The sequence below is a fragment of the Lygodium microphyllum genome, chromosome 2 (assembly GCF_053477565.2).
Source record: "Lygodium microphyllum isolate KBCC chromosome 2, Lygodium_microphyllum_v1.1.10, whole genome shotgun sequence".
Lineage (NCBI taxonomy): Eukaryota > Viridiplantae > Streptophyta > Polypodiopsida > Schizaeales > Lygodiaceae > Lygodium > Lygodium microphyllum.
This window is the reverse complement of record NC_141136.1, coordinates 100,453,076-100,525,164: the sequence shown is the minus strand read 5'-3', so window position 1 is coordinate 100,525,164 and position 72,089 is coordinate 100,453,076. Positions and strand designations below refer to the sequence as shown.

The window sequence follows — 72,089 nt, the reverse complement described above, 5'->3', positions numbered from 1 at the left end:
TAATGCACGTTTTAGTAAGTCAAAGGATTTCTGCTGGTTTTCAGTCCATTGATAAACAATTCCTTTCTTAAGAAGTTTGGTTAATGGTAAAGCAAGTAATGAGAAATTACGTACAAACTTCCTATAAAAACTAGCAAGACCAAGGAATGAGCGTAATTCATGTACATTTTTAGGAACAGGCCAATGTAATATTGCATCAATTTTCTTAGGATCAACTTTAATTCCTTCTTTTGATACAATATGACCTAAATATTCTATTTCTGTCTTAAAGAATTCACTCTTTTCAGGATTTGCAAACAATTGATTTTCTTTCAGTAATTGAAAAACTAATGATAAATGCTCATAATGCTCTTTTTCACTTTGACTGAACACCAAAATATCATCAAAGAAAACAATCACACAATATTGATATTTCAGAAAGATACGGTTCATCATTCTACTGAAAGTAGCAGGTGCATTGGTCAAACCGAATGGCATGACTAAGAATTCGTAATGGCCAAACTGTGTCCTGAATGCAGTCTTAAATATGTCGGATTTATCTAGCCTCACCTGATGATATCCAGACTTAAGGTCAATTTTACTAAATATAGAAGATCCTTGCAGTTTGTCCATAAGGTCATCAACTCTAGGTATAGGATACCTATTCTTTACAGTGATCTTATTTAATGCTCGGTAGTCAATACACATACGATAAGTATTATTCTTTTTCTTGACTAAGAGTACAGGTGCACCAAATGGAGAACTGCTAGGTCGAATTAAGCCTCTATTTAGTAATTCTTCAACTTGACTCTGGATTTCTTTTTGCTCTATTTGATTGTGCCTATATGGTGCTTTGCAAGGTGGTTGTGTGCCAGGAATTAAATCAATCTTATGGTCTTCTGGACGTGAAGGTGGTAAACCTGGTGGTAGGTCTTCTGCAAAACAGTCCTTAAAATATGCAAGAAATTCCTTATGCCTAGGGTGCATATGATTTTCCTTTACGTGCAATTCATTCACCCAAATGAGATATGATTTAGTATTCTTGCGTAGTGCACGTTTTGCTTGAGTATGCGAAAGCAGTGGAAAAATATGAGATGCATGCATACCATATAATGTAATAGATTTTCCTTGAAAATTAATATTCATTGTGTGCGTGAAATAATCTATATTTGGATTATGCTGGTGTCTCCGTGGCATTCCTAGAATAATGTCACTTGACTGTAATGGGATAACTAAGAAATTTCTTCTTTCAATATATGAACCAATTTGAATTTCTAAATCTTGTACTTCTTGTGTGCCATTGTACCTAGTGCCTAAAAATGCAGCTTTTATGCGATAATGCGTAGGTACAGTATGCAATTTTAATTCCTTTACCAATTTTGCTGAAATAAAGTCATGGGTACTACCATCATCATGCAAGATAGTTCTTTCCTTTCCATGCACCATACATTTCATAGTCAACAATGAATGTGAAGTAGGCATACCTGGTAAAGTGTCGGAAGTAGGAGTAGGATCATCCTCATCCTCATCTTCAGTAAAGTCAGGCATATCCTCATGCTCGTCTTCGTCCATGGCTCCAAGGTAGTTGATATGTGCTGATGGCTTCTTTGAATGACAATTTGCTGCGAGATGCCCTGGCTGGTGACACTTGTAGCATACTATTGGCTTGGCTTTGGTTACATTATTTGCAATGGCTGGAAGTCTGGGTACATTTGGATTTACTTGTGGAATAGGCTTAGGATTTGGATTGACAGTGGATGGTAATGCAGATGGTTTAGGCCAATTCTTGCGGAAAGATGGTGATGAGAAACGACCTGGATTAAACCTTCTAAAATTGGAATTGAATTGTTTAGATCCATAATTACCGTTGGCTTGGAATTGCTGTGGTCGTCTATCTCTTCCGCGTAACTTATCTTCAGTGTCGTGAGCTAAGGAGATGGCGTCTTCAAGGGTAGCAGGCTTGAACATGTTCACTTCAGCGTAGTAATGTCCAAGAAGTCCAGACATATACTTCCGCTTATGTGTCATCTCTGGTACGTCTTCAAGCATGCATAGCTGTAGGAGTGCATTCCAAAAACGCTCTGTATATTGTGGAATAGGCTCACGATCTCACTGTTGAAGTAAATTCCATTGCTTGATAGCCTTCTCATGAAATTGCGGTGGAAGGAAATTTTGCATGAACTTCTTCTTGAAATCTTCCCAAGTAGCAGGACATTCTATGCTCTTGCGTACTATAGTCCACCAAAGTGATACTCTGTCTATCAGATGATTAGTAACACACTTGATTTTATCTTTTTCGGGATAAGTTTCCTCATGGAAATAGTCATCAAACTGGCTAATGAATGATAAAACAGTCTTTCCTTCTCGTATGCCATTGAAAGTGCGAAATTTGAAACTTCGTTTACTTATCTTGGATTCCTTGCGAATGGTTTGTGCTTCAAGAGTGGCGTCGATGGTACGGCGAATCAAATCTTCAGCTTGTGGTTCTTCTTTATCAGTAGACGCTCTTTGAAGTTTTGTCAATTGTGCTTGCAATGCTTGCCTAGCCCTTCGCTCTTCTTCCAATTGTAGCATGATTAGATCCAACTTTTGTTCCATGGTAGGCTCAGGTAGGTCGTCTTCAACCATAGGATCATCCATATTTGGGGTAGTCATCCTGTAAAACTCAATAAACCTTTCTCACTCAAAATCAGGTTAGCGAGATGAGCGTAGCTCAAATTTGGGGTTACAAGGCTATGTATTTTTGGGTATTTCTTTGTATATTTTCAGAAAATCTGTAATATTTCTGTATCCGTTTGCTGAAAGTACTTCAACGAACTTGTAGATAGGTAGAACAGCTTGCTGCGAACAACTTTCCAGTTCAGAGTTTTTGCATACGAACAAGTCTTCTAGGAGTTTTAAGCACTAGTCAATTCTGATTTAGTCTGACTTGCAGAGTTGTAGACTTAGTAGACTTGCAGAGTTGTTGACTTGCTGAACTTAGGCCGACTTGCAGAACTTGCAGAACTTGATTTCAATTGACTTGCTGAACTTGACTTCAGAAGTGCGGGACCTGAAGTTTGCCAACTTGTCTGCCCTGTGTGTCTTGCAGTGGCTTAAGCTTAAGTGATTAAGCTTAAGCTTAATAAGCTTAATGGTGGACTAGCAGGCGGCGTCTAATTTCGTGGGGGGGGGCCGTTTTTTCCGTCGGAAATCACGGGATGAAGCCGTTTTGCCCACGATTTGAATATTAGAGCTCCCTAAGCTTAAGATTAAGCTTTGTTATGATAATTAACTTGATTATGAAGAGAGCTTATCTCTGTAACTCCACGACTTGATGATGGAGATGTATGCGTGGTCCTCCGCCTGCAGAGCCTGGTCCTTCGCGATCTGACAGTGGAAACAGGGGTTCTTGATCGCCAGAAGTCTGCCTGTATCGACGGTTCGCGACGAGATTGACTGTAGAGCCCGTTTGTTCCTGGAGCTCCACCTTCGCCCGAGATTGGTAGCGATTGGAAGCTCTTGATCTCTGCTCCGCTCTGATACCACTGGTGCGCAGATCGTTCGCAGATAGCTCACGTAGTGAATCCTTGAAGGTCCCCAAGAACAATGAACTCTACCTTTTTGCACAAAAAAACAATGTAAAAGCATGCACGACAAGAGGCAAGAGACAAATTGGGTTCAATCTCCCCCATGCCTTGTGTGAGCGCTTCACAAAGCATGTATTTAATGTATATTTCCAATCTTCATGCTCAATAATAGCCCAATTTACAAAAATATGACAAGCTTTTAGCTTTTGAGTTTGCTTTCTACAAAAATAGGAAAATAAAGCTAATGGACGGTGCCCATAGAGTCTGGCACGCCCAATCTCAATGTCCAAATAGAAATAACATATCCGTGCCCATAGGCGCATACAAAATAATAATAAATAATCGATGTCTCAATAGACATAACAAAATATAGGCGTGGCGCCTATCAAAATATAGTCCAAAGGTCGAATACTCGCTAAACTCCAATGCTTTCCTCCGCCACTGCTGCTATCTCTACACATCAACTGAAGCATTCACAATTGTTAGTAAAATAATACAATTAAACCGACAAAAGTGAATACCTAGCAGTCTTCAGCTACATAAATAAATCAACTGGTTAGAAATAAATCCTGACCTTAATTTATTACGAGTGCGCACTCTAAACTCATAAACATTTATTAATTTAATATGCATTTTGCGGAATCACCCGCTATGGAATCATCCATGTACACACTAAATTAATGAAACGCCTGAAAAGGACAGGCGTCCCCATCAACTTCTCGCACAAAGAATCCTCTTTGTGTATGAGCCCCGGTCATCTAAGTTTACGGAATCCACCGTGAAACCTCACGGAATCCACCGTGGAATATGCCTCCTGGCATCATGTTTGCACAATTAGAGGATTAACGTGAGCCATTGTTTATTTCTAAATAGTTTCGAGCTGTGCAATAGGTTGTCCTAAGCTTCTTTTTTATTTGTGCTCTCATGTTCTTGGAATTCACATTACATTTGCTTCATCATTGTTGTTTAACATCACTACAAGCAATGTACATCTTGAAGACTTCGAAGAATTGCAACCGGTTTAGCATGTGTTTGTGTAGTTAGAGGGCTGACATTAACCACTATTTATTTCCATATAGTTGCGAGTGTAAGCAGGTAGGTTGTCTCGAACTATTGTAGGGAGACAAAGGCCATGGAAGACGGTGTTGGAAGGGGCATGTTGCGAGAATGGTGCCCAGAAAGCATATTGTTGAAGGTTGGAGGCAGAGGTGGGAGGATTGCGCAAAACCCTTGTTGTTGTGTTGACAGGTTGAGAAATGCTAGGCGTGGAAGACTCTAAATGAGAAGGCATCTAAATGATTTGTAATTTTTAAATCAAGGGTTTTTTGTGATAAAGTTTTTCCCTCAAAAAACCCCCATATGACCCTAGTTATTTGCGAAACCGAAACGGCTCCCCACAGGGTACCCTTGCGGGTCCACAAATTCCTTATTGGCTCGTCTAAACACCGCTTGGTATGACACCACCCTTATTGGTCGACCCTCAGCACTATCTCCCACGGGGTCTTTATGACCTCGGGGAGTTGGGATCAACGGCTCCTCTTCACCCCGAAAAAAGGCTCGCATCAGAGCCGCTACTTTATGCAGAAGTAAACCCATCCAGATTAACAAAACCCAACCCGCAAATAGAAACCCAACCAGCCGGAAACTTGGATCTGACGGAGCAACGGCGTCTCGAAATTCGGGGATGTTCGCAGCCACATGCAAAAGTAAACCCATCCAGGACTATAAATGCACCGCCAGTCGTTAAAATTGATGGCATGGGCTGGCAGTAAGAGATAGTAGATTCAGCGGGGCCCACTATCTCTGATACGTATTTTTGAATCGTGGACTACAAGTAAACCCAGCCATTAAAGTAAACTGTGTTGACCTGGTACCGAAAGCCGAAAAGCTCTCGGTATTACCCACAGGAAAATCCTGCACGCAGGGCGCATTCGTGTGCTGTTGTGAACCGAGGTTGGATGCCCATATTCCAAGCGCATACAAGCTCACGCGATCATTGGAACAAAGGTTTGAGGTTCATATTACGATTTCTTGGTCATGACTTCCACTACAAGGTGCATATCTCTCTCTCTTTCTTCCTCTCATATTTGCATTGGATGCATTGTGGCATTGGAATGATGTTTTGGTGATATATACGTATGTAGTCAACACGCATGGATTATGGAAAGCGACATTGAGATCGATGATCTCGACACGGATGAAGAGACATTAGATGGATCATCAAGCGACGAGGTTGAGATGCTTGATTTCTTAAGTGGAGACAATGATTCGGCACCACAAGAAATCACTAACAATGCACCAAGCCCAACTACCTATACCTCATCGAAGTACTTCTCTTTTAATAGAGATACTTACAGCTTGATGGTCAGTGATTTGAGCGGGCAGAAGGCCATCACATTGGAGGTGCTCAAGCAACTCCACAGGAGGGAGTTGCTCGACTTGAAGAAGTGGAGAAGAATCAGAGAAGGTCTTTGCATTGGTAGAAATGGCGATGGATACATTACATTGGCCTTGAAATCGGAGCCATCATTGCGCATTGCATGTATAGAGGAGTGGGAGAGCATATTCCTTGAAAATCACATAAACAAGGTTACAGGTGCTCACGAGGGTATCAATGTCACAATTGATTCCATCAAATCCACGTGGTGTACTGACTTGAGAAGGCATGGCATTCCTCTTGCGTATGTGAGAGATCTCATCAGTGGGTGTACTTGCAAGGTGTTCACAAGGCCCCATGGTTATAAAGGCCCATTGTTCGTTCATGGGAAGGTTCAAGAAAGAAGAGCACCCATCTTGGAGTTTACTGTAGATAGATCTCTTGTTGAGCGGAGGCTTTAAGAAATCATGCTTGAACACAGTGTTAGGTTGGGCAAGGTTCGCTCAACCAAAAAGCATGGTTTAGGGAAGACAATAGTGGAATATGCATGTCATCGCAGTGGTAGAGCAACTCGAAAGGGATCCCAAATCCGCAGGTTGCGAACGTCGAAGAAATGTGGTTGCCCTTTCAAGGTGCAAATAGAGTACAAAGACGATCTCTATGATGTCACTATACGAGTCCATGGACCACACGAGGGTCATGTACCTGGATGTCGTGCCGACTTGTATCACTTGCCCGTGCATCCAACTGTGATTGATTGTTGCAAGGATGACCTGTTTGACGTTGGGACATGTCGGCACGTTGCGAAGATGAGCCTTAGCAAGGAGCGGTTTCATTTGAAAAATGCCTCTCCATTGGATCGTGTCATTTACAGGTTCTTCATGATACCAAGGGAGGTACAGACACTATCATATCAAATTCGAACTGAAGGTATGCTACCTTCTAAGCCTTTGTCTATGGTTCTAGGTTGCTTTGAGCGTCAATGTTCTATGTGTCATCCTGTTGCAGGCAAACTTTCGAAGGATGATTGGATGGCAATGTATTTGGAGGCTCTCCGTCTACGAGATCAAAACAAGGTATTTGACATATTCTCATAAACGTTTATAAGCTGTGAAAATTAGTATATCTATTTGATACTATCATCTACATGGTCTTTTAGGTACTCTATTGCCAACCATACAATCCTCATGCCATAGAGGACAAGGACAAACCATTCGTACTGATAGTCCAGGACGAATGGATGTTGCAAATGAGTAAGAGGTTCTCAAATAACAATGCTTGGGCAATCGACAGCACATTCAAGACCAATGTGTTTGGTCTTCCGCTTTATGCGGCGGTTTTACCAAACCAACATGGGGTGGGTATCCCTATTTGGTTTATGCTATGCACTAGCGACAATGGGTCAAACCAAGAGATTATGGCTTTGCAAATCACCATGAGACTAGTCCTCTCTAGGATGGGAGATATTCGCCCTGCTGCCCTGGTGATTGATAAGTCCCAGCCAGAGCTGGAGGCGCTCTCGAAGGTTGTTCTGGAAGACCCTCATTGTTGGACCACTGACTACCTTGGTGGCAACAAGCGTCAACGAGCATGCCATATTATTCTATGCTGGTTCCACACAAAGAAAGCATGGGTTGAAAATCTCTTGCCACAGGTACACCTTTTCAATACCATTTTACTTTTAAGCATTGCCTTTTTGTGAGTTCCATGAGCTTGACAGTGAGTACTTTACATGTTCTTGCGTGAACCAAGGTCCCTACAGATGAGCGCGATCATGTGTATGCCTCTTTGTCCAATCTTATGCATTGCCCTACAGAGTCGCAGTTTGATGATATGTTTGAGCAATTGCTTCATCGTTATTCCGCTCATCCGAATGTGGTCTGATACGTTACCAATGGATGGTGTGGGAAAGATTGTATTTGGCGTGCAAGATGGCCCAAGTTTGGTCGCATGTTTCCACATGGCAATGTCGACACAACAAACCTCATCGAGAGACTTTGGCAATATATCAAGTACACTCTACTTGATGCTAGGATCAACAGGTCCATTTTGGATCTGCTGCACGCCCTTGTTGGTGACTCATCGTCGGGTTCTAGAATGGGTGGATCGGCTTTGGAGTTTTTCAAGCAAAAGCAAGAGATAGGTAATGTGGTCAATTTCCTTTCTATTTGCACTTTTGACCTTTCCTTAAAACGCATTGTTGTCTTATACATGTTTTTTATGCCAGCTGATTCTGAGCGCTTCAAAGTCTATGGGTCAAGCAAGAGTCATACGGCTAGATTGGCAGCAGGGGAGAAGATTCTTCAGCGGTATGAGCAAGATCCATCCTCTCTTCAAGTCATTAACGAGGGGACCATGTTGTTTAAAATAGCAAGCACCACCCAACATGCAAAATGGTATCATGTAAGTGTACAATCAAACTACTGTGATTGCCCTGATTGGTCGACTGACTGTAAACATCTTCATGGTTTGAGGCTCATCTTGAAGAGCTATTTTCCTCACCTTCATGAGGTTCTCCCCATCATCGATAGTGCGCATGTCTTTGATGACATAAAGGAAAGACCAGGTGGCGATAAAATCACAGGATTGGAGGGATCATCTTCCGATGGTGGCGTGCAGAAAGGGGAACTCGTGTCCTCCATCGCAGACTTTAGAGACCTCCTTCAAAGGATCGAGGATGGGATTCCATCCTACACAGCGGCACAGATGGATGCTTGTATGCGCCAACTGGAAAGTGCTAAAGAGTCTCTTGTTCACATGTTCACACCACAGGAGATTGACATGCCTAAAAAGGGTGGGATCTATCAGATCCAGGAAAATGTGACACAGACGCGCCTAGGGCATGGCAAGGATCATCGTCATCGTCCAAATGAGAGGGGGGAGTCCTCATCACAACCCAAGCGTCCATCTATTATAGGCGTGTTAAGGCGCAAGCATCAACGAGGGAGGGGTCGTGTAAGGTTTAGCCCAAAACCGCGGATATATTGTCCTCATTGCTGCACCAAAACATTTTTGGTGGACCCTCTCGCAGTGTATTCATGCAATACTTGCCATGCACTACTCCCTCTATCCCTGCGGTATGCTCCTCATCCAGCGGATTCTATCTTGATCGGCAAGGCGGTGCGATTGTATGGTGAGTCTTACATTGGCACTTGTCGTATTTTGTATTGCACCTACAACAGTGAGAATGAGGAGCGTCAGTTTTCTCTCTCGTTCCCTGATGGGTCCACGATCACAGAAGTCTTGGCATCTAGGTTCAAAATGTTTGTACTGTACACATGATTCTCCATCTAATGGATAACGTTCTCCTGGATTTTATCTTGCTCTATTTGCTGGAATTAGCTAGTTTTTATGGTGGTGTTTTGGATTTTATGGTAGTGTCGTATTGGATAATTATATGATTTTACTAGTTAGAAATTAGTGTGTATATTTGGCAACACATCCAACAGGTTATTTCTTATCACTACATGTTCATGTAATCCAGATGTGACATGCTCTCATATTTAAAGAGTTGCGCAAATATTGATAGCTTAAGTTAGTAATGATGGGTGCATTGTTGGGAAGCATAGTTGACACATGTGATAAAGCAAGTTGAACCACACATCCCATGGAATAATGTAACCGCAATACTATGGTGCAATGAAATCATGAGATTAGTAGCATTAAATCGTGAGATTAGTAACATTGAATCATTGGTGACTACACAACCAAATAAGCAAATGTTTATGAGTTCAATTCATGATACTATGGTCAATTTGAGAGAGAGAGAGAGAGAGATAAGATCAATTAATGATTTCTAAACAAAGAATCCTATGGAATAATGTAATGAAGTGCTATGGTGCAATGAAATCGTTAGATTGGTAACATTAAATCGTGAGATTAGTAACATTGAATCGTGAGATTAGTAACATTGAGATAAGATCAATTAATGATTTCTATACCACACAAAGAATCAGAAAAAGTCCAAAAAGATGCATGATTTCAAAAAGAACCATGAATTCAAATCTTAGTACATGTCTGTCACAAACCAAGTTCATGACCATAAGTGAGACCATAAGTCCATGACTGCCACAATCTAGCTAAATGTCACAAATTGACTAAAACCACACAAGATCACCGCTCCAACACTCCAAGCGCCCACTGGTAAAGGTCCTCCTTCAAAGTGGTAATGTAGGTGGCATTGAACCATTTTCTAGTTAACTGCAATACAAAAAGTTGATTATGGATTGACGTATGCACACAAGACCATTCAAAGTCGCATAGCAAAAGCACTTATACCAGTATAGGCTTACCCAGTTTTTGGTTGGTTTCCCAACCACACCACCCTCGATGAGTAGTCTTATGAAAGCCATCACATAAAATCCGCAATCGACCGCATTTGTCTGTTGAGGGGCCTGCGAAAAGGGATTATAGTCATCTTTATGTTAACTTCTCTATGTTACATCTCTAAGTGTCAGTAGTACTGCCACATTCTTAGTACATACCTTAATGTGGATGAGCTTCATTTTCTCCACGTCCGATAAAAACCTTGCGCATACTGGGTCAGTACAAAGCCTTGATAGTGCAAACACGGCCCTGAAACATAGACACAAAAGAGATAAACATAATACATATGTGACACAACGTAAAGCATGGGTGCATATAGAATGTTACGATACCTGTGCACATAAGGTAGACATGCCGTGAAATCAGTGTACTCCAAGGAGTCAAGGCATAGGATGGCTCCATGATCTTGAGGTAATTTTTCAACCCTTCTTAGCAAAGGGTTGAAGACCACAAAAAGAGACCAATGTGACCTGCACATCAAAGAATGCTATTAAAACTAGCGCATCAAAGGGCTATGATAAAGCATTTACAATAAGTATGCATAAAGGGACTACTAACCTCTCAAGCACAGGCAGAAAGATAAAGGTGGACATCGTGGGATCACAACTATCAAAGTAATTCCTCAACGAAACACTATCGTCTTGTGGCTCAACCATATTGATGTATGGAAACCACAGACTATCCACAAAGCATACATCATGGACGTGCTCTCTCGGCATCAAATACTCCATCCAACTATGAAATAACCATAACCATAAAATACACATAACAATAACCATAACCATAAAATAACAAGAACCATAATCATAAAATAACAATAACCATAACCATAAAATAACCATAACCATAACAATAACAATAACCAACTATGAATAAAAGCACAAATTAGTTCAGTAGAACAACAAAACCCCTAGTCCTAATCATCAGGCAACAACCAATAGAGCTATAACTAGTTTAACAAACTTACATGGCGAACAAATTCATGGTACGGGTGGATGCCTCCTCCACGCACCGCAATGCATCCAACAAAGCCCGGTCGACATCCACACGGAGCTTTGAGCATAGAGACACGAACTCGATATTTGCGGAAGTCTCTAACCTAAAATAATACCAAAAAACAACCACACACAATGCAACCAATCACAAGTACAAGAAATACAACACAATGAAAGCATTGGATTTAAAAAAAACGCACCTTGAGGTGGCACTTTTTTGCCCCTTCATCTTGGCAGGAGAGCAATTCACCTTGGTGTCAACCGAATTGCATCCAATGGTGAATATGCAATGCGAAGCGTCACTTGGATACTCAAGAGGGGAGGAGATGGTGATAGGGGTGGGTCGAGGTGATAGGAGGAGCGACGTGAAGGGCTTACTCCCCTCGCCCTACAATGCCATAACAATAACCATAAACAATGCCATAAACATAATATACATAACAATAACCATAAACATAAAATACACATAAACAATAACCATAACCATAAAATACACATAACAATAACCCTAAACCCTAAACAATGCCATAACCATAAGCATAAACATAACCATAAACATAGCCATAAACACAACAAACATGCCCATAAACATAACCATAACCCTAAACATAGCCATAAACACAACAAACATGCCCATAAACATAACCATAACCCTAAACATAGCCATAAACACAATGAACATGCCCTTAAACATAACCATAACCATAAACAATGCCATAACCATAAGCATGAACATAACCATAAACATAGCCATAAACATGTCCATAACCATAAACATAGCCATAAACACAACAAACATGCCCATAAACATAACCCTAAACCCTTAAAAATGCCATAACCATAAGCATAAACATAACCATAAACATAGCCATAAACACAACAAACATGCCCATAAACATAACCATAACCCTAAACATAGCCATAAACATAACCATAAGCATAACCATAAGCATAACCATAAACATAACCATAAGCATAAACATAACCATAAACATGCCCATAAACATAACCATAAGCATAAACAAAACCATAAACATAGCCATAAACACAACAAACATGCCCATAAACATAACCATAACCCTAAACATAGCCATAAACATAACCATAAGCATAACCATAAGCATAACCATAAACATAACCATAAGCATAAACATAACCATAAACATGCCCATAAACATAACCATAAGCATAAACATAACCATAAACATAGCCATAAACACAACAAACATGCCCATAAACATAACCATAACCCTAAACATAGCCATAAACATAACCATAAGCATAACCATAAACATAACCATAAGCATAAACATAACCATAAACATGCCCATAAACATAACCATAAGCATAAACATAACCATAATGCCCGTAGCCATAAACAATGCCCATAGCCATAAACATAAACAATGCCATAACCATAACCTTAAACAATAACCATAATAAGCTACACAACCAACAATGCCATGACCAGAACCATAAGCATAAACGATTACCATAACCATAACCTAACTACACAATGCCCATGAACTATACAATGCCCATAAACAATAACCATGAACGTAATTCTAACCACACAATGCCCATAAACTAACCTGAACCATAACCATAACCAAAAGCCACAAAATTGTGAAAAACTAACCTGGGAGTCCATAACATCGCCGGTGGATGGAGGACCAGCCTGCAATAAGCTATCCAAGTCCATCTGGGAGTTTCGCTCCACTATTTGCAACTCCGCATGGTGGTCCAGGACCTGACCCTCATCATCAATATGGGGCACATCCTCCTCATCTCGTGTGCGAGGTCGTTTCTAAAAAAAGCAACGTGTGAGTGTATTTACATATTTAAAAAATGATAAACTTAAGGCCAAGGTAATTAAATTGCATTTGCATATGACACTACAGAAGAACAAACAATATTAGGTTAGAGACTTACATGTTTTTGGTACCCATCCGCTATTCGACTCTGCGTTCTCCGCACACGCTCATCTCGTTTGGAGTCATATTTGCTCATTTGTCTATTCACAAATGCCTCCACATACTCCTGCCTGTCCATGGTACGCTCAGCATCTTCGAGTAAGTCCCATAATGAGCTCGCTCTAGCATGCTGAGTCTTCTCATACTTACTTCGGGCCAAACTCAGCTTTCGTTCAAGGTTAGAGAAACGAGACTCTGCCTGGCGGTGCCAAGCACCAACAGGATGACTAGCATGTTGTGCGCCTATGGGACGGCCAGTCTTTCGACATGGAATATCGTAATGGATACCATGCTCATCCTTCAGATGCTGTATCATCCTTGCCCGTCTCTTAATGTTGACATGTCTTTTCGGACAAAGAATGTCAACACGGCATTGACGGGCAAGAGACCCATCCGCTAGTGTGATCTCAATGTATGGTGGGTTTTCCTATGCAAAGTGACATTCTATTTATAAGTATCACATCTTAGGAGTATGCTTACTAACAACGGAAAGTAGGATAAACACTTACCTGGGAGTAGCTCGGCACTTCTCTTTCAAAGGATGTCTGAGACGCGCCTGTGGCCCGAGCCCCTCTACGAGTACGTCGAGGAGATGATGCAACCTAAAAAAAAAGAAACGGAGGTACACAATATGTGAGAAATAAAAAATGAACGTTAAGAAAACCCTAAACAAATATTAAAAAGGGCATCTTACTCTGGTATTTTTTCGTGAATGGACATCCGACGAAGAATGGCTGCGAGTGCGTGGAGCCATTTGCCAGAGGTGAAAGCGTGCGCACCTACTCGTAACCATTGGATAATCCATGTAACAAAACAACAAAAAGTGAGAAGTTGATAACCATTGGATGATCCATAAAAAAATATAGAATATGCTCGATGAAAAAATATAGAAGTTGATAACCTACTAAACTTTTGTGGACATGCTTGATGAAAGACCAAATATAGAATATGTCATGATTTATAACCAATGGTGGATGCCACATCCAATCTAACGATTAGATGTGTGTTCAATTTAGTAACAATAAAAAAGCTCTATTCAAAAAATTGGTAGAGTATCAACAATTCTTCACCAAGCTATCACGTCACTACAACACTTCCAAGTACTAGTGCCTTGCCTTATTATTCCTAGTGCAAATATATATTTTGACATTGTAACATGGTTATTGGGCTTCTTATAGGATTCCAATCAATAATTTTTGCGAAGGATTGAGACTCAACACATTCATACCATTCCCAATACTCGCCAAATTTGACCTATATAGAGTGCTTTGCAAATGTATAATTGCCAAATTTGACCATTTAGTAGATTTTGGGGCATGGAAAAAGCTAAAAGTGATGATCGGTGGGCTTGCAACTACATCAAGGATAGTCTCATTAATGTAGCTGGAACCAAGATTGAGGTTCTACAACCACATGTAATTGGCAAGGGTATTATCTCTTGCCCAAACTTTAGAGAAGTAGAGCTAATTTATTGTGGTGTACCAATAGCTACTTAAATCTAAGACCATTAATTTTCTTAGAAAAACAAAAAGGAAAGCAGTGCTTGAATAATTAAATTATGAAAACATGTAGTTGTGACCTCTTCAAAGCTTGAGCCCAAAACCACTTTCACAATTTGCACATGCATCATAGTTTATCTTAGAAACTTGAATTTGATTTAGCTTTCCTTTTTGGTTATCTTAAATTCTTAGTGCAACCCATTCTCCACAAAGTGGCATGGTTCAAAAGAGGTTGAATGCTAAGTGATGATTGTAAGCTTAGTGACATAAATAGAGTTGTAACTCCCTTTGTTATTCTCACATTCATTTATTGGGTTCATATTTATGTTAGCCACAGTAAACATTATACATCAATCGAATATACAAGCTTAAAGGAAATGCATGCATGATTATCACACTTAGGCGCGGACACGTATCAGACAGAGCACATATGGTTATTGCAAAATGATTGCGACAGAGCACATATGGTTATTGCAAAATGATTGCGACGTTAGCAACCTAGATAATAATCAACAAAATCTTCCAACAGGAGTTATGCATCCAAAGAGCATTATTTAGAGATTGTTGTGAAATATTACAAAAGGATTGAGCCTGAGACGGGAGATAGTGCCTCCCACACACGCGTCACGCTGATGAAGACGATTGGGCCGTGGGAGATGTTGCAACCTCTTGAGTCACGGTCACACTGCAGCCTCCTGAGTCAGGGTCTCACCGACTGTGAGAGGAATGAAGGCGGAGGTGCATACAAGACGGAGGCGCATACAAGACGGTGGATAAAGACCAGCACGCATCCGAATGGGCATGGGATGCGCACTCTGGGAGACACAATCGTGGACTTGGGAGTTGCTGACGTGGATGAAGACCAGCTCGCGTCCGAATGGGTCCGAGGGTGGGTCTCGAAACACCCGAACCAACCGCCGAGTTGGTATGAAGCCACCGAGCTGGGAGGCAACCAGCCGCAGAGAGCCGAGGGATGAAGTCGTCGGCTGGGAGCTCACGAGGCCATTCGTGTGCTGATGGATGTGCGCAGGGTGGTGGGAGCTCGCTGGGCGGGAGCTCGCTGGGCGGGAGCCGCAGGGTGCTGGGAGCTTGCTGGGCGGGAGGGATGAACCCCGTGGTGGTTGAGCCGCAGGGTGGTGGGAGCTCGCTGGGCGGGAGCTCGCTGGGCGAGGGCCGTCGTGTGCTGGGAGTGAACCGCAGGGCGGGAGGCAGAGCCGCAGGGAGCCGCAGGGCGGGAGGGAGAGCCGCAGGGAGCCGTAGGGTACGAGAGAGAGGGAGAGCCGCAGGGTACGAGATAACCGCAGGGCGGGAGGGAGAGCCGCAGGGAGCCGCAGGGCACGAGAGAGAGAGAGCCGCAGGGATGAGCCGCAGGGTGGGATAACCGCAGGGCGGGAGGTGATCTGGCACTTCGCATGTTCCCAGGGGTTGATAACACCCTGATCAACGGCGGCGGCACATTCTGCGGGGCCCTCCAATAATGAGGAGTTAAGGCGCTCCAGTTCGCATGCCGGACACGTAGGAGACTGCCAATCAACGGCGCACTTTTCTGGGGAGGTCTGATTTATGATCTCGGACGGGACGACCAATTGAGGATGGGTTTAATCCTCGTGGGATCAACGATGGCGCATGGTCGTGAGGAGGGGGATCAACGTGAGCCGTTGATCCCAACTCCCCGAGGTCATTATGACCCCGTGGGAGTTAGTGTTGAGGTTGGTCGACCGACTCTGTCTCGGCCAACCTGGCGTACGCTTGATTGCAAATCTCATTGATTTGGTTCGCCAGCGAGAGAGAGAGAGAGAGAGAGAGAGAGAGAGAGAGAGAGAGAGAGAGATGTCCCTCGCTTCTCCTTCATTCGAGGTTGGCCTCCAACTGCTCGACGGTTCGCAGATCACCGACGCTCTTGCGAACGATGAAGACGCCATTAATCGCCTGTTTGAGAAAGCTCTCGGTGATCCAGAAGGCCTCGACAGATGCGTCAGTTCTGGCCAGTTGAGGACGGCTGCCATCTCTTACATAACCGATCTGGTCCATGGATTCGAGCTGCCCCGACCTCTCTTGGAACAAGCTTTCAAGGCTTCGAATTTTCCAGAGGAGCATGCTTCAATCCGCATAGATCAGTCAGTCTTCGTCTCCAAGCTGCACGATTTGATGAAGTCTACAGCTAATCTGTTGCACGGTCAGCATTTTCTCTTTGTCTAAGGAGATCTGGGTTCAACAGTATTGATCAACCGACAAGCTTCAGACCTGTGTACACTGCGTGGTTTATGCCTTATGTACACATGGATTACAAATTGCTGCCCGATGCTTCTTCATGCAAATGATCATATAAGCAATGATGTGGCCAGTCGGCCATATGGCAGCATGGTCACATGACAATTGTGCCATTTGTCATCTGGACCAGCTGATTGCTGGCCCAAACTACCCATTTGTGGCTGTTGGTTATAGAAGCTTGCCCATCACTTTGTGCAACTATGTTTTGGCTTTGCACACTCTCCTGGCAATCAATATTTGCTGTTTCAGCAGGATTTCTGAACCTATGCATTGTATGTGAGGACATGCCTCGGCTCTTGGTTTATCTTTGTACCTGTGTATAAATAGCTGAATCCAGTTTTCAGCATTGGTCTCTCTCTTATGCACTCGGTTTTACTTGGTAATTACTTATGAGGGATAAGTTTACCCTACAACTTACCTCTTTTGGACCACAAATTTACCCTTTTACGTTCATTGGACCTTGTAGTAAGTTTTGAGTCTAACCATCATACAAGCCTTTCTAGCAAGGTTCTAGCCCCACCTCGTATGAGATTGCTTGCTATTTCTACTCTTCTATATTTAGGATGGTGTATGATCAATATTGACTTAGATGCTTATTCTGAGGTGTATTTGGCATGATTGACAGCATTAAGAGTATATATGTTGCATTTATAGTCGTGGTCGTAGGTGCTATGATGTCGAGGGTTTGTTTTGGTGGCTACCATGGTACGTATGAGACTTGGTGGAGATTTGGAGGATCTTACTGGTCATCCATGATCTGAGAGAGGATGTTATCATTGTATTTATAGCCCATTTCGTGGGCTTTATGTATGCCATGTATTGAGATGCTCACATATGTGATTTTATGGGCTGCCCACTTATGTGGCTCGTGGCCATAAGTATGAGCCTCTTCTCTCCTTCTTGTTTATCATGATCAATGTGCTTGTAGAGATGGGTGAGGAGAGCCAGTGAAACTTCCATTGTGGCATTTCTCTTGTGTACTATTATGTGCCTATGCTTATGAGAGATCTGTTCCGCATCATCTTGCTTTTTTGTTTTTCTTGTCTTTTCACACTCTTGATTCTATTTTGCATCTGCTCTTTAGTGTTATCTCATACCATGAGAGCACTTGATTCTGTTTTGCTTTTGCTCTTTTTGGTGTTCTCATACCATGAGAACACCAAGAATCCAAGTTTCCAATCCGATTTGAATTGGTGTGAAATGTAGGCATGCTTGGTAAGTGGCCGTGAGATATCGGATCACTTGTGTACTGCAGCACCGATGAGATTCTTTAGGTCCACTAAAGTACTAGTTGATTACAACATAGGATAAATCAGGTTGGCTGGTGTTGGTGAGGCAATTTATGGGTTCAAGAGTGGGAAGAGAGTTGGGGCTTAGTAAGCATTAAAAAGGGATCAATATGAGGAGTGTGCAATGGTGAGTGCGAAGGGTCATAGTCACAAGTTATGGTCATTTTTGGACTTGAGGATTGTGGGGACGATAGCTTCTTTCCATCCCTCGTCCCATTCCATGTGGCTATATAGTCACAAGTGATGGCAATTCCTTCTTGTCTCATCCCCCCTACCTATCCTGTTTTGTGTCACTTGTGACTATGCCAAGGGTGCACTCTATTAGAAGGAGCTTGAGCACCACCAAAAGAGTGAACTTGATGAAACTTAGAGCCCTCTAAAGTTGCTTTGGATAGGACTTGTGATACAACATAAAGGTCATTAGGTTGTGCTTTGTCTCAAGCATCTAGTGTTCTCATCAATGTTTTACACAACATGCTTTGTAAAGAATGTAGCTCAATTGAATTGGCAAAGTTGGTAGATAAGGGTACCTCATAGTCAATTTGGAAAATAGTTATATTGTTTATGTTTTCAAGATTTGAGCCTTGGTTAGAATTGAAGAGAAGTGAAGTGACACTTTGAAGTCTAGGAGTTTTTACTAAACTGGACACCCCTATGTGCAAGTCTTTGTAAGATAAAGGTATTGCAAATTTGGTATCATGTGAAGCCTTGGCTAGAATTGAATAGACACTTTGAGGTCTAGGAGTTGTTACCAAATTGGTGTTAGAGGAGATCACAGCCTGTGCAGCAGGTGCAGTCGGACAGGTGCTGTCTGTATGCAGTCGGACTGCACAGTCGGACTGCCACGTGGCAGTCTGACCTGTTCAGACAGTTGGCTGCATTTAATGCAGCCGACAGGCTATTCCTGGCGCCCTATTTTTCGCCCAGATTCTGGCTATAAATAGCTGACTTCTCCAGCAGTCTCCAACACTTCTCTGCTCGCAGATTACAGACCGGTGGCACGCGCAGATTCCGTCTCTGTTCGCAGATTTCAGACAGGAGACAGTGCAGACTGCAGCGGACTTCGAGGTGAACAGCAGGTTGCACCGTCGAGGTGGAGACACGCAGTCCAGCGCACTGTGCCCGTGTATATATCTGCATATCTTTGTATTCAGCACACTTTATACAGCAGATCTTCATCTTCCACTGTCTCTTTCTCTCTCTTCTCTCTCTGCGTTCTCTCTCTCTCAGTCCTACGCTTCCGCACCGCTGCACTCTGACATGGTATCAGAGCAGTGTTACAGGGCTGACTGAGCACAGAACCAACCTAAAGAGGGGTTTCTATCGTGACACAAATTTGCGTTTTCAGCGTTTGAGGGCAGACAGGAGGGCTGCGCCTTGGAACAAGGCTGAAGCGAGCGTGAGCGCACAGGAAAGGAGTCCAGGTGGTGGATTTACTGCTGTTTGACGCGGAGGAAGTTTGAGTTTTCAGCCTACAAGTGCAGGTTTTGCTTTTTCGTCACCTCCGGCAGATGAAGAAGTTTCAGGACGCGGAAGAGTCTTAGCAGGCTGAGTTTTTATAGTCAGAGGGGGCTGCTTTTGCGTTTGTGAAGGCATTACAGGTGAAGATGTCTACAGAGATTGACTTGGAGTTCCAGTCGATTATGGACCGGAAGGTGCCTGTCTTACCAGCTCTTCCCGTAGATTAGAAGCTCGACGGCGACAACTACCGCATTTGGCGCGTCATGATGTTGGCCATCCTTGAGTCCTATGATTTGGCGGAGCTTGTACAGGAGGAGATCGATCGGCCCTCGGTAAGAGATGAGTCCAAACTCTCTTCCGATGCTCGTGCGGAGTTGGCCAAGGCTCAGTCTCATTGGGACAAACTGAATGCCAGGATTCATTCATTTCTTTTTCTATCTTGTACTACAGCCGTGATCGCTCACATCGAGCACTTGACGGTGGCTCGGGAGATATGGCTGGAGCTTGATCAGATGTACAATCGGATGACCCTTATGAAGCGGGTTTCTTTGGAGGTACAGATGCGGACCTTGTCCGTAAACAAGTCTTCTTCGCTGCGGGAGCACATCAACAAGCTAAGGCAGCTTCAGATGCAGGTTTAGAATGCGGGGAAGCCGATTTCCTCCGAAGACATGGCGATCACACTATTGTCCCAGTTGCCGCCACGATTCGGTACATTCTACTCTACCCTTATTGCTTCGGGGCGAGAGTCTACTCTTCGGTGGGAAGAGTTGGTTCCTATAGTCTTGGACCAGGAGAAACAGCTAAAGGGACAGAATGCTTCCAAGTCGGAGGCGCTGACAGGTCAAGCCTCTCAGAAGAAGGGGAAGGACCAAAAGAAGAAGAAGGGAGATAACAAGTCAAAGAAGGACAAGGACAAAGAATCCACATGTCATATTTGTGGAAAGACTGGCCATTGGAAGAAGGATTGCCCTGACAAAGACAAGAAGGACACCAACAAGGACACAAAGGATTCTGGAGCGGTGGCTGCACTCTCATCAGCTGCATTTCTTCATCTAGCTGTCATTGAGGACTCTTCACCGAATGCTTCTGATGCTGCGATGACGGCTCCCCAGGCTCGAGAGTGGATCGTTAATAGTGGTGCCTTCTGGCACATGACTGCTTCATTAGATGGTGTTGCCCAGTTGCGACCCTCGCGTGGGCAGATTCTCATTGGAGATAGCTCTTCAGTATCTATTGCAGGACGGGGTAAGATGCAGTTTATTCCAGATGGACAAGGTGGTACCCATACCTCAGAGGTCTTGCATGTACTAGGCTTAGGGTATTATCTCCTGTCAGTTCATAAGATTTGCTCCCTTGGACTTTTGGTGGAGTTTGACAGTACTACGGTGCGAGTCCTTGATGGTGGGTCGAGGAAGGTTCTATCATCCGGATATGAGGAGAATGACATCTATAAATTGAAGTCTTCCACCGCGCTTTCTACTCTTCTTCTTACTTCACAGTCATAGTCCGAGTTATGGCATGCTCGGTTTGGTCACCTCAACTATGATTATCTTCGGAGGGCGTCACATGGACAGCTTGTTCGAGGGTTGCCGGATATAGTTGTGAGCCAGCAGCCATGTGTCTCCTGTATTCGGGGGAAGCATCATAGGGATGCCATTCCCCACACAGCTTCACGGCGGTCTACTTCACTGATGGAGCTAGTATCTACGGATCTATGTGGCGCTATGAGGAATCAGTCCTTGCGTGGGAGCTTGTACTTCATGTTGATCGTAGATGACTATAGCAGGATGACCTGGGCCTATTTTTTGGCATTAAAGTCAGAAGCTTTCTCCCACTTCAAGGATTGGCTTCTCTTTGAGGAGAACCGATCGGGCCGGAAGTTGAACACCTTGCGATCCAAGGGTGGTGAATTTGTTTCTAATGAGTTTGCTCGGTTTTGTGCAGATAAAGGTATTCACCAGGAGTTTGCCAATACCAACACCAACACTCCTCAAGAAAATGGCATTCTTGAACGGAAAACTGCAGTGTGATCGAGATGGTGCGCACCATGATGGAGCACCGACAGACCCCTCAGGTTCTGTGGGCCAAGGCTCTGGCTACTGCCGTCCACATCCTTAATTGATCCCCCACTTCGGCCGTTGATGGGATGACCCCTTTTGAGACTTACTTTGGGACCAAGCCCGATGTTTCTTACTTTAGGGTCTTTGGGTGTGATGCCTATGTTCACATTCCCAAGGCTCACCGCGATAAATTTGAAGCAGCTTCCCGAAGACAGGTATTTGTTGGCTACAGCTCCCAGTCCCAAGGCTATCGTTTGTATGATCCCGTCAAGCGGGATGTGTACACTAGTCGAGATGTGCGGTTTGTGGAGGTTCCGGCTATATCAACGGGTGAGGAGCATCCCGTTCTTGGAGATCCAGGGGAGAGTTGGGCTCCTGCTACAGTACCCTTGGAGCCCGTGCCTTTTGATTATGATTCTGGTTCTGACACAGAGTCTACTGTTCCACCGGTCACCCCTGAGGAGTTACCATCGGTGGATATTCCAGAGTCTTCAGCTGATGGAGAGAGACGACGGCCTCCTCCTCGCTGGGCCCGTGACACACTCCGTGATTCAGGGATCGAGGGGGTTCCTGAGGAGTGGGAACCGCAGGATGGTCCGCGGCGGTCACGGCGGTACCAGGCACATTCTATGGAGCTTGTTTGCTCTAACTATTGTTTGATGACCCGTGTTTTGCAGGATCGAGAGCCCACCTCCGTGAAGGAGGGTTTATAGTCCGCACCATGGAAGAAAGCTATGGAAGCCGAGTTGGAGGCTATTGAGAGGAATGGCACTTGGTTACTCGTGCCCCGCCCCCCCGAATAAGAAGGTGATTGGCGTCAAGTGGGTCTTCAAGACCAAATACCTTAGCGATGGTTCTTTGGATAAGCACAAGGCTCGCCTTGTTGCTAAAGGTTTTGCACAGCGCCCAGGGATTGATTGTCATGATACTTTTGCCCCCACAGCTCGTATGGCGACCATTAGAGCCGTTCTTGCCTTGGCTGGCCATAGGAGATGGCCTGTTTACCAGTTGGATGTGAAGTCAGCCTTCCTCAATGGTGATTTGAAGGAGGAGATCTATGTTGAGCAGCCTCCTGGCTTTGGATCCTCAGATGGGAAAGTCTACAGGTTGGAGAAGGCCTTGTATGGCCTCAAGCAGGCTCCTCGTGCATGGAACGAGAAGATTGATTCGTTCCTCCAGTCTCAGTTGGGATATCGGTGTTCTAAGGCCAATCCGCAGCTTTATGTTCACACTTCCGCGGATGGTTGTGTGCTTTTTGTGTTGTATGTTGATGATTTGATTATCACAGGTGATCATGCACAGCAGGTCCAAGAGACGAAGTCAGCTTTACATCGGACGTTCGAGATGACGGACTTGGGTCTACTCCATTTCTTTTTGGGCCATGAGATTTATCAGTCTCAGAGGGGATCTTCATCTCTCAACATAGATATGTACAGGAGCTCTTGGTGTCTTTTGCGATGGAGGATTGTCGGACCCTTTCTACTCCTATGGATCCGAACTGGAAGGCCACTTCCCATTCAGCTTCTCCTATGGCGGATGCTTCCCGCTATCGTCAGTTGATTGGGTCCTTGATTTGGCTTCTCAACACTCGGGTTGATATTTGTTTTGCTGGTGGGCCCTTGGCAAGGTTCATGAGTGAACCTAAGACGGTGCATTGGCAGGCTGCTCAGAGGATACTTCGGTATTTGAGAGGGACGTCTGATTTAGGGATTCATTATCCCGCAGGGACAGATGGTTCAGATCTTGTACTTGCAGGTTGGAGCGACTCGGATTGGGCCGGTGATGTGGACCACAGGCGGTCTACTACGGGTTACTGTTTTACCTTGGGTGCAGGTGTTATCTCATGGAGTAGCAAGAAGCAGCCCACGGTAGCCCTTTTGTCTACTGAGGCGGAGTATCGGGCCGCGTCTTCCACCACATGTGAGGCTGTGTGGCTTCGGAGATTATTGGAGGAGCTTGGGTGCCCCCAGACTCGTCCTACTTTGCTGCAATGTGACAATGAGAGTTGCATTGCCTTGGCACGGAACCCTGTTTTTCATGCTCGGACGAAGCACATAGAGATCCAGTACCACTTCATCAGAGAAAAGCTTCTGGATGAGACCATCACTGTGGAGTACTGCAAGACGGAGGACAATCTTGCTGATTTGTTTACGAAGGCACTTCCCCAAGCTCTACTTCGGAGACATTCCAGATCCCTCAGGCTGCTGCCCCGCCCAGGCTCTGAGAGGGGGTGTTAGAGGAGATCACAGCCTGTGCAGCAGGTGCAGTCGGACTGCACAGTCGGACTGCTACGTGGCAGTCCGACCTGTTCAGACAGTCGGCTGCATTTAATGCAGCCGACAGGCTATTTCTGGCGCCCTGTTTTTCACCCAGATTCTGGTTATAAATAGCTGACTTCTCTAGCAGTCTCCAACACTTCTCGCAGATTACAGATCTGTGGCACGCGCAGATTCCGTCTCTGTTCGCAGATTTCACTGCACCCGTGTATATATCTGCATATCTTTGTATTCAGCACACTTTATACAGCAGATCTTCATCTTCCACTGTCTCTTTCTCTCTCTTCTCTCTCTGCGTTCTCTCTCTCTCAGTCCTACGCTTCCGCACCGTTGCACTCTAACAAGTGGATGCCCCCATGTGCAAGTATTTTTGTGAGAAAGACATTGCAAATTTGGTATCATGTGATGTATGGCACCGCTATCCTTGATCCGCTTGAATGGATGGCCTATTGATTCCACAGTGGGTTTAGGAAACAACCTTGTACAAATCTTTATGGATTCATGCTTAACATCGAAACTAAGTATTAGTTTGAGTTGTCTGTTTGAATTATTTTAGTCATGAAAAGGATCCAAGAGGTCATAGTTGAGAAACAACTCAAATCATATGTTGGAAATAAATTATCATTTTCATAATGCTTGAGTACTTTTCTACTAATATGTACATGCACTTGGCTTGGCATTTGGTAGTGTGTGCAATATCAACTCTTTTTGAAATGATTGCTAGTAAAGTTCATTGGCAGTGGATTTTGTAGTGTTTGAAGAGGATTGATTGGTAGTGAAACCAGCCTTCAATAAACCAAAGGTTAATAGATCTTGACTTGCATGCTCTTAATCTTAAATGGAAATTCACTTACAGAAAGTGAATAAATAATGGAGCTAAAATGCTCCTAATGCTCCTACATCATGACACAAGTAAATATTTTTCCCAAAGCTTGGTGCCCGTCGTGATATTTCTATGATTATTGTATTGTTGGTATAGTTGTTTGGAAATACTTGTTCATTGGATCTCCATTATCAATCTTTGACAGAATAATTTAGAATGTTTGCTCAATGGATATGCAACGTTCAAGGACTCGCTTGATCTGCAATGCTCAAATCTTCACATTAGTGTGGTAGAGCCCCTCCAACAAGAGATTGCAATTACCCAAATCCTTCACAATTAGTATAGTATAACCGCTCCAACAATATTTGTTGTGAAAGATATCTCCCCAATGTCACAGAACATAGGTCCCAATAGAAGAGCTTAAACTAGCTCAAGTACTGTTAGAGTGCAGCGATGCGGAAGCGTGGGACCAAGACTGAGAGAGAGAGAACGCAAAGAGAAGAGAGAGAGACAGTGGAAGATGAAGATCTGCTGTATAAAGTGTGCTGTATACAAAGTTATGCAGATATGTACACGGGCGCAGTGCGCGGGATTGCGTGTCTCCACCTCGACGGTGCAACCTGCTGTTCACCTCGAAGTCCGCTGTAGTTTGCACGATCTCTAGCCTGAAATCTGCAAACAGAGATGTAATCTGCACGAATCTCCAGCCTGACACCTGCGATTAGAAGTGTGAGAGACTGTGCTGGACATCAGCTATAAATAGCAAGAAGAAAGCGCCCAGAATATGCAGGCCGGCTGCATTAAATGCAGCCGACAGGTACAATGCAGTCGGATTGCCATGTGGCAATCCGACTAGTCCGGATTGGTACAGCCAGGATCTGACAGACATCGCTAACATCCCCTCTCAGAGCCTGGACGGGGCAGAAGCCTGAGGGATCTGGCATGTCTCTGAAGTAGAGTTTGGGAAGCGCCTTCGTAAACAAATCTGCAAGATTGTCCTCCGTCTTGCAGTACTCCACAGCGATGGTCTCATCTAGAAGCTTCTCTCTGATGAAGTGGTACTGGATCTCTATGTGCTTCGTCTGGGCATGGAAAACAGGATTCCGTGCCAAGGCAATGCAACTCTCATTGTCGCATTGCAGCAAAGTAGGACGAGTCTGGGGGCAGCCAAGCTCCTCCAACAATCTCCGAAGCCACACAGCCTCACATGTGGTGGAAGACGTGGCCCGATACTCCGCCTCAGTAGACGAAAGGGCTACCGTGGGCTGCTTCTTGCTACTCCATGAGATAACACCTGCACCCAAGGTAAAACAGTAACCTGTAGTAGACCGCCTGTGGTCCACATCACCAGCCCAATCCGAGTTGCTTCAACCTGCAAGTACAAGATCTGAACTACCTGTGCCTGCTGGATAATGAATCCCTAAATCAGATGTCCCCCTCAAATACCGAAGTATCCTTTGGGCAGCCTGCCGATGCACCGTCCGAGGTTCACTCATGAACCCTGCCAAGAGACCAACAGCAAAACAAAGATCAACATGAGTATTGAGGAGCCAAATCAATGATCCAATCAACTGACGGTAGCAGGAAGCATCCGCCATGGGAGAATCTGAATGTGAAGTGGCCTTCCAGTTCGGATCCATAGGAGTAGAAATGGTCCGACAATCCTCCATCACAAAAGAAACCAAGAGCTTTTGTACATATCTCTGCTGAGAGATGAAAATCCCCCTCTGAGACTGATAAATCTCATGGCCCAAGAAGAAGTGGAGTAGACCCAAGTCCGTCATCTTGAACGTCTGAAGTAAAGCTGCCTTTGTCTCTTTGACCTTCTGTGCATAATCTCCTGTGACAATCAAAACACACAACACAAAAAGCACACAACCAGCCTTGGAAGTGTGTACATAAAGCTGCGGATCGGCCTTGGAACGCCGATATCCCAACTGTGATTGAAGAAACGAATCAATCTTCTCGTTTCATGCACGTGGAGCCTGCTTGAGGCCATACAAAGCCTTCTTTAACCTGTAGACTTGCCCATCTAAAGAGCCAAAGCAAGGAGGCTGCTCGACATAGATCTCCTCCTTCAAATCACCATTAAGAAAGGCCGACTTCACATCCAACTGGTAGACAGGCCATCTCCTATGGCCAGCCAAGGCAAGAACAGCTCGAATAGTCACCATACGAGCAGTGGGGGCAAAAGTGTCATGACAATCAACCCTTGGGCGCTGTGCAAAACCTTTAGCAACAAGGCGAGCCTTGTGCTTGTCCAAAGAACCATCGCTAAGGTACTTGGTCTTGAAGACCCATTTGACACCAATCACCTTCTTATTCGAGGGGCGAGGCACGAGATACCAAGTGCCATTCCGCTCAATAGCCTCCAACTCGGCTTCCATAGCTTTCTTCCGTGGTGCGGACTGTAAAGCCTCCTTCACGGAGGTGGGCTCTTGATCCTGCATAACACGGGTCGTCAAACAATAGTTAGAGCAAACAAGCTCCGTAGAATGTGCCTGGTGCCTCCATGACCGCCGCAGACCATCCTGCGGTCCCCACTCCTCAGGGATCCCCTCGATCCCTGAATCACGGAGTCTGTCACGGGCCCAACGAGGAGGAGGTCAGACCTCTCCTCGTCTCTCTCCATCAGCTGAAGACTCTGGGATATCCATCGGTGGTAACTCCTCGGGGGAGACCGGTGGAACAGTAGACTCTGTATCGGAAACAGAATCGGAATCAAAAGGCGTGGGCTCCAAAGGAATTGTCTCGGGAGCCCAACTCTCCCCTCGATCTCCAAGTATGGGATGCTCCTCACCCGCTGCTATGGCCGGAACCTCCACAAACCGCACATCTCGACTGGTGTACACATCCCGCTTGATGGGATCATACAAACGATAGCCTTGGGACTGAGAGCTGTAGCCAATAAACACCTGTCTTCGAGAAGCTGCTTTAAATTTATCACGATGAGTCTTGGGAATGTGAACATAGGCATCACACCCAAAAACCCTAAAATAAGAAACATCGGGCTTAGTCCCAAAGTAAGCCTCAAAAGGTGTCATCCCATCAACGGCCGAAGTGGGGGATCGGTTAAGGATGTGGATTGCAGTAGCCACAGCCTCGGCCCGCAGAAACTGAGGTGTCTGTCGGTGCTTCATCATGGTGCGCGCCATCTCGATCACACTTCGGTTCTTCCATTCAAGAATGCCATTTTCTTGAGGAGTGTTGGTGTTAGCAAACTCCTGGTGAATACCTTTATCTGCACAAAAACAAGCAAACTCATTAGAAACAAATTCACCACCCTTGTCGGATCGCAAGGTCTTCAATCGCCGGCCCGATCGTTTCTCCTCAAAGAGAAGCCAATCCTTGAAGTGGGAGAAAGCCTCCGACTTCAAGGCCAAGAAATAGGCCCAAGTCATCCTGCTGTAGTCATCTACGATCAACATGAAGTACGAGCTTCCTCTCAAGGACTCGTTCCTCATAGGGCCACAAAGATCCGTAGATACAAGCTCCATCGGTGAAGTAGACCGCTGCGAAGCTTTGGTGGGAATCGCATCCCTATGCTGCTTCCCCGAATGCAGGAGACGCATGGCTATTGGCTCACCACTATGTCCGGCAACCCTTGAACAAGCTGTCCACGTGACGCCCTCCGAAGATAATCATAGTTAAGGTGACCAAACCGAGCATGCCATAGCTGTGACTGTGTCTGAGAGGTAAGAAGAAGAGTAGGGAGGGTGGTAGAAGACGTCAATTTGTAGATGCCGTTCTCCTCATATCCTGATGAGAGAACCTTCCTTGACTCACGATCAAGAACTCGCACCGAATCATTGTCAAACTCCACCAAAAGTCCAAGTGAACAAATCTTATGAACCGAAAGTAGATGATACCCTAAACCTGGCACATGCAAGACCTCTGAGGTATGGGTACCACCACGTCCATCTGGAATAAGCTGCATCTCACCCCGTCCTGCAATAGACACTGAAGAGCTATCTCCAATGAGAATCAGCCCACGCGAAGGTCGCAAATGGGCAACACCAACTGATGAAGGAGTCATGTGCCGAGAGGCACCACTGTCAACGATCCACTCTTGAGTCTGGGGAGCTGCAGCCACCGCTCCAGAATCCTTCAAGTCCTTCTTGTCTTTGTCGGGGCAGTCCTTCTTCCAATGGCTGGTCTTTCCACAAATATGGCATGTGGATTCTTTGTCCTTGTTCTTCTTTGACTTGTTGTCCTCCTTCTTCTTTTGGTCCTTCCTCTTCTTCTGAGAGGCTTGACCTGTCAAGGCTTCCGACTTGGAAGCATGCTGTCCCTTCAGTTGTTCCTCTTGGTCCAAGACCATAGGAACCAGCTCTTCCCATCGAAGAGTAGACTTACGCCCCGAAGCAATAAGGGCGGAGTAAAAAGCACCGAATCGTGGCGGCAACTGGGACAAGAGTGTGATCGCCATGTCTTCGGAGGAAATCGGCTTCCCCGCATTCTGAACCTGCATCTGAAGCTGTCTAAGCTTGTTGATGTGCTCCCGCAACGAAGAAGACTTGTTCACGGACAAGGTCCGTATCTACACCTCCAAAGAAACCCGCTTCATAAGGGTCATCCGGTTATACATCTGATCAAGCTCCAGCCATATCTCCAGAGCCACTGTCAAGTGCTCGATGTGGGCTATCACGGCTGTAGTACAAGACAAAAAGAAAAGAACGAATCCGGGCATTCAGTTTGTCCCAGTGAGATTGTGCCTTGGCCAACTCCGCACGAGCATCAGAAGAGAGTGTGGACTCATCTCTCACAGAGGGCCGGTCAATCTCCTCCTGTACAAGCTCCGTCAAATCGTAAGACTCAAGGATGGCCAACATCATCACGTGCGCCAGATGCGGTAATTGTCGCCATCGAGCTTTTGATCTGCGGGAAGAGCTGGTAAGATAGGCACCTTCCGGTCCATGATCGTCTAGAACTCCAAGTCAATCTCTGTAGACATCTTCACCTGTAATGCCTTCACAAACGCAAAAGCAGCCCCCTCTGACTGTGAAAACGCAGCCTGCTAGGGCTCTTTCTTCCGCGTCCCGTACCTTCTTCACCTGTTGGAGGCGATGAAAAAGCAAAACCTGCACTTGAAAGCTGAAAACTCAGCCTTCCTCTCTTTAAACAGCAGTAAACAGCAGCAAATCCACCAATTGGACTCCTTTCCCGCGCGCCCATGCTTGCTTCAGCCTTGTTCCGATGCGCAGCCCTCCTACTCTCCCTCGAACGCTGGAAACGCAGCCTTGTGTCGCAATGGAATCTCCTCTTCAGGTTGGTTCTTCACTCAGTCAGCCCTTCTTCACTGCTCTGATACCATGTCAGAGTGTAGCGATGCGGAAGCGTGGGACCAAGACTGAGAGAGAGAGAACGCAGAGAGAAGAGAGAGAGAGACAGTCGAAGATGAAGATCTGCTGTATAAAGTGTGCTGTATACAAAGATATGCAAATATGTACACGGGCGCAGTGCGCGGGACTGCGTGTCTCCACCTCGACGGTGCAACCTGCTGTTCACCTCGAAGTCCGTTGTAGTCTGCACGATCTCTAGCCTGAAATCTGCAAACAGAGATGTAATCTGCACGAATCTCCAGCCTGACACCTACGATCAGAAGTGTGAGAGACTGTGCTGGACATCGGCTATAAATAGCCAGAAGAAAGCGCCCAGAATATGCAGGTCTGCAGCCGACAGGTACAGTACAGTCGGACTGCCACGTGGCAGTCCGACTGGTCAGTCCGACCAGTCCGACTGGTATGGCCAGGATCTGATAGACATCGCTAACAAGTACCACACGAATAAGCCTAGAATAGGATTGCCCAACATTAATAGCCATTGCCCTACCTAGATCAACCATCTCCAGACCCACGATTGTCATTGCTAGTTTCAAGATAACTTCACCAACTCTAGAAACAACATGATTGACCCACGAGGCTTGGAGATATATCATGTTTTTGTGACATATTGTTAGTCCGTCTCTTTTAGGATTGTCAATTTGTCATCTCTTGGTTGTGAGCTATTGTGAGAGTTTGACATAGATATGGGAGCTTTTACAACTTAGTGCGTTTGCTATGTGTTTTTCAGTTATTCTACAAGGGAGGTATGGAAGAAACTAGTGTCTTTGTATCATCGTAAACATATGCTGTAATAAAATGTTGAAACACAAGATAAAAGAGAAAAGAAAAGAAAGAGAGAACACAATACAGATGAGAACTGAGATGTATGCTCGAAAAATGGAATCCATATATTAGACACGAGACTGTCGTATACAAAGTGAGTCTTTGGTTGCGTGGGGACTGGCACTGGCTCCTCTCCACAGGACCTCTAGGTGGTGAATTGATTGACTGAGGAGGAGGAGGAGCCCAGAATATATAGGCATGAATAATGCCATAAAATATGTTAGATCGGCTAGCATTAATGCTGGCAGATTGGCAACAATAAATGCTACAAAGCATAAACTACTACACAATAAAAATGGCTAAAATATTTACATAATGTTTTGAGCCCACATGAGTTGACATACTTTGCTAACACCCTCTCTTAGATTATGGGTGATTTGATATAATACAATGATAAATAACTCATCATAGTCCAAACAATAGAGAACCACCAAGTAGAACCATGGATACCCAGGTAAGGGTGATCAAGCCACCACCAAGGTGCCTTGGAGAGAACCTGATGCTGATGTTGATTGTACCAGCTCCTAAAAATAGAGAAGATCATAGCGGCTTTCAATGTCTGTTAACAATGCCTCCGATGTAGCACACATGACCATCCTGTTACCAATGCCGTAGCGCATAAATGACCATGGATCCCCCTCCTTTGGTCAGACCACCAAAGTGTCCTCTCATGTGAGCTCATGACCAGGAACCAAGCCCGCTCTCTGTCAAATAAACAGTCCATCATGAAGCACACATGACCATCCTGTCACCAATGCCGCAATGCACATATGACCATGGATTCCCCTCCTTTGGCCAGACCGCCAAAGTGTCCCCTCATGTGAGCTCATGACTAGGAACCAAGCTCGCTCTTTGCCAAATAAACAGTCCATCATGAACTTGGATGTCCATCCCAGTTCTAGGATTTGAACTTGCTAGACTTCGGTCGATGTGTCAAGGACGTTCCTCTCTGGATCCTGTGCATTTGTATAGAAATATAGATGAGGCACGGTTGCCCCACCACCCTCTCTCACTCACTTTGGCACTAGAAAGTAGTTGAGGAAGGGGCTACTAAGCCCTTCCCACAATCCAAAGAAGAGGATGCCTTGTGCGCCTTGGACTTCACCTTGGCTGGAGGATCTGAGTCAGAATCTGAGGCAAATGATGACTCGTCGAAGGAGTTTGCATTCCGCTTCGTCTTTTGCTCCCTTTTCTTCCTAAAAGCCGCTAACTCTTTGTACTCCTTCCATAGATGACCTTTCTTCCCACAGTGGTAACATTGGGTCTTCAACTTCTTCTTCGAACCCCTCTCTGAAGTTGCAAGAGCCTCACTAGAACATGATAAAAGCCTCCCTTGTAACTGCAATGATGTCTCATGCTCAAGCAGCATGGAGGTCCTCTTCTCCCTCTCCCTCAACCCTTGATCGCTCCTTCATCTACTATCTCGTCATCGAGTGTTTCTAGCTCTTCTCCATCCCCCTCAGGTTTCTTCTCGGGGGATTGAGCTCGTCTGAAGGGGAGCCTTCTTCATTAGATGAGGAGGATTTACCTTCCCTTAGTGAGGGGGAGTCCCTTCCACAGACATGTGCTTTACAGGTACTGGAGGCCTCTTGGTCTCCTTTGTAGTAGGTTGAGCCTATCACCATTCTTAGGTGGTATAGAGGCTCATGCAAGATTCAGGGATTACTTGATCCTTTGAGACTTCTCTTGGCCCACGTAGATCAGCTTGGATTTAGGCCCAGTGAGAGAGTTTACTCTGTGTGAACTATGTCCTCATGTCATAGATTCTTCAGGACCATGAGCCTACTATAGTTGATGAGGCTCTTGGATAGGAGGTTTGGCATAGTGCTATGTAAGGTGAGCTCAATTTTATCTTGGCCGGTTTATCAAATGGATGTGAAGTCGGCCTTTATGAATGGTGTTTTCTTGGAGGAGTTGATTTATGTCTCTTAATCTCCTAGTTTTCTTGTGCAAGTGAAGGCGGACCATGTTTATAGGTTGTGGAAGGCCCTCTATGGCCTAAAGCAAGCTCCTCGAGCTTGGTACCAAAGGATTGATTGCTTTTTCTTACAAAGTGGCTTCCATTGTTCCGATCATGACCCCAACCTTTATTATAGGGTTTAGGGTGACAAGCTTTATTATAATAAAGGTTGATCAGGATGGATCTTGGGATCCTCAACTTCTTCCTTGGTTTGGAGATTTATCATATGGCATAGGGCATCTTCATTTGCTAGCGGAGGTACATCTTTGACTTTTGGTATGTCTCTGGCTGATTCACACTTGGCCAGACATCTCTTTTGTGGTGGCTTTGTTGTCTTCTTTCATGAAGAATCCTACTCAAGCTCATTGGAGAGCCGCATTGTGTGTATTGCACTATCTTTAGGGGATTTGATCCTATGGGATCATGTATGGAGAGGGGGCCACTCTCTCTGATTCGAGTGACTTTGATTGGGTAGGTAATGTAGATTTGAGATGGTCTACTATAGGTTTTACTTTCTTCCTTGGTTTGATACTAACTGACCAACAGAACCGAGTCGGCATAACGTATCACAACTTTTGCCTTTGACACCCACGGCATCCTTGGGGTCCTTGGCTTGTTACTATTTGACACCCACGGCATCCTTGGGGTCCTTGGCTTGTTACTATGGAATCTGCCATGTGCATCACATATGCTTCAACAAGCGTGCACATTTGATTAATAACTTAATCAAATGTTATCAACAAGATTAAAGCATCTCAAAATTTCACGTCCTCGTCGTGACAACTGCCACCTCATCATCTGTATTGCCGCATCAGCATTCGTACTACCACATCAGCATTTTTGCAGGCAGCTTGTGTAGTTGGATTGCATTTACTACAATCAGCAGCATTTTTGGCAGGTCAGCCAGTTTTGGTATTATTCAGCTATTTATAGTTGGCTGGCTGGGGCAGATTTATTCATCTTCTGCAGGTTGCTAATTCACATGCTGTGTCTCTGTCATACTCTGCCATCTCCGGTGCTGCTGCTGCCTTCATCATTCTCAGCCTGATTTGGTGCCCTCACCAACGCCTCGGGCTGCATGCAGGGACCAATCAGTTCACACTATTATATTCAGCATTCATCTTCAGTCAGTGCAGATTTCTTCCTTCTTCTTCCTATTGTCTCTCTCTTCCTTTCTCTCTATTTTCATGTCCTTCTTTTGTGCACTCTCACACATACCCCTCTCTTTAAGAATGGCACATGTCTTCTATTGCTTAGTATGATTGAAACATGGTAGCTATATTGTGGCAATACATGCGACCTATTGATTCATAGAACATGTTACATATGCAATTATTATTACCACTAGAAGCCATGTCTATGTATTCCAAAAGAAAAATTCTCTCATCCATGTAGTTTCCACGTTGGTACTTATTGCTGCAGTAAGTACTCATATGAACTGTTGCAAATAGAGTGTCATGATCATGCAAATAGAGTGTCATTCACTCATCATAGAGTCCCAAAGCTGATATACTACCAGCCAATAGTAGCTTGGATGAGCATATAGCATCACCAAGCAACTTCTAGATATTGGAGTCCATCTATTTATTAGAGTGGAGGTGCTGCCCTCCTCTTGAGCATTAGGCAGAGCTTCATGTTTATGCTTTGCTAAACTTGTCTCAACTCCAATCAAGGTTAGCTTTAGTTGGAATGCTTTTAGATAAAGCTACAAAACTTGATGAATCTGCTAAGTTATCATTTTCCATCCACTTTGTATCCATTGGTGAATAATTTTGAAACTTCACTAGATAACAACATGAAACTATACCTACTATCTTTCTTTCTTTATGTGCCAATATAAGTTTAGGAACAAAGCTCTTATCAAGTTTCTCAACCTTTGGCTGAATCTTATCAAACATATCCTTTGGTACATCTCTGTGGTAGGATTGAGAAAGATTCTCAGGAAAGGCATTATGAATCTTTAAGTGATCTAGTAGCTTCAACTTGTAGGCAACATTGCTCATTTGTTTTGTCACTTAAAAGGGCCCATAGTACCTCATACTTAATGCACAAGGTCGCGAATGTTGAGCCTATTTCTTTGGGGACAATTAAGCTGTGCAAGGTTGTGATTTTTTAACTTATTTCTCCGGGGACAACTAAGTTGTGCACATGTGAAATTGAGTTAAGATGTGAGTCACGATGATAAGCAAAATCAATTTGAGAAGTGGGGGATATTGGTGGAACTTGGGAGGATAGATGCGAGTAGGTACTTGGGATAGATTGGGGCCAAAGACATTAAGTTGCCCTTGGGATTGACTTTTAGTGTCAAAGGAGTTGGAGACTTAAACTATTTAATGTCTTGGTTTAAGGTTTGTAATGGGTTGACAAGTTGTGAAAATACTTTTAGGTTTACATACGTTAAGAATTTAAAATTGAAACCGGGCAAGATCAAAGTTGGGCAGGGCCCAATTTATTTTTCACTTGGCTGAATTGAAAAATGGTTGGAAAACAGGCCCGTGGGAATTGCATGGGTATGTCTGCCACATGTTAGGGTGTAACGAATCTTTTGTATATCAATTGTTAGTGAGACATATTGGTCCAATGATTTAAATAAATTTGATGCTCATTTACTTTGAAAGGCGATTTATATAACTTGAGTGATTTAAATATGGTTAAATGTCCATCTTTCTATATTTAAGGGTGGTAAATGGTCAGAAGACCCTAGAATTATCTTGGATTGTCATCGACAAGATGCCCAAGAGAAATTACAAGTTTAATCGAGCAATCAGATTGATTAGAAAGCCAAGATGACTGAGAATTTTTCACCTAGGTGGTCACATTGACTAGAAGCCCATGTAATGAGTGGTTTTAGAAAGCAAAACTAGATGCTCATGATAAAAGAAACAAACCATGAACCAATGAACCTATACAGTTAAGCTCTCCAGAATCTAAATTTTGCGACTCCTAAAATTTAGGAGGTTACTATTTTTGGAAGTTGCTCAAATGGAAATTTTGTTCGTGCCAAAGACTGCAAAATTTTACAAAGAATAATTTTGTCTTCAGTGGCTATCTCAAATTCGACTTCTAGAATTTGGGAGGTTACTAGTTTTGGAAGTTGCTCAAATGGAAATTTTGTTTGCGCCAAAGACTCCAAAATTTTAAAAGAATAATTTTGTATTCAGTGGCTATCTCAAATTCTTAACCATTTGAGAGATTTTTAAAGTGGAAGGTTTAAAAGCTTCTTTCTCTAGAAAAGTGACATGTCATTTTGAAGAGATAAGTATCGCTACTAGACAAGTGTCCATGCACTTGTCATTTTCAACAAACATTTGTAATTTTAGCCTCTACCTTCCACTTTTGAGCACCGAAGCCCCACACCTATTTATGAGAGGTCTCTCTCTTCATTCCAACAAGTTCTCATGCCGAAATTTCGGCCACATGCTTGTATTCTCCTTTCTATCACTTATCCAAGAAGCATTTGCTACTTAGCTTGATCTAGAATCTAGTCCAAGCCCCAAAGAAGAAAATCAGCTTGTTGCTTGGATTATACACAAATTAGGGTTTTAAAATCCTAAATTTCAGAACTATGGCAAGTCAGCCCTTTATATATAGTTCAGACACTTGGTGCCCGTGGTTTGTTTGAATAAATTCCTATAAAGGGAGAGGGCCTATTTCTCTCTCAATGTGGTGTTGACCCCCCCCGCCGCGGTCTATTGATTTTTCATGGTGATAATTGATCAAGTTGGTTAAGTTCAAAGTATTGCCATTCTCATGTTCTTCCTTGCGCTTACATAGGGGCTGAATGGCTATGTGGCATCCAGCCCTTCATAGAGCCATGCAAGGTGGGAAAAGTTTGGAATCTGTTAGGTGACTGCTGCTGGGTTCCATTCTGCTGCAGGAAATCTGACTTCTCTCTCCTGCTCTTCTCTCTTCCATGCTTGATCAACCACCCACTAGGCGAAGGAAATACTGTCATCAGCCTCTTCTGGGAAAGGAACTGTTGTTACCAGACTCTACATTGAACTGGGAAGTGCTGCTGACAGAAATGCACTGATTTCAGGTCTGTAATCAGCAAAAATTAGGTGCTGCATGGCTACCTTGGGATATCTGCATGCATATCTAAGTCATCCATGAAGGCTTGTTGCCATAGTCCAATCAATTGACAGTAGATTTATGGACAAACTTTTATCTATAGCAGGGCTGAACTGCATCTAGCAGGAAAACAATCAATTTGGCTTCATTAGGCTCTCAAATGAAGGGGCAAATTGAGGATTAAGGTGGTTGGTTGCAGAAGACAGCCAATTGTTCTAGATTTATTGAAATAAGGGAGATTTTTGTTAACAGATCTTCACAGAGCTTCGAATTCTCGGCACGGTCTCCTACTTCTAGAGCATTGGCCCTTCTCCATTGAAATTGTTCATCTTCTGCAATATATAAAAAAGAATACTGCAAGGGGTGCCAAGGTTTGTGGCCAATGTGTATTGGATATCACTTCTGAATTGGGGTAGTTGTGTCCGTAATTCTCGGCTTGTTCTTCTACTTCCAGAGCTTTGGCCCTTCTCCATTGAAACTGTTCATCTTTTGGAATATATAAAAAAGAATACTGCAAGGGGTGCCAAGGTTTGGGGCCAATGTGTGTTGAATGCCTCTTCTGAATTGGGGTAGTTGTATCGGTAATTGGTGATGTGCTGAATCTCATTAAGTGATATTTTCTTGCTGTTATCTATTAAGAATCATGGATTTACCACCCTTTTTGGCAAGGAAGATGGGAACCACATTGCCGAGATACATAAATTCCCTTCAGTAGGTGGGCTTGTGTGACTTGACTGCAATCCAAATCACAAGCGAATTGTGGGAATTGCTTTTCAGCTGTGATAAAATTCAGCAAGCATGTCTTAAGTAATGACAAATCAGGAATCAGAAGATAATGGAAAGAATGCATTGCCTGATCATTAATGGAATGGGTATTTGGCATGGGCAGCAAGTCGAAATTGTAGGGTTGGTCCATGAAGTGAGTACTTCAAAACCTTGAGATACTGAACATCAGCAAGAAAACAAGGTTTTGCTACCCAATTCAAAGCTCAACTCATGGCAGTATCGGAGACTTTGTCTTAGCTCAGTGAGGACCCACAAATTGCAGAATTTATGTTGTTATCTTAACATTAAATTCATTGAGTCTTCTTAAGTGTGACCTTGCCTTGCAGTGGCGAACTTCTCTTTTGATGCAGGGTAAGGCATCATCCACTTGGGTTCAGCTCAAAGCAAGTATTTGCTTCAGCTTGGTTGGCAAGCACATTTGAGGTGGATGTTAGGGCTGCTTGGCATGAACTTGATGCTTCACAGTGCGCCACTTTAAACAAGTATAATAAGAAGACTTGGGAAGCATTGTTAGGGGTAAAGGCGTCTTTGCCTAGCCGCGTGTATATTACTACACTGACAGTACCCGTGCCTGCACACTACAGGCAGCGGGCACCCGTCACCGTCACTTTATTCTTTATTCTTTTAGTGATAGATGAATAAAGGGAAGGCTGGTCACATATTGTGACTGCTGGAGTTTCCACATTGTGAGTCTCTCTCTCTCTTGCTCTTACTCTCCTGCCATAGCTCTCTCGTGCAAACTTCGATCCTTCTCACCTTTTAACTGGTATCAGAGCATGGTTGCTTGAGCATTCGAGCTTGGTCCGTGACTCCTTTAGCATTTATTTGAATCCCTACACCATTGGTTCTTGCTCTTGGCAGCCATATTCGACTCCTTCGAGCTCCGATCACTCCTTGGCTTCTCGAGCACCTACCCGGTCCATTTGGGCACCCTCAAGGCATTCCTTCAGAGGTATTGAAGTATTCTTTTGAGTGTTTATTTTAGTTTGCAGGGTACAATAGGAAGGGGCAGCCATAGCTTTAACCATTGGAGCTCTTCCATTTTATATCTTGGCTCCTGTGTGATTAGGCTTGACAAGGCTTTGTGTAGGCCTTCTTTAGGCCCTACTTGAGCCCCCCTTCCACCCCATTAATGCCACGTGAACCAACAGCATACCTAGCAACATTAGCCTTGTTTGGGCTAGCTTGAAGACTTGCAACATTCATTTTTTACTTCAGCCCTCCCTTGGCACTCATTGGCAGCTTGAAAACACTTCATTTGACACTTGGGAATACCCCCTTGATGCTTGGCATTGGTGGTTTATCATTTGGCATTGATTTGCGGATTGATTTACCTCAGTCCAGGACTGTTTTCCACAGTCCACTAGCAACCACAAACAATGTTACATCAGCATTTTATGTTTATGCTTGGATAGCATTGACATTTGATGCCCGGTTGGTCCCAAATGGTCTCCGAATGCTAGGGGAATGCATGCCTATTGATTGGCCATCATTTGGAGCTGATTTAGTGGTTTGGAATACTCAATTTTACATAGTAAATCACTACTGTACACTCCAAGACTGAAGCTTATTTAGTCACTTTATGCTTTGCCTATTGGTCAGGGGTGCTTCCTAGGTGTTTCATATGATTATTGGGATGCAAATGAAGGTTGGCAAATGCTTTGGATGGTTTCAGAATGTATTTTGAGCCTTGTTTGAGATCTGTATTGATTGGCATTTACTTGACATTGATCTACACTAGCATGTTTTATGACAGAGGCTATACCTATGGTCTATATATGACCCGTTGGTACATGCTTGATGTTTATGTTACCTACACATGCTAGTTACATTATTTGGACTTGAATGCAATAGGATTTTGTCATTCTCCTGGTGGTCTTCTTCTTCTTCTTCCTTTGCTCCATTTTCTTCTTCTTCTTGGACTGCAACTAGATAGGCCTTTTGGGACCTCTTTCTTGCGTGGCAGAACTTCTCGGTGTGTCCGGTCCTTTTGCAGAAGTCACAGAAGAGCTGATCCTTCTTGCCTTTGTACTTGTTGCCAACATATAATGCATGCTCATCTCTAGAGGTACTTGGTTCTTCCTTAGTTTTTAGCTTCTTTTCCTCTTCTAACAGTGATGCCTGGATATCAAAAAGTTCAGGATTTGGCATGTTGATTAAGGTTGTTGATACATTATTATATTCAGGAGGCAAACTCTTAAGTAGAACACCAATGCAAACATCTTCCATTTTAATGTTGATTCCTGCAAGTGTATTACAATGTGGCTGAGGAAGCACGGAGTACTTGGCAGCTTTGGGATAAGATCAAGAACCTCTATGATAAGCAAAGTCTTGCAAGTCAAATGTATTGGCTGAAACAGCTTATGGATCTCTGCATGAAAGAGAATGTGATCATGTCAGCTCATCTGAGCCAGTTTCATGCTATTCTTAAGAACTTGGTTTCGCAGGGCATTGATTTCAAAGAGGATGTCACTCCGTTGTTCTTGCTTGAAACTCTTAATGAGTATTGGGATGTATTTCGCACTGCCTTATGTGCTTCTATCACTACTCTCAAGCTATCTAATGTTGAGAGCTCTCTTCTGCAAGAAGAGATAAATCGTAAGAATTTGGATGCCTCTCGTGTGTCTCATGCTTTGACAGCTAGAGGCCGATATGATGGAAATGCAAAGAATGACCATGGTAATGGCCGTGGACGGGATTCGCAGAAATTTCGGTTTAAGTCGCATGGCAAGTTGCGCATTAAGTCTGGTGGAAGAAATGCAAATTTGACTTGTTATCATTGTGGGAAGAAAGGTCACATAAGACCACATTGTCATGAACTGCGCAATGAAAGATACAAAGACAAGGGGAAAGAGAAAGTGCAAGAAAATTCTTTTGATCGTAACATAGTATCTGCTAAGTTAAGTGTTAAAATTGAAGAGATCAATGCTATGTAGCCCAAGGATAGTGATGGGGATTATATCCTTGCAGTAACTTCATCTAGTGCTTCGCATATGTCAGAGATACGCTCTATGTATGCACAATATTGGCTCTTGGACTTTGGTGCATCCTTTCATGTGACACCTTGCTGAGAGTGATTCCATTCATACCGTTCTGTTTCGGGTTCTGTGCACTTGGGTGATAACATGTCTCTTGAGATTGTCGACATTGGTGATGTTAGACTGCAGTTTCCTTCTGGCAATAATTTTGTTATGCACGATGTATGTCATGTACTTGTATTGACACGTAGTCTCATGTCCGCTGGACAACTTGATGATGCAGGATATCATGTATCTTTTGAAGACTCCACATGGAAGATTACTCGTGGCAAGCTTGTGCTTGCGAGAGGTGCCAAGGCTGGCAGCCTCTATCCCTTAGTTGTTTCTGGATCTACAGTTGATCATGCTTTGTCTGTGGGGTCTTTACCTCATGTATCTCTTTGGCATGTCCATTTGGGACACATGTCCATTAAGGAAATAAAAATGCTTTTTGGTTTGCAGTACTTACCGCCCCTTGACTATTCTCATTTTGATTCTTGTAATTATATCATCATTGTCTTTATGGCAGACAGACTAGGTCTACGCATAAGAAGTCTGGTATGTCACGTATGAGTGAGCCCTTGGCTTTGGTACGTTTTGATGTCTGTGGGCCCATGCCCTGTCAGTCTTTGGATGGTGCGAAGTATTTTGTTACCTTTATGGATGATTTTTCACGTAAGGTATGGGCTTATTCCATAAAGTAAAAGTTTGATGTCTTGGCGGTTTTTTAGAGATGACTTGCTTTGGTAGAAAACCAGTCTAGGCATAGACTGAAATACCTAAGGACAAATAATGGGGTGAATATGTATCACGTGCTTTTGAGCAGTTATGTGATGAGAGGGGTATTAAGCGTTAGTTGATTGTCCCTTACACCTCTCCCCAGAATGGTATGGCTGAGTGGATGAATAGGATCATCTAGGAAAAGGTTCACAGTATGCTTAGCCATGCAGGCCTACCCTAGCACTTTTGGGCGGAGGCAGTTACGACTGCCGTGCATATAATTAATAGATCGCCTTGTAGTGCCATTGATTTTCAGGTTGCAGAGGAGGTATGAACAAGAAAGCCTCCCTCTTATGCGCATTTACGTGTTTTTGGATGTGAGGCATTCTGCCATGCGCCCAAGAACAAGTGTAACAAGTTGGATTCTAAGAGTGTTAAATGTATATTCCTTGGTTATGGAGATGCAAGAGATGGGTTACCGTCTATGGGATCTGCAGGCACGGAAAGTCATCCGCAACCATAATATAGTCTTCCATAAAGACAAGATACATAGGCAGCCTGAGAGAGTCGTGGAGATACGTAGGATTATATTTCAGGAGAAGCCACGAGCTCCCATACGGCCAGCTCGACAGCTTGCGCAGCAGCAGTAGATGCTCATGGCCAAGGTGTTGAATAGAACGTTGAGTAGACAGCAAAGCCTACAGTGCGGCGTTCTACTAGAGATAGACGCCCACCTGACAAATTTGAGCCCTTTATGCACAGTGTCTTGGTTACAGACGTAGAAGAGCTTCTCACCTATGATGAGGCTATGCGCAGGGGTGACAGTCACTCTTGGGAGAGGGCTATGCAGTCTGAAATAGACTCCTTACATAAGAATATGACTTGGGATTTGGTTTCCTTGCCTGCTGGCAAGAAGGCTTTGCCTTACAAGTGGGTGTTTAAAAGCTGAAAAGTACCCCTGGACACCCCAAGCCGGCATACAAGGCAAGATTGGTAGCAAAGGGTTTTAAGTAGGAGCATGGTGTTGACTTTGATGAGGTCCTCTCTCACGTGGTTAAGGTGACTATCCTGCGCTTAGTCTTGACTTCAGTTGCACAGCTTGACTTGGACTTATACCAAATGGATGTTAAGATGGATTGCTTACATGGGGACTTGCATGATGAGATTTATATGGAGCAACCCAAGGGCTTTGCAGAGCCTAGCAGGGAGCACCTAGTGTGCAAGTTGAAGAAAAGTCTTTATGGCTCGAAGTAGGTACCTAGGGAATGGTATCATAAGTTCGATGCCTTTATGCAGTCACAGGGCTATAACCGTAGTGCTATGAATCCATGCTTGTACATGAAGAAAGCCCGTGATGGATCTTTGCTTATTTTGGTACTCTATGTGGATGATATGCTATAAGCAGGGAAAGCTCATGATGAGCTAGATGCTCTTAAGGCTCAGCTCAAGAAGAGCTTTGAGATGAAGGATTTGGGACAGGCCTCACATACTTGGTATGTATATTAGACGCGATAGGCATTAGGGGCTCCTCTACTTATCACAGAGGGAGTACATTCATAAAGTCCTTGAGTGCTTCTGCATGTAGGACATAAAGCCTGTTGACTGTCCATTGTCTTCTTATATGAAGATATCATAGGCCGATTATTCTCAGACAGATGAGTAGAGGGCCGAGATGGCCAAGATTCCCTATGTATCCACATACGTATCCACAATGGGCAGTCTTATGTATGCTATGATAGTCACTTGTCTAGATATTGCCTTTGCAGTTGGTATTGCGGCACGCTATATGGCTACACTTGGCAAGAAGCATTGGGATGCCATGAAGGGTATCATGAGGTACTTGAAGGGCACTGCAGATATGTGCATATGCTATGGCAGCCAAGATACAGGAGTTGTGGGGTACACTGACTCTGATTATGCAGGACATGCAGATAGTAGGCAATCTACTTCTTGCTATGTGTTCACCTATGCTAGAGGTGCCGTCTCTTGGATGTCCAGGATGTAGAAGTGTATGGCTCTTTCCACCATTGAGGCCGAGTATGTTGCAGCCACTGAGGCTTGCAAGGAGGCTATATGGTTAGGCCGTTTGGTTCATAACCTTGGTATTGATGCTATCCCTACACTGCATTCGGATTCTATGAGTGCTATTCAGTTAGCCAAGAATCCGGTCTTCCATGTGAAGACGAAACACATTGAGGTGAGGTATTACTTCATACGTGGGGTCGTTGAGGACAAGTTTGTTGACCTTGTCAAGATCTCGACTGACCAGAATCCTGCAGATCTGCTCACCAAAAGCCTCTCTATGGAGCGCTTTGCCTTCCTCAGGAGATTGATGGGCGGGGGATGAGATGACGTCTTTCCTCATCCTGTTGTACATGTGTACATGTTGTATTGTCTTTTCTTTTTCTTTTTCACTCCTCATTGGGACAGATTCATCTTTAAGTGGGAGGTCGTTGGGGGTAAAGGCGCCTCCACCTAGCCGCCCGTGTATTACTACACTGACAATACCCGCGCTTGCACACTGCAGGCGGCGGGTGCCCGTCATCGTCACTTTATTCTTTATTCTTTTAGTGCCAGATGAATAAAGGGAGGGCCGGTCACACATTGTGACTGTTGGAGTTCCCACATTGTGAGTCTCTCTCTCTTGCTCTTGTTCTCCTGCCATAGCTCTCCCGTGCAAGCTTCGATCCTTCTCACCTTTCAAGCATTGCTTCCGATCATTTCATATAATTTTGTGCCTCTTTCTAAGTAGACAGAAGTATTGTTGTGGTGGCCAAAAGAAATAAGAGATTTTTGCATAAAGACAATTGTAACATGCATGTCTTAGGTGATAGAAACAATAGGTTCAATAGATGCTTTGTTGAATGGTAAGTCTTCTGGCTTCAAGGATGCTCAAGGGGATTCAGAGAAAAAGATAGCAAGGTGTGAGAAGCCTGATAAGGTATTATCCATTGCTAAAAAGAGGAGGAATCAGCCCCATTGAAACCTTGGAAAAGTAGTACTTAATGCAAAGCACTACTTGCTGCAAATAAATATGTGTTAGCTTTTAGTTTCGTTTCTAAGTTAGTTTTGAAAAAGAGCACGATCTTTGCACACACCCCATGCCCCTTGTCCCTTAAAAAAAAACAATGTAACTTACCTAATATTTTTGGATGGCACGCTACTACCTAGAGATAACAATCTGCCATCAAACAACTAGTGAAGGTGGAGAAGCATAAACTTTTTGAGGAGCAAGAGGGCAGAGGCAAAGTTAGTGAGTGAATGGGTTCTTGCAAATTTCTTCAATGCCAGCTTGCTAGACATTGCCACATTAGGAGAACTTGCACATCATCCATGGGTTAGAGGGGGCACTTAGGCCTCAGCACATCTGAGCCATTGTTACTTGCCACTAGAGACCAATAGGTACTTTCAGCGGACTCGTCGTCTTAGATCTTCCCATGGGAAATATCTTTGCCTTGTGGAGAGTATGACATTTCTATTGATTTTCTATTAATCAAATTGAGATCCTATGGTTCAGCTAGAAGATCATTGAGAGATCGCTTTGTATACTAGTAGTTTACACCTGCAGCCCTTATGATTGCAAGTGCAAGCATTTTGTGTTGTTGTTCTCGAGTAGAGATAACATGGTCAGATGCACTTGTGTCTCACAGGCCATTTTGGATATTTAGAGACGTATATACATTCTCTCTCCCTCTCTCTCTCTCTCTCATGGGTATGTGCGTTGAAACTTGATAATCAAGGGTCAGAGTGATGGAAATTTTTTTCCCCTTGCTTGATTCTTCAGCTTCTTTCAAGTTTAGTCTTTCAATATGTTTGTCCTCTTTTGGTCATCCATCTCATATCTACCTTTGCATTTAAGGTAGAATCCATGGCATCCTTCATCATGCATGTTTGGGAGATCTTTGTCATGTTATGGAGTCGAGGGTTGAAGCATTCTTCAATCTTTTTGAGCTGACTTGCCAAGTCAGATCATTATTGTAGTAGCTAAGTAGTCATCCGTAGCCTCTTTTGCATCCTTGATCTTTGAGACTTCCCCATTCAAGGAAAAGGGGTTGCATTCGTTTGAGTATGAGCTTTTTTTGAGTCATACATATATAATACAGTGGCATGGAGTTGGTGGTCTTGGAATAATGTATATGATGGACTTTTGTCTTTCTTTAAGCATGGAAGGCCAATACTTGCAGTTCTTTAACCTGTAATAATGTTGGAACTTTAGGTCACAATATGCATATTTTGAACAATGCAAGATTTTTTAACATGAAGAACCTTTATTAATTGCTTGCATACTCAAAATATTGTAGCTTTGATTGTATGATAACAAAGTAGTTTTTGTGATTTTCAGAAGAACCATTGGTGATTTCTGTTTTGGATGGATCTGTTATAAAGTCACTACTTGAGGATGAGGATGAATTTGCAATGTTGGCAGAAAATTTATTTACAGAGTTGGATACGGATGATATGGGAAAGGTTAGCCCATACAAATTGCATGATGCATTAACACAAATGGGATTGGAAATGGGAGTGCCCCTTCCATCAGGTAATTGTGTTTATCCTCCTGGTTGCAGTGATTTTAATAGATATCCTATGTCAGGGTAGTCTTGAATTTGGTTGAAGGAGATGCATGGCAGCTTGTTTTAAGCGCACATAGAGGACAACTTCTGTAATTCTCTTCATTTTATGCACTCTGCAAGCTCATGTAAGGTTGAAGCCAGGTCACTTTTCTCCAGAAATAAGTAAACTCACCACTTCAGGAGTCAATTGAAGATAAGTCTATGCTTGACATTAATAATTATTGAAGTGTTAGTCAATTGAGTGCCATTTTCATTGGATGGGGCACCTTTGCCCACTATCATGTTCATCAACTAATTCAAGTCCAGGATTCTTGTTAGAATAGAGGGCTTATACTGATGGTTGATACTGTAAGATATGCAAACAAGCTGATTATAAAGTTACTGCTGAAGGATGTCTTAAATTTCTGCACAGCCATTTAGAGAAAGCCAATGTGCATGCATGGAGTTGCCCCATGATAACATTTGTAGATGTGTCCTGATGCTCATTAGTTTCATTATTGGAGATGTGCCTTGATGATGGATAGGCTGCTCAAGTATGCTGAGCGGTCTCGATTACATAATGCATGACCGTCCAGAAAGGCAGGGGAATTCTGATATGAGAACATCCATGCAGGAGTGCACTTCCCTACACAAGTACACCAAGCTTGCCTAATTTTGTTTTAGGATTTATGGTGAAAAGGTGTAAGAGAATCTAGTTGCAGTATTGGATAAATATTTAGCTCTCTTGACTGTGAATGTATACTTGCTGGGAGGCTAATTCTTTGTAATGTTATTGTTGAATGGCTTCCCAAAGCATGCAGACTCTTATCAAAATCTCTTGAGAGAGAGCATACCTATCCCTGCAGTGATCTGGGATTCACACATAAAAGGATACTGCCCCCTTCTCCATGGGAAATCCAATCTTGCAATTTGTCCATTGCTGGCAAACATTGTTGATCCATAATAGTCAAGAGCCATATTCAGTAGTTGTTGAGCTAAAATTGCATTAGTTTCTTTAAAACAGTCCCAAAACATGCTTAAGTAATGAATTTTACCAAACTTTATTGAAAGAAACACGATCCTAGAGAGTGTCTATGTCCCACATGCAAACCCCGATTTGGTAGGCCTCAATCTTTCTATAAATAGACAGGCTGCCCTCCATCCATCCTATCTCACTTTTACTGTTTACAAGTGTTGTAGCTTCACTGTCCACACCCCGTTCGCAGAGGGTATCTTAGTTGGAGCTATTTGTCATTATCTCCCATCATCGGGTGCCTGCTGCCAGCCTTCCGTTGCTGATTCAGACTGTTTCCGGCCATCGTCACTTTGCTGGTCATCTTAGTGGTGCAGTCTACACTCTAGTGTCTGTGTTTGCTGTTATTCCATGTCGAAAACCCTGCGTTTGATGCTGTCTAGCTGTCGCCCCATCATAGGCGACATCATCCATGCCTATGTTTTGCTGTTGCTACTGCTGCCCAGCCTAGTCGATATCATTTGGAGCTGCGTTTTGCAGTTTTAGACTTTTCCAGGATACCATGTCATCATTATTTCTGCTCCCTCAGAGTATAACACACTCTCTAGCTCATTATCCTTGCCTCAATCCTTGAGACGCGAGAGTTCGAGGTTTGATATTAATCACTACATTGTGTGTTTGCTGCATTGACCATCATATTATATTCAGATTTGTTCATTTCATCGTTCACTTCGTTCATTGTCATTGAGTTACCCTAACCCTAATTGAATTTTGTTATTAGTTTGTGCTTTGTCATACAATTGTATTTGAGTTTCTGTGTTAGGGCATTTCTTTACATGGTATCAAAGCTAATTACTTTCTAAAGCAACCTAGGTCCTTGATCTGAAAGCTCTTCTCAAAAGCCAAGAATAATAGAAGGGAAGATGACTTCGAACACAACGTTACCACTTTAGTCTCCCAAATCGAGCATGTCGAGAAATGAATAGGAGTGGGTCTCTTGACTTGCCTTGCAAAGTTTCTGCATGGGAGGAGAGACATTAGACTACTATGGAGTCCAAAGACCTTATGAGACAACTCAAGCTGAATACCTGCTGAGAAACCAAGTCATTCAATATATTTCTTCTCCTTCATTCTTACTTTGGTTTTCATTTACAGCCCCAAAAAGGCTTTATTCGGATCATTAGTAGTATCTGGGTGCCACTTGAGAGACTTTAGTGGGTGCCACTCAAGATAGTCAGTGCCTATAAATACGGCACTGACTTTTCTCATTCCATAACCACTTGGTCATTCATTCCTTCTTACTCTCAATCATTCTCTCCCATCTTCTTCTCCTCTCTAGCCTCTCCATCGCTGCTCACACCCCGCGAGGACATTGCAGTTTGTGGCCCATGCCTTATTGCTATGACGTACTCTGTTTCTCCTCTTGTAGGTTGTGTTTTGGTTGCAGTCTTCATTGTCCAACACCTAGACCTATATATAGTAGGTCTACTATATATAACAACAATGACTGAGGTTGGGGAGCTCCAAAAATCATGCCTAAAAGCAAGTATCCATCACTCCTTGGCTACTTGGCAACCTCTCTCCCTTGTTGGCATCAACTTTTCTTCTTGTGACATTAGTCTCTAGGCTGTGTTTTGCTATCTGGAGGCATCCTCTTCCCTTGGCGTCATCCTCCATCATGTGGTGCTAGTGATGGGGCTGCGTTTTGCAATCTTCACTATTCTTGGCTTCTCTTGTGGCTTCGGGGGACATGGACCATACTCCATAGGTTGTGTTTTGTGGTTCCTAGTGCCTTTGGGCTGCATTTGATCATTTGGCAAGTCGCCTTGATTTTCACCTTTCCGAGTACGCATCTATAGCTGGTAATCTCCTTCCTCATCTTCGATCTGATGGCGCTTGAGAACTATGTTTTACTTCCTCTATAGCTGGTTGTCCTTTCTTTCATCATTCGGCATTACCTTCTATACCCTATTGCTTGGAGGATAGTGTTTTACTCCCTCTATAGTGCAGGTTTTTTTAAGATATTGATGCTTGATCAGATAGGACAGTGCAGTCATCTTCAAGCTTCAGCTCCATTGTATTAGCTTGATTCATTTAGTATGATTCTGTGATTTATCATTGATCATCTTCTTCACTCTTTTTTTTTTGAGTTTTGAGTTTTCTTCTCTCAATGTTTGCTATACACACCTTGTGTTTCTTCTTGAAAACCCTACTTCTCTCTGACATGGTATGAGTGTATATAATATCAGAGCATATTGACATGGTGTCAGGAGCCAAGGAGCTTAGAGAGCTAAAGATCGAAGAAGGAAAAGATAGGTTGTGGGTTTGGAATCACCATTGGGTGCATCTTTTGTGGCAAGAATAGGTATACAATCGAAGATTTTTGTCATCGACCTTTGCTCCCTACCCCACCGGAGCACTTGTGTCTTTTCATTGACACTCATTGTGCCACCCTACCTTTATGGGCCATAGAGATCATCTTGTGTTGGCTCTTAGGTTTTTATGCTTCAGGCGATAAGGCGCATCCGATGTGCTCTAAGTCCTCTTGAGTACATAGAGTCGCTAAGACCCCATGCAACAATAAGCCCTCCTGGAGATCACTGCAATGCGCAAGAGACATTTTCCCCTCCCATTTTTGGGTGTAGTGGCTTTTCTAGCCATGCGTTTTGTGAGGAAAGCACTAGCTATGGAGGAGAGAGAAACGAGAAAGTCTGGAGTAGATTGTAAATTGAAAACAATAGTGTACTTGCTGAATTGAAAGTGCTAGTATGAAAGTGCAACCTAAGAGGTAGATCCTAACTCCTAATTCAATTGAAGTCAACTAACTCTAGTATTCGCTCTAAATGTGGTGACATGACTTATTAACTTAGTTGTGTTTATACGGAAAACTAATTGACTAAAACATAGGGCATTGCCCACAAAATTGGCAAATTCTAACATGCCCCTATAGAAGCCGATGAGCAACATATCATCTACATATAGAATGATAACTAGCAGGTCCCCCCCTTCATAATGTAGAGAGTGGGTGCAGTTGGTTGTGAACATAAACGTCCTCATGTAGGTCACCATTCAAGAATGCCGTCTTAACATCCAATAAATGTACTTCCCAACCATAATTTGCAGCCATAGCAATGTCGCACCTAAGTATACTCAAGCAAATGTCTCCTCGTAATTTATGCCCATCTTTTGTGCATAGCCTTTGGCTACGAAACATGCCTTGTACCTGTCTATAGTACCATCAGCCTTCCACTTCAATTTAAAGAACCCTTTGGTACTGATGGCTTTCTTGCCAAGTGGCAACTCAACAAGATCCCAAATATTGTTAGTGGCAATATAATCAAATTCTTCTTGCATGGCTTGCATCCAATTTACATCTTGGTGGGCTTCTTCTAAAGAAGTAGGCTCATCATCATCTAACAGTGAGCTCATGAACACATACTCATCATTACAAGAATCGTCTACTTCTGAAATATCAACCAAATGAGTCTCCCTCCCCCCCGAGGGCATGATGTGCTGTATCTCTAGTAGCCATCCTAGTGCGTTAAGGTTAGGGAGCATCCATTTTACTCTCCTGGAGTGTTTGCAACAATCATCTTGGGATTGTTTTTGTTACATTTGTAGCAGCCTTTTCTTGCTGTGTACATGTTTCACTGTTGGAGATAAAGCATCATTAAGTATTTGCTGATCGAGAGCATATGATACAGCAACAACTTGTACTAAGTTTGTGTGGCCATTTCGGTAGGCTCGGACCCCAAAGAAAGTGGTAAAAAGCCATTTCAACAAAGCTCAGGGACCCCACAGAAAGTAGTAAGAAGCCTTTGAAAACATAATCTGAGTCATAGGTGGTTGACATTTCAAGTTGGTTATGCAAAAAGGCTGCATTTTCAGTAAAATTAATATCTCTATTAACAAATACTTTCTTTGTGCATGGATCATACAACTGATAGCCTTTGCTTTCCGAATTGGAGCCAATAAAAATGTATTTTAAGGCCTTGTCATTGAGCTTGCTACAAAGCTCCTTTGGCACGTGTATAGACTATGCATCCAAACATGGGAAAGTAGTCAATCTCTAGGTTTTTTTTCATGCCAAGCCTCAAAAGATGTGATAGTCTTTAGTGCATTTGTCAGTACATGATTTAAGACATGATTAGCACACTGAAGTCTCTGTTACGCGGATGTGAAATTTTGAGATACTTTAATCTTGCCGATGACATTTGATTAAGCTATTAATCAAATATGTAAGGTTGTTTAGCACATTTCATGCACATGGCAGTTATTTCATGGTAATAGGTGAAGAACCTCGAGGATGTAGTGGGTGTTAAAGGCAAAAGTTGTAATAAGTTATGCATGATAGGTACTAGGTGGTACTCGGTGTTAAATTTTGGCCTAGATCAATTTATTGGCCACTAATGTCAGATGTGACATTAGAGACTAGGCACTTATTAATTAATTAATTCCGATCTAAGGGCGAATAACTGCTCAGGGATACTTGGAAGACAAATTGGCCTAGCTAATTTAATTATTGATTGGTGAAATTAATTTTTTAAACACTAGAATAATTATTAAATTAATTTTCAGAATTAACATTTTAAAAATTAATTTAATAAGCTGAATAATGCTAGAAAATGGAATTAGAAGGTTGCTACTTGGCAAAGCTTGCCCATGCAAGTGGAAAAAACGTTTTTAGGGATTGGTGGAAGTCTATTCCAGCCATTGTGAGAGAGAAGGAGACTGTTAGAGAGTAAGGAGAGGTTACTAATGTGATTTACAGTCTCCAAGGATTAGTCCTACAGTATGTGACAACAGTTTGGAGCTCTCCAGGAGCAAGTGACAGTAGCTCAAGGTCCTTCTGGTACAGATGACAGCATATAGGAGGGGACAACAGTCTTTCTGGTGATCCTAAGTTGCAAGTGACAGCTCCATGGTTGTTTGAGTAGGGCAGGAACAGTTTTTCAGCATTTCTCGCGATGAGACTTTGAAATTTTTGTCTCCACAACATTCTCTCTCATCCCCTAGCCATCTCTTAACTTATCTCAACATTTTCCAGTAGTTTGAGCCATCAGAGAGAGAGATTTTAGTCAATCTCTATTATAAACCCTAATTTATAGCAGAAATCAGGGTTTTGATAGCCACCTCAAGATGTGTGCTTAGAATGAGGACCTAGGACTTAATTCCAGCAGCTAAAATTGAGGAATTTTTGGGAGATTCAAGAGGCTAACTAGCCAATATTAGATTTGGGATTGAACTTGTCTTTCGAGGAGCAAGGTAAAGGCCAATTCCCAAGTAAACTAGGGGGCAAATTAGTTTGGAGGCTTGCTGGTTAGTTTTGATAGCAAAAGACACTTGGAATAGTGGAGGAGATCAGAGGATCTCGGTTGTACTTCTTCCATTTGCAATATAAGATAAAGAAATACTACAAGGTGCGCCAATTTTGGGGCCAATAGGGTATCCAATGTCCAAGATTAAAGTGGCAAAGTGTGCATTTTCAGTTTACATGAATTTTATGCTTGTTGTAATTAATGCTTAATCAGGTTATTTACCTCCCTATTCGAGGAGGAAGGTTGGCTTCAGTCCATCTAGCCAAAACTTATGTGGCAGCCCTTTGATCTTAAGCATATATCTAGTCATTTCCACGATAATCCGATTCTTTCTTTGCCAGTCTGCTGAGGGGTCATCCTCATAGTGGCGTGATGTGTGATACTTGTTTCTTGCAGAGATTTCTCAAAAGCACGAGACATATATTCTCCTTCTCTATCCGTGCGAAGTATCTTCACTTTTCAACCAGTTCTTGCCTCAAGCTTAGCAACCTAATGTTTAAAGTGCATGAATACATCAGATTTTGCTTTCAGCCCGTATACCCAAGTATACCATGAGTAGTCATCTACAAAAGTGACAAAATAGAAGTGACCCTGAAGTGTTTGTGTCCTCATGGGACCACATATATTAGAGTATACCAGCTGCAATTTTTGGACAGCATGCACGGCACCATCCATTTTGAAAGCAAACCTGTGCATTTTACCCAAGATACATCCTTCATTTGCATGGGGAGGTAGGGTCTCCATAGGAGGTAAGGCGTCCACTATCTAACAATGCTGAAGAGTCTATTAGATTGCCAAAACTCATATGATTGAATACGGCAGGCCATAGTTCCGCATTCTGCATAGCAGGCATAAGAGTTCTAATTGCCAGAGCATCATGAGAACTCCTCTCATATATGTCTAACAAGAAAAGATTCGTATACAAGGTGCCTGAAGATTAATCGAGAAGCATAATCAAGCTCTTTGTCGCTTTGACAATACACTTGTCATTCTCAAGGATAACTTGAAATCCATGCTTGTTGAAAGCTGAAATGGATAAGAGATTCTTTGTGATACCTCTCACAAACAAGATATCTAGAAGCATAAAATCTGAGCCATGTTGAGAAACCAAGTCATTCAATACATTTTTCTTGCTCCATTCCTATTTTTGGTTTCCATTTACAGCCCCAAAAAGGCTTTCTGGGTGTCTCTCTCTCAAGAGTTGAGGCGCCACTCAAGCGACTTCAATGGGTGCTACTCAAGAGAGTCCCATAAAAGACATCTCAAGCTGGTTTAGAGGTCTTGCATGACCGAATATAATGTACAATAGCCCTCTTAATTGAAAGGGCAATCAATGAAAAAGCCTGTGCATCCTTTGAGTTCCACTTTCTTTGTTCTGTTGTAGGAGGAGTGGGAGCAACAGTAGGAGCAGCTGGTTGTTCTCTAGCACCATGTTGAGGTGTTTGAGGTGCAAGCTGTCCGTCTCTATAAATCACCAATGACATAGTTCGAAAGATCCTTTGCAAAAAGTAGATTGCACATCATAAAACTCCACAAGGGATAGTTGGTGCCATCTAGCTTATCCTCTTGAGTGAGGGCTCTCAAAATGCTTGTGTGATCCCGGTTGTTGTGATGTGACATTTCGAAGAAGGAAAGTTTATTTCAAGGTTGCATTGCCGGGATTGCCACGAGGATGTGATATTTGAATTTCAAGGTTCCATTATTGGGTTTGTCATTGAAAATGAATTTAATGGGCTTAATAGTGCTGGAAATTCAGTTTAAACTGTTGATTCTTGGCAAAATTTGTCCATACAAGTTTGGGAAAGCTGATTTAGTGCTGAAGGGAGAAGGAAAATCTTGTTTTTGCACTTTGGAGTTGTTGGGAAGAGGTGTTGGATAGTTGTTGCTTACTCTTGGGCCATTGGCAAAACTTGCTCATGCAAGTTTGGGAGAGCTGAATTGGGGCTGAAGGGAGAAGGGAAATCTCGATTTTGTGCTTTGGAGCTGTTGGGAAGAGGTATTGGACTGCTATTGCTTGCTCTTGGGGCCACTTCCTAGCGATTGGAGACCATTGTTGGTGAAGGTGATTGCATATTCTTGACCATGAGAAGTTGGTGATCGTGGCTAATGTAGTTTCTCTTGAAGATTACAGCCCTTGATGCTCCCTTTGCTGTTGGTGAATCCATTTGGGTTTGGAGAATTGGGTCAGCAGCTGAGTTTCACCAAATTCTTGCGACAAAACTTTGAATTTTCTCTCTCCAACATTCTCTCTCTTTCTCTGGTCATTTTCTAACTTTGCTCCAAGTTTTACAACAATCTAGGCATTAGAGGTGGAGATTTTGGTGAATCTTTGCTCTAAACCCTTATTTACATTAAAAATTAGGATTTGCTACCACCAGGGGAAGCATGCCCAGATTTGAAGGCTTTGGACTTGAATTTTGAGAGCTGAAATCAATGTATTTTAGGAGGATTTAAGAGGTCACCCAACATGCATTGAATTTGGGGCTAATTTATTTCCTAAGGAACACGATTGAAAGGCAACCCCCTAGCAAATCAAGGTGCAAATTGATTTGAAGGCTTGTTGGTTATTCATGGCATCAAGAGGCACTTGTATTAGTGAAGGAGGTTAAAGAATCTTAGTTGTACACCATCCATTTGTAATATAAGGTAAAGAAATATTACAAGGGGCGACATGTTTTGGGGCCAATCCGATGTTGGTTATTCAAGATTAAGCGGTAAATAAATTTTATTTTATGTGAATTTGCTTCTTGTTGTAAGTGTTAATCAAATAATTGCCACCCTTTCAAAGAAGGAAAGCTTGTTTCACGGTTCCATTGCCGAGATTGTCATGGGGATGTGATATTTAAATGTCACTGAAAATGAATTTAATGGGCTTGTTAGTTGAATTTGTGGTAAGGTTTTGGGGCCAATTGGGTGTTGGTTGTCCAAGATTAAGTGCTTAAGTGTGTATTTCATTTTATGTGAATTTGCATCTTGCTATAATTAAGTGTTAATCAAGTAATCACCATCCTTTTGAAGAAGGAAAGCTGGTTTCAAGGTTCCATTGCTGGGATTGTCACGGGGATGTGATATTTGAATTTCAAGGTTCTATTGCTGGGATCGTCACTGAAAATGAATTTAGTGGGCTTTATAGTGCCGGAAATTCATTTTGAAAGACAGACACTTTGCAAAATTTGCCCATGCAAGTTTGGGAATGCTGAATCGGAATTGAAGGAAGAAGGAAAATCTAGTTTTTGCATTTTGGAGCTGTTGGGAAGAGGTGTTGGATTGCTGTTACTTGCTCTTGGGCCAATTGCAAAACTTGACCATGTAAGTTTGGAAAAGTTGAATTGGGGTTGAAGGGAGAAGGAAAATCTCGATTTTGTGTTTTTGAGCCGTTGAGAAGAGGTGTTGGACTGCTGTTGCTTGCTCTTGGGGCCACTTCCCAACCATTGGAGACCATTGTTGGTGAAGGTGATTGCACATTCTTGACTAGGAGAAGTTGGAAATTGCTGCTGATGCAGTTTCTCTTGAAGATTACAGCCCTTGATGCTCTCTTTGATGTTGTGTGAATCCATTTGGGATTGGAAAACCAGGTCAGCAGCTGAATTTCACCAAATTCTCGTGATAAATCTTTGAATTTTCTTTCTCTACAACATCCTCTCTCTTTCTTTAGTCATATCTTGATTTTGCTCCAAGTTTTACAGCAATCCAACCATTGGAGGTGGAGATTTTGGTGAATCCTTGTTGAAACCCTAATTTTTATAAAGAATTAGGGTTTTGCTGCCACCGTGGAAAGCATGCCCAGATTTGAAGGCTTCGGACTTGAATTATCAGAGCTGAAATCAGTGTATTTTAGGAGGATTCAAGAGGTCACCCAACGGGCATTGAATTTGGGGCTAATTTATTTCCCAAGGAATAGGATTGAAGGGAAATCCGCTAGCAAATTAAGAGGCAAATTGATTTGAAGGCTTGTTGGTCATTCATGGCATCAAGAGGCACTTGTATTAGTGGAGGAGGTTGAAGAATCTCAGTTGTACACCATGGATTTGCAATACAAGGTAAAGAAATATTGCAAGGGGCGCCAAGTTTTGGGGCCAATCCGATGTCGACTGTCCAAGATTAAGCGGTAAAGCATGTATTTCATTTTATTTGAATTTGCTTCTACTGTAATTAAGTGCTAATCGGGTTATTACCACCCTTTTGAAGAAGGAAAGCTTGTTTCAAAGTTCCATTGCCAGGATTGTCATGGGAATTTTCAGAGTTGTAATGAGTGTATTTTAGGAGGATTCAAGAGGTCACCCAAGGGGCATTGAATATGAGGCTAATTTATTCCCCAAGGAGTTAGTGGATGCTAGTGGCAGCTAGGCACCCTATAGGTTCCATTGGTCTCTACATCTTCCTTACCAAGACTGTGGCAAACTAAGGGCTTGACACATTTTGCAAGGAAGAGGAGTTGGTGTGGTGGGTGGGATAGGAAACAAGGAGACAATAAACTATGAGTTGATACCAAGGTGTCTATCTTAGTGGTTTATTTTTTATGGAAGCATTTTCCATCTCAACTTGGTGGAGATGCAAGCTACAACTGGATATTGCATCTATGAGGGGCTCAAAAGGCAATGAGATTTACAGCCTAAATTGTATCTCCCAAGATGCAGGCTTAAAGAGGTATGTTTTGGCATTTCATATGGTTTTTCACCATCATGCTCAATTTGCACCTTTATGCCACCCATTGAACTCCTCTTCCCTAGTGATTGCACCACATGTGGCAGTTTTTAGAGCACACGAACCCAGGCCTAGCATGTGTTACTTGGATTAAGCATGCTTCAGGACTCTTATTTGTAGCTGTAATTTCTAGAGAATTTGAGGGAAATTTAGAAATGAATGAATTTAAAATTTGGTGTGTTAAGAGGTTGAATAACTTTTGTTTTCATGCAAGTCTATAAATAGGGGTGTGCTTAATAATTTACAGCATTGACCTATACATTCCGTGGTGTTTCTGCAGCTGAACCAAAGGAGAACACGGTTTCAAAAATTCTTGAACAATATGTGAATGCTGGAGATCAAGAAATAGGTCAAGCACAATTTGCAAAACTTCTTCAGAAGGTCCTTGAAGACCTTGCAACATCTCTTGCAGCGAACCCAAGATCTGTCTTGTTGAATGTGAAAGTCAACAATGGGTACCATTTAAAGAAGGTTGGCCTTTCTTTTTTCTAATGTTCGCTATGCGTTTGTGGTGTTATGTGGCAGCCTTGGATCTCATGCTGGATAATATGCTTTAATTTATGGTTTATTTAAAATGTTTGTGTTTGAACTCACTTATAAATATTGTTTAAATTCTCAAGCTAAGATTGTCTTGTTTTTGAACGAACTTTCTGCTGTTCTTTATTGGCACTGCATGAATATTGTTAATGTAGTAGAGATTTTTGTTAAGATAATCCTATCTATTGCTGGTGCCCAACTGTTTGCTTGTACTTCCATCCGGAGTTGCACTATGATGTAGCAAAAGCATAATGACTATTCCTGTTCTTTCTAGGATTTTCTAGCTCCTTGCAATTGAAATAATTGGCACATGGAAGATATATGAATGTACTTCTATTGACCAAAACTTATTAATGTACATGATTGTGATGAGATCTACATAGGTGAGTGACGAAAGTGGATGAAGTGCCAAACTCTAGAGCTCATCAAAGATGAAAGGATCTCATAGTTACACCATCTTGTGGAGACTATTCTCTACAAACCAAGGGAATTGATGGTATTGTGGCAATGTAATCTTGAAACCAGCTTTCCTTCTCGGAGAGGGTAGTAATGACATGATTAACTAATAATTACAGCAAGTAATTAATTACACAAAATTGAAATGCACAATTTACAACTTAATCTTGGACAATAGACAGCCGATTGGCCCCAAAATTGGCGCTCTTTGTGGTATTTCTTGCAATGTGGATGGAATACATTTAGATTTCTTGAATCTCAGTCCTTCACTCTCTGATTGCCTCTTGTTGTCAAGAATAACTAGCAAGCTTTTAAACCAAATTGCCCCTTGGTTTGCTCGGGGATTTGGCCTTCAATTGTGCTCCTTGGGTGACAAATTCAGCCCCAAGTGTTTGTTGGCTAAATGGCCACTTCAATCTCTTGAAATTGCCCCAATTTTAGTGATTGAAATTCAAGTCTCTAGACCTTAATTTTGAGTAGACTTTCCGAGGTGGTTGTTAAATCCTAATTTTTGCTGTAAATTAGGGCTTATAGCATAGAATAGTCAAAATATCCACCTCCAGTGGTTGATATTGTTGGAAATTATTGAAGAAGAATGGGAATAGGCTTGAGAGAGAAAATTTTGATTTTTGTTGTGAGAAATTGGAGAAAATCAATTGTTGCCCTATTTAGACAGCCATGGAAGTTGTCATAGACTGCCAAATCCTCCCAAAACTGCTGTCACATGCATCTACAAGGCCTTGGGCTGTAGTTACCTAGTCCAATTGTAAATTCCCCTTGAGTGCTGATGCGTGCAACAAAACAACTCCTCCATAGATTCTCCACCTTTAGAATGGTCTTTTTTTTCATGAATATCTGTATATTAATGTAATGGAAATATTTACATTAGGCCTTTAGGCCAACCAAATAGAATGGTAATAACTCACATGAAGCCATCAGGCCATTAGAACATTCTACTACATGAGCAGAAGCTCTCTAAAAACTATCAAGTACCAAAACGACAGGAACAAATGAAGGCGATCATCAAGAGGGTACAATAGGGGGTGCATCGAAGAATATCCATGCACGGGACAACCACCTCTCCAATAATGAGGCTAGATGAAATCATAGAAGAAATCTACCATAAAAGCAAGCCTCTCACTTGACCATAGATACTTGAGGCGGAATCAAACATAGAAGCATTTCTAGCTCGCCAAATGTGCTAAAGACTAGTCCATTGTATGAATTGAAAGAGGTACTCGTAGGGGGAAAAGGGATGAATGCGTATATATGTAGAGATGCTTTCACTTGGAAGCCTGTCCAATTGGGTTTTTGATCAATCAAGCATCCCGAAGTGTCCAATTCACAAAACACAATGCTATGTAGTCCATGGAGATATTGGTCCCCTTTTTATAGGGAGTTTGTACATATAAGTTTGAACAAAGATTTCATGTGTAGTAAATGACTAGGCACTATGGACACTTGCACATATAAGTTTGGACAAAGATTTCATGTGTAATCAATGAAAGTATGACCAAAGTCCTTTGTATGCCAAGGTGTCTTGTGCTAGGCACAGTATGACACTTGATCTTGCACGAGTATAGCTGACCTATTCTTACAGCCTTCGAGGTTGGGTTGCTTGTAGGAAATTCAGCTAGCGGTGAGATGAGTCCAAAGATAATGAAATGGGGTGCCCTATATATAGTGATGCCATAATTTAAATATCGATGACTACCAATAGTTCCTTCTCTTGTATGTATAACACCTTTGTGTATTAGTGAGCTTATGACTCATGAATGCGATAGGTAACAAAGTGACACCTAAAGTATAATAATTAGCATCTGCATGAACTTTTGTAGGGTCTATTTGGATTGACAATTTGTAGCATTAGCTCAATTGTAACCAACTATTTCAATGTTTGAAAACGTTGATTAAGCTTATGAGTCTAGACGATTGGCGGACTAACATGCTACTTGCTACTTCGGATACTCTTAATAAGCAAACATGTCTTGTACTCAACTATGTTAGCTTAGTCCTTAATTAGCTTTCAAAAGAAGTGGATGAAACTCAACAATGATTTTACTTGGCTGACGATTCGAAGAGTGGACCGTTTAAGCACTACTCTTACCTTTTTGTGGTTAATTCTAATGCCATTAGTTGAGATGAAATGCCCAAGGTACAATAACTATATGTGAAAAAAGCTTGCACTATGTATGCTCGGGAAATGGAATCCATATATCAGACACGAGACTATCGCATACAACAGTGAGTCACTGGTTGTGTGGGCACCGGCACCGGCTCCTCTCTCCACGGGAACTCCAGGTGGTGAACTGACCAATTGAGGAGGAGCCCAGAATAAATAGGCACAAATAATGCCATAAAATATGTCAGGTCGGCCAGCAATAAATGCCCAATATGACCATAAAATGACACAATAAAAAATGCCTAAATAACCTAAATAATGTGCCCAAGCCCTACAGCTCAGACTCACACATGAGCTGACATATCTGCTAACACCAACACCTTTGCAAAAATCTTATACATACTACCCATCTAGTGTTTAAGAGTGGAAGGCGAAGCCACCTTTGGAATCAACTTAATAATAGCGTCTTTACATGAAGTAGGTATAATCCCAATTAGTGAGACTTCTTGAAACAGTGTCAAGGGTGCTGCCAACTGGTTTGCATATTTTGTGAAAAATTCATTAGCGAGGCCATCCCAACTTGGGATTTTTCCTTGGTAAAATGTACCAAAACCTCAATTATCTCATCTTCACATATATCTACATCTAAGCTCACAGCTATATCAAGCAAGACTTAATCCCTGGTCAAATCATAATACTAAGACCAAGCTGTTGTTATTTTGTCTGAAATGTGTTACTGTGACCCAAGTAGACCCATAAAATATGCCCTACACATATGGGGATATATAACCATTTGATGGACAGAATTTTGGAGTCTTAATATATATTGCCTTGCAAAAGAGGCATGCAAACCATGATAAAACTTATGAGTGTGACAATTGTTACTCTGCAAGCCCTCTAACAAGACAACAATCTTAGCTTGTTGATAAGATTGCAGCTGAAAGTCTTTAATGAGATCTAGCAATTGCATAGATAGTGAAACCTCTAGATGATCATATAGAGAATCAACCAAAATTAATGCACTAATACCAGGAGTTTCTCAATAGCATCCAATCTTTAGTGATGTGCTTGTTTCTCTGGTTACTCTTCATTTTCTCATATTTGGATGAAACAAATCACGCATTATCTGTCCGAAAGCTGCAGGAGCATTGGTTAAAATTAATATTGTTCGTATTCCATTGGAAAAGTGGTTCTTGGGACGTTCCATCCTTTCAGGACATCCTTAGGGGGTATTTGTATTTGGCAATAGCTGGATCTTAGATCAATCTTGGTAAAATATTGCACAAAATGAGTTGATCAATGAGATCATCTAGTTTGGGCAACGTATGAGTATTCTTGAATAATTACTGTATTGAGACCCTTGTAATGCACATAGAAGGGCATCGAGAATCGGGAAGCATTGACTAGATCTAAACAAGGGGAGTGACAAGCAAGGGCGTTTGGTAGGTGGTGGAATGGGGCCCTTCATGGCTCTGCAATTTAATTATGTTGGGTTTGAGACATCAAATGTAAGTTTGTGTGCTCTTGAAAATCCAAATGTTCTTGATTACTCTAGTGTCAAGAGCACCTATGCCCTGAATACCATGTGAGATCTGAACTCTAGCATCATAAGTGAGAATACTAGGGCTCATGTAGAGAATTGTGTGTAATAATGCCTAAACAAAGAAAGAAAGGTAATGTGTACTAAGTATAGGGCCAAGTACAATGTAGCCAAAGTGGAGGTGGAGGCTTGAAGCAAAGGTGGTAGAGAAACCCTAACAAGCCTCTATCTCTCTAGGAGCAGGCTGAAGGGGAGTTGATGGCATCATCAATGACACCAGAAACAAGAAGAAAGAGTGTCATACTTAGACCTGAATGCAGGTGCAGCCAGCCAATCTTGATACCAGGTGATGAAAAATAGGGAAAATTCCAGCCAATCAGCTGTGTGGCAGCAAAGGGCAGAGAGATACAGCTCTGTGTGGTTGCAATGGTAATGTGGCAGCTGCATTAATGGCAGAAGCAGCAAGGCACCTCCAAGGCCGGAAAAACACAGTAATATCTTCATTCAAGGCAGCTCCTAGGGCAGCAAAAGTGGCATCAACAGCAGCAACAACAAAATGCAGCTCTGAGAGGAGTCTGAACAAGTCTCAGGCAGGAATAAAACGAGGAGGGACAGAGAAACTGCAGGCTTCTTCACAAGGATGAAGATTGACTTATGAAAGATTACAGAACTCGAACTTTGGATTCATGGCATTTGAATAGAATCTGTCTGAACCAAAAAAGTGAATTGAGTCGTGCCTCTATTTCTTTTACTTGCATATAACGGTGAAATAAGTGTATGGTTACTTTGATGTGATTGCTGTTACATTGTCAGGAACATCACTACTTTTGGACAACGCATGAACTTCTGAAAGAAATTTTCACCTGTGCGCAATGTGCTATTATGATCTGTTTTAGACTCCAATATGGTGTGCGTTTTTCAGATGCTGGAGGATACAGATCTTTTGTCTAGAACTGCAGATGGATTGTTTGAGGAATTTGATTCAACAAAGGATGGGAAGTTAGACAGGGCTGAATTACGCCAGTTTTTCGAAGGCAAAGCTACAGTGTTTGGCCTGCCTCCAAGGGAATCAAGTGATCTCGTTGGACAACTTTATGACCAATTATTCTTAGTCACTGATGAAGATAAAAGTGGTGAGATTGACAAGAGCGAGTTTCGGGTACTTTTTCAGCAGATATTGGAAAGTTTTGCAGTGCAGCTGGAGTTCAGCCCCATTTTTGTAAGTCTGGGCACTGTGACAACAGAGTTGGCAGAAAAGGATGCCAGCTAGAAAATCATTGCTTCATCCGATTGGGCAAAAAATGGCTGCCTTGAGTGGACTGAAATGATTAGAGATTTTCCCAGGAAAAAAGAAGGGAAGATATTCTTGTTTATGAATATGTTCATGTGTAACCCCAAGGCAGAGTTTTCCTTTCAATCTTTTCTGTCCAAATTACAAGTGGCAGAATATGTCTTTGCATTTCACTTTGTACACATTGTGAACCCTGCTAAAAAAGGCAGGATAAAATGTGTTCCATGCCCATTTATTTTTACTAAAGTCATTCAGATTAATACAGATTTAAGGTTTTAACTGACACGGCAATGTTTGGTGGGTTATGCACTGAATGCTAAGATTTTTTGAAAATTTGCAGAATCCTGTCATACTTCTCTGTGCTCAACCTTATCCTCATTTGCCTCTTTTACATAGTCCCTTTCCCTTATTATTTTGAAAGGATTATGCTTTATTCGTATGATGCTAGAACTCTCTTTTTTCGCAATGGGAAGCTCTCTCTCTCTCTCTCTCTCTCTCTCTCTCTCTCTCTCTCTCTCTCTCTCGCGCATGCGCACTGTTAAGTACGTGCACATGCACACATATACATAAGAGCTCCTTGCACTAACCATTTTTCTTGCCTTAAGGTTATTGCAAGTGTTTCTATCTTTCAAGTTTGAATCCACAAGGGTTTATTGAGCAATCATTTAGGAGAATGGTGGAAAAATGTAAGGGTTAAAGGTCAGAATACAAAAAATTGCATTATGGCAAACAAATCTAGTTGCCATTGACCAATTTTCCATTTTTGTAACATACTAAAGTTGGGATTGCTGAAGGATGAACATTGGTGCCTTGCCGATAGGACATAAAAGGGAAGGTTAGAAACATTTAAACCATTGTAATATCTAGTATTCATAAAGGCTCCAAAGCTTGGATTCTCCTCTTAGTTTTCCAACAATGTATTGCTTGAGACAAGTATTTTAATTCGTCTTTGTCAAGTAGAACACAATGAGAAAGGATTCAAGAATACAAGCCCCATATGAAGGCCAAAATTTGGATAACTTTTGATAGTTTCAATTTTTGTTGCACTCATTATTTGCCCTTTCAAAAGAGACCTACGCTTTTGGATAAATTGCAAGTTGGATAATTTTTTTTAAATCAAAGCATTTGATGTTTAACTTTCCAATGGGAGCAACTTTGATTTATGGAAGCCATTTGGTCTAGGAAACAATGGCAAATGGTGTAATGTTATAAAGATATAGTTTTTGAGCAAATGCTTGTGGTGCAATCTAGTGCTTGGAATAAAGAAAACATACTATTGTGCTTATATATTGGCCAATTTTTTTCTTATTCATGCCTTGTATAATATTATGACACTTGACAAGTCCATAGATTCCATCTTTTTTCAAAGAACATAGACTCTTAGTGACACCTCTAGAAAAATTGTCATCTAGTTAAAATACAAAAAGACCATTAAAAGGGTAAAATACAAAGTACACAATATGCAATGTAAATCTAAAAGACTACAATTATAAAAATTACAAGTTCCAATTGAACGACCAATTTGGGAAGTTTTCATGTAAGACCATATGTCACTTGTAATGGAAGATGTTAGAGTCTTAAGTACGAATATAAGCCTCTCTTTATCCACTCAGAGTAACCTTCTAGTCTCGCATCGCTCATGCTAAAGTGCAAATTTGTTGTCTAGATTGTAGAGAGCCTTTATAGTAGAGTTGATATACAAATCAGTGGCATGATTGTACCTTGTCATCTCAATGAACCAAGCAATAATGCTAACACCGAGCTACCATATATGGCAATGCCCCTCCATTTTGCTTGTGAGAAGCTTGGTGTGGAAATCATGCTAAAGTGTCAAGAAACAACGAGAAATGAGTGACTCATCCACATACGGTGACTTTGTTTGTGACCAAAGCTACTATCCCCTAGATAACTATCATAGTCACTTGTATGATGGAAGACCATCATGCGAGGTTTCCTCCATACCACTTGGTTCTTAGGGCAGAACCATATGATGGAATGAGAAGTGCAATGAGAGGTAAAACATGGAGAGGAGAAGAATGCAAACTAGACATAGATGATCAAAGGCCCATGTTGCAAAGCCATAGGCATGCAACATTGAATTCCTCGAGTGTAGGTCAAAAATATGGTCAACTGGATATGGATGAAGGCACCACCTACTGTGTGGCTAAGGCTAGGCACACACCAAGATGGTGAAAGTATTGGCAATCTAGAGATTACCATAGATGTTCACACTAATTGATAGGTGTCTATGGAATTATATTCATTATTCTTAAAAAAGAAACCAATCAAAAAAAGTTTATGCACACTTTTGATGAATTGAAATTTTCCTCTTCCAATAGCCCCCTATCTTCCCCCTCCCCCCCCCCCCCCCCCCCCCCCCCCCCCCCCCACCCCCCCAAAACCACACACACACACACACACACACCCAAGGGTGTGAGGTTGATAGTTGTGCTAGGCTTGGAAGGAAACTACCTTTTAGCTTTCAAATGAAAAGTACACAGATTGAATGATGCCTCTTCCTTTTTCTTTCTGTCGCTATTGTGAACCCACCTTAAGATGCTTAAAATCTATCTAATGTTAGCACTATCTAATGTGGTGGATGCCTAGATGTGGAGCTATACATAAGATCTCAACACCAACTTTGGGAAAGAAAAACTCAAAAGAATCGAGGTGCATGTGCAAAATAAGTACAATGAAATGAGGGAAAAGATAGAGAGATCTCTAAAGGCTACAAATATCTACTACAAAATAATAGTACCTCATTAAAAAAACATCTACTATAAATGCTAGGGTAGAGCTATAGGGTAATGACACTTGAGTTGTCAGTGTAGATGCCAATGAAATGATCCTATAAATGACTATATGATGGGATGATTGTATGAACTCATATCTCGAAATGGGAACATAAGAAGACTATCCCAAATGCGCAAATTGAATGGAAGCATGGGAATCCTCCATGATGCTTGTGCAATTAGCTATTGCAAAATGTGGAACTTGTAAGAATTGCATGAAGATGTGTCTAGAAGTATAAATGTCCCATGTGGGATTGCTTGAGCCCACTTAAGGACCTGGAAGAAGGTGCCCCCCTATAAAAAAAAAGAGGCGCCCCCTTCCATGAATGGAAGGGCTCTTGTAGAAACTTGAATATCACTACTTGGACTTAAAAAGGATTCCTCTAGACTCCCTCTTAGATTGAAAGATACTTCAATGAACAATTTTCTAATAGCATGTCTTTTGTAGAAGAATCTAGGGAAGAAACATGTATGGGTATCCCCCTCAAGGGAAAGAACATGTAAAAGATGAATCCTCCACACAAAGACCAACTAGTTAATGCGCTAAAATATGGTATAAGAACTTTTCAATAATAGCATTGGAAGGAAAATGAACATCCTCTAAAACATGAATATGTACAACATCATCATCAATAACATTTGCAATAAAAGAAACCATGAATTATTGAAGTCAAACAATGAAATAATAAATTTAATACTAAGCTAATGGAGAATTTGACTAGCTCTTTCAAAAATTACATCTTATGTAGTGCAAGAAGCCCCCAAAAATAATGACAAAAGGGAGATGATTATTTTAAAAGTTGCGTAATAACTAGACAAAACTTGAGATAAGTAAGCATAGCAAATCTAAGAAGGCAAGTGAAGAGCATTCATAGTTCTCTTTGTTTGTAGTGCATGAATACAAGATACTTGTGTGGCAATTTCAAGAGATCAAATGAAAAGGATTCAAGGGTAGGTCCATTAGAAACTACCTCTTGTTTAGTGCGTGAAGGCAACAAGAAATGACAAGAGGGAATTGAGTGTTCTCAAAAATTGAAGGAACTTGAGTAAAATCAGCTAGGGAAAAGGGTCCATTACCAAATTTTGCCAAGGCCTAGGAATGTGTAATATGAGGGTGGGGCTCTGTCAGGGATAGTTTGATAGTGAATTGTCCTAAAAATCATGACCATATTATTCAAAAGCTCATAACTTTCATGACTGATGTCAAAACATAGTCATTCAAGTGCTCAAATTAAAGAGAGAACCTTCCAAGTACACTTTTGAGGTTTAACTTATATTTAACATCACTTATTAGCATTCTTTCAATGTGCTAGGTTGCTTTGCGAAGCTTCCATGAAGTGGCATCCCTTCCCCATGTATTGCAATTTTGAATCTTAGGATTCTCCCTTCTCTTTTTCTCTTCAATCTCTCTGTCTCTATGTGTGTGTGTGTGTGATCTATGACCTTTTTTCCTTGTGTTTTTATGTACTCTCTCTTCTTTCACAAAGAGAGAGAGAGAGAGAGAGAGAGAGAGAGAGAGAGAGAGAGAGAGAGAGAGAGAGAGAGAGAGAGAGAGAGAGAGAGATTCCTTTGCTTTCTTGCATGTAGAATGAATGATGTTGCATCATTTTTATTATTAAGCAAAATGCTTTATACTTGTAATGCACACATAGTAGAAAGATAGGTGACATTGCTTTTGAGGATGAGGTCAATGATGAGATTGTATGGATGATGTATTTTATCTATTAGTTGGCCTCATCGTTTGCAACAATAGAGAATGTGATGATTAAGTACGCCCCACTTTTGTGGTGGTGCTCTCCAAGGTAGTTCACCTTTTGGAATGGCATTCACTCTTAAATATGCTCGAATGCAAGGTTAGGAAACCAACATAAGTATGTGATATATTATTGTATATCATAGAAAGCATTCTATGAGTTAAAATATGGGATTAAGCCACACTTACCATGTTCAAATGAGAAAACTCTAGTTAGAACTCATGCAGTCCAGTAGGACTATGGCCAAGCTACTCACGATAGGGGGACTCAACAGTCAAGAAACATGTTGAACTAGTTCTCAACATATTGTGCACTCCATGAATGTTTGAGAATAGGAACTTAAACACTACTCCAATGTGAATGTTTATGGACCATCATGGCTGAGTTTGAGGAGTTGACTTGGCTCCCTTATTTATGTGGAGCCATTGATGGAACATACATATGACAACAAAAAAGAATTGAAAGATAGACGCTTCCCACCACAATAGATTTATTGACATGGGTTCTACTAATTGTCATTCCCAATTTTGTAGGTACACTTTTTTCATTTTCTAGCATTGTCACATTATGTGGAGGTTCCATTGTGTGCTTATCATTGTTTTTTCTTACATCGGGCATACTTAGATAGCTGCATGGTAAAAATATGCATTGAAATGAGGATCATCTATGGGTTTTGGGAATGGGTGAAGGGGGGCAAAGGGATTGGAAGAGTAGGGAAAGGGGAGAGCATAGGCATTTTCATTGCACATTGCATTGGCACAATGGATGTTTGCGTGATATACGTTAGGACATTGTGTAGCACATCGCTAGATTTGAGGCAGCTAGCAACGTGTAGCTCTTCTTTTGTAAGGACTTGGTTGATGTAAGGATGGGCCAATAAATGGTCGTTAAGCAGTTTGTTACATAGGATGGCCATAACCCTAAAAGAAGTAGGAGCTACGTACATGGGGTCATATTCCATAGCCCTGATTGCGCATCTTTGCTCGACATTCGTCGTAATTTGGCAACCTTTCCACTCCCATTGGAGGCATAAGGCATACCATTGTTGTAAGAATGAAGAGGTACAGTTTGAAAGACTCATGAGCTCTTCAAGCTCTTGGATTGGTGCAGAGCTGGTAGGCTTTCAGTATGAGGGCAACATCTTGCCGATGATTACTTTCTCCTTTGAGACTTCATCGCTAGCGATAAGCTCAGCTGCAACCTTGGGGAATTTGATGGTCATGAGTTTGTACTCTTCCCAGGTGCATGGTAAAGCACGAACTTCAGAAGCAAGTGGCTCATCAAGAAGGCCAAGGTCTAGCCACTCATAACTTCGGGTGAAGGTCGTGAATGTGCTGGCCAGCATTTTAATGCAAGGGAAGGAAAGATCTTCTTAGATAACAAAAGCAAGAACATGCTATTATGCAGGGTTCAATTTCTTCCAAGCTTGTTATTCATGTAGATAGGCCAAGTAGTTGAATGGATTTGCAAGTCATATAATTTGTTGGTCAAATTTTAAATATCAGTAAGTTTTATAATTTACTGTTAAGCATTAGCCCACGGGTTAGTTTAAGTTTTCTCAGTGTTAAGATATTCAATTTTTAATTCTATATTTATTGGCTTGTTAGTTGATTTGTGAATATTTTCTTAATTCAAGTTATTTATTTATCTATTTTAATTTAATTATTGGTATGCTATAGTATTTAATTATTATGTTACACTATATCACATATATATTTTTAATTTAACTTTATTATTACTTTAATTGCAATATTATCACTTTATTTTTTAGATTAATTCATTTAAAATATTTGTTTATTTTAGTTGAATTAGTTTATCAATGTTTGTTGTTTTGGTATTTTATTATTATAATTGCAAGTTGTTAATTTAATTGTTGAATATATGTTGGTTTATTTGTTAGTTGTAAACATAATTGTGATTTGATAGTTTAATTGTTATTTAGTTGATTAAGTTGATATTGTTTATGAATCCTCAAGTTAAAAAAAACCTTTCTTTTGTCTTCTATTTCCAAATAAATATTAAGGTTTTGTAATGTAACAAAAAGCTTTGAAATATACAAGATATGACGTTGCAATAGGGCGATATAAAGAAGACGATACATGCAACAAAATAAGATATTTTCTAAACATATCTAGATGCTCATTATTTCTATATCTAGAATATTTTTCCTTTGCTTTATTGAAATTGATCATGGAGTTTTAAAAATAGGTGTATTCATTCAATAAAAAAACATTTAGATGTATATATCTGAATGTTATTGAACCTATCAAAGTAACAAATCATTTGAGCTAGAAACCTTATTTATTGGAGTTTTGGTTTACAAAAGGTTTTTTTGTGTTAAACAAAGTGTGTCATATACTTAACTTTTTTACCCTTGGATTTCAAAGGGATTTACCAATTTAAAATTTATTAGATCATTTGACAGCATATATGATACAATCATATCCCTTGCCGCTTTGAGATAAGAATCTAATAGTATATCAATTTGGTTAACTCAAGGGATGGAGAAACCATGGTATCAAGATTATTTATATTATTCACCCATGCAGGATGAAATGGAGTGGAGAAAGCTAATATTCTAGAGGAACTATATTAGTGAACATATATAGAAAGGTTGTTCCACAAAGCCAACCCAAAATAAAGTAATGCAATACTTAAAGAGACAAGCAATGAGGGAATCATGACAAAAATCTAATGTAATAATAAGAAATCCTTAATATATTACGGGAATGCAATATCTATACTTAAACCTCCCTTCTATTTGTTATTCCATTTCCAACAAAGGTATCATCATATACCATAAATTGTGAAATCTCTCAATACAACTAATTATACCAAAACTCTTCTAGAGTATTTATAAGCTTCTCATGGATACTAAAATAGTTAAAGGTAATTATATCATGGATACCAAAATCACAACACAATTTATTATACCCAAATATTTTGATTCTTCTTATGTACAAGCAAAACATCACTCCATGTTAGTGTTGGGGGAAAAGGTGCTTGTGCCTAGCTGGCCGTATATTAGCTATACTAATAGTACTCGCACACCTATACACTGGAGGTGGCGGGTGCCCATCACTGTCACTTCATTCTTTATTCTTTTAGTGACATTTTAATAAGAGAAGGCCAGTCACACATTGTGACTATTGGAGTTCCCACATCCTCTCTCTCTCTCTCTCTCTCTCTCTCTCTCTCTCTCTCTCTCTCTCTCTCTCTCTCTCTACCATAGCTTTTCCTTTTGCTTGTGTGCTTCCACTTTGGGCTCACTCCCTTCAAATGGTATCAGAGGAGTTGAGATCAAGGATCTCTTCTCTTCAATTTGCTTCAGCCTAAGACAAAGCTTTAGCTTGTAGGTTCCATGGCAATTCAACTCTCTTCTTCTCAAGGTATGAATCTTGCTCGTGCTTCTTCTCCGGTTGCTCCCTCCACTTGAGGCTTGTTGTAGACCTTGGATAACCTTGTTTGAGGATTAGTTTGTGCTCAAAAGTAATCATTACCAATAGCAGGACCATCAACAACATTAGCGTGATCTATGCCTATTCCAAGCTTGGTCTTCCCTACTTCTCCTATAGACATTGTAGCCCTCCTTTGGCTCTTGTGGCACTTGGCATTCAATAGGCATTATTTTCCTTCCTTCGTGACATTGGCATTTAGTTTGGAGTATTGGTTTTGAGCTTGAATGCTTTGGCTATTCACTGTTTACATAGGTTAGCATGCTGTCATAAAACAGGGATAACCATTACTTCATTGTTTGAGCTTCATTGATGCTTGACATACTCCTATGCATTGATGTTGGTATGATTAGTACATGTCTTGAGATACTTCTTGGATAGGTTTTCTCAGTTTGAAGTAGGGTTCTTTGTTGTATATATAGTGGACATCAAGTATGTCAGTTGAATGCGTTATGCATTGAAGGCTTATATGCTTCTTGGGTATGACATATACTAATGCACATACTTGGCATAGATGTATGGGCTTGGACATGTCTATGGTAACATTTGAGACTCTTTTTAGAGCCACATAAGATGCTTTGATACCTTGGTTTTATGTTTCAGTTGCTTCCCTCATTGACATTATGGCCTTGACTAATATATTGGGTTTTATGCTTTCGGATGTATGCTATATGGATCTTGGATGTATGGATGCCATCCCCATGATGTTTTGAGCTTTGCTTGCTCATTTGGCATTCAACTTTTGTTTCAATGGGAGCTATTTAGATTTATGTATTGAGCCACATTTGACACTTGGATGTACAGTTGGTATTAGAGCTCAGTGCTTTGGTCATTTCTTTCCTCTTTTTCTTCAAATCTACTTTCCTTTTCAAAGTAGAAAAACCCTATTTCACTTGGATACACAGGAATATTACATGCATATGGTAGCCTTCTTAAAGGAGGTGCAAAGTTATGGCATGATCTAGAGATGTATTT

At 42.1% G+C, this 72,089-nt stretch overlaps 2 protein-coding genes and 1 pseudogene across 3 annotated transcripts; 2 read left to right on the top strand and 1 right to left on the bottom strand.

The window, feature by feature from the left end:
- Positions 1-6,377: 6,377 nt before the first annotated feature.
- LOC148040086 (uncharacterized) lies at positions 6,378-9,231 on the top strand (annotated as a pseudogene).
- Positions 9,232-9,987: 756 nt separating this feature from the next.
- On the bottom strand, positions 9,988-13,032 carry LOC148040085 (ubiquitin-like-specific protease 1C). 2 transcript variants are annotated; one of them, XM_087666048.1, is made up of 7 exons: positions 11,447-11,545; positions 11,219-11,350; positions 10,810-10,986; positions 10,584-10,721; positions 10,410-10,500; positions 10,218-10,319; positions 9,988-10,125 (listed from the first exon to the last, which is right to left on the bottom strand). In XM_087666048.1, exons 1-7 carry the CDS (start codon positions 11,473-11,475, stop codon positions 10,039-10,041), a joined length of 756 nt encoding a protein of 251 aa, XP_087522174.1. In that variant the 5' UTR covers positions 11,476-11,545; the 3' UTR covers positions 9,988-10,038. The 2 variants fall into 2 exon arrangements, with proteins under 2 accessions (XP_087522174.1, XP_087522179.1); XM_087666053.1 differs by lacking the exons at positions 11,219-11,350; positions 11,447-11,545 and adding an exon at positions 12,886-13,032.
- A 3,409-nt stretch (positions 13,033-16,441) lies between these two features.
- On the top strand, positions 16,442-63,419 carry LOC148040084 (calcium-binding EF hand family protein). The gene is made up of 4 exons (XM_087696598.1): positions 16,442-16,894; positions 45,965-46,159; positions 57,448-57,638; positions 62,745-63,419. Exons 1-4 carry the CDS (start codon positions 16,549-16,551, stop codon positions 63,090-63,092), a joined length of 1,080 nt encoding a protein of 359 aa, XP_087552724.1. The 5' UTR covers positions 16,442-16,548; the 3' UTR covers positions 63,093-63,419.
- The last annotated feature ends 8,670 nt before the right edge of the window (positions 63,420-72,089 follow it).

Bases quoted from the DNA above. Each gene is read 5' to 3' on its own strand.
- LOC148040084 (XM_087696598.1), top strand. From the start codon at position 16,549: ATGTCCCTCGCTTCTCCTTCATTCGAGGTTGGCCTCCAACTGCTCGAC. The intron at 46,160-57,447 runs GTAATTGTGTTT...GTGTTTCTGCAG, and splicing joins GGGAGTGCCCCTTCCATCAG to CTGAACCAAAGGAGAACACG. The intron at 57,639-62,744 runs GTTGGCCTTTCT...TGCGTTTTTCAG, and splicing joins ATGGGTACCATTTAAAGAAG to ATGCTGGAGGATACAGATCT.
- LOC148040085 (XM_087666048.1), bottom strand. From the start codon at position 11,475: ATGAAGGGGCAAAAAAGTGCCACCTCAAG. The intron at 10,987-11,218 runs GTAAGTTTGTTA...GTTATTTCATAG, and splicing joins ACCATGAATTTGTTCGCCAT to TTGGATGGAGTATTTGATGC. The intron at 10,501-10,583 runs GTATCGTAACAT...TCTATGTTTCAG, and splicing joins TGTCTACCTTATGTGCACAG to GGCCGTGTTTGCACTATCAA.